Source organism: Vigna unguiculata, chromosome 7 (genome assembly GCF_037176805.1).
Source record: "Vigna unguiculata cultivar grain cowpea cultivar isolate G323 ecotype 2 chromosome 7, ASM3717680v1, whole genome shotgun sequence".
In the NCBI taxonomy this organism is placed as follows: Eukaryota; Viridiplantae; Streptophyta; class Magnoliopsida; order Fabales; family Fabaceae; genus Vigna; species Vigna unguiculata.
In genome coordinates this window covers 46,275,612-46,347,700 of record NC_140798.1, presented here as the reverse complement: position 1 = coordinate 46,347,700, position 72,089 = coordinate 46,275,612, and the positions used below count along the sequence as shown (strand labels likewise).

Sequence of the window (72,089 nt, the reverse complement as noted above, 5' to 3'; positions counted from 1 at the left end):
ATAAATTATTATTATTCTCAATTATAACTTGAAATAATTTATAATATAGACTATTTAATTTATGCATCCATATTTATTTAATTTTTATTTTATTTTATATAATTAAATATATTTATTTAAATATTATTATTATTATTATTATCATATAATATTTATTATTATTATTATTAATATTTAAAAATGGTAATTAAATAAATATATATATATATATATATATATATATATGTGCATAATTATAATATATATATATATAACTATTATTATATATATTATTTTTATAATATATTCTATTACTATAATATACATATAATTATTATATATATATATATATATATATATAATAAATTTATAAATATAAGTAAATTAAATTGTTAAACACAGAGCAATAAAGTAATTTTAACATGATGAGTTTCTATATTTCTATTCATTTTAGAGAATACTAAAATCTGCAATTTATGTATAAATTCGTTCTCTTACATCAGTGCAAAGTGAAACCAAACACGTCCATAATTCACTTTCTATCTACATAAGCAAATCTAAACACTAAACACACCATTAATAATGAAGCATTGTCCACTGCTGATAAGGTCAACCTTATTTGCTAGTATTTGGTGGGTGGATATTAACACATGTAAAAACATTCTTTTTTAATTTAATTGTATATTAGTATTAAATTTTTAATGAATATAATCATTAATTATTAAAAACTGATATAATTTAAATTATTATATTAATATTATATATTTTTTGTTGTATATAATGTGAAACATGTGCATATGTATTGTAATAATAGACTATTTATTTATAAAAACTTTTAATATATATAGTTCAACTTTTTTTTGTATTCTATCCATTTTTTATACTATATATATTAAATAAATTAAATACAAAAAAATAATGCTAAAACGTCGTTTTATTTATGTGTTTTTATATAACATAAATAGTTTGAAATTATAATAGAAAATGTATGCATATTTTAAAAAACAATGGTGAAATTATAATGATTATTTATATTTAATAAAGTATTTGTAATGTATACTAAATCAAATAAAAGTATAAGTCTTAATAGAAAAGAAATATATTTGGAAACCAATAAAAAAATAATGATAAATACTGTTAATTATTTATTTTAATTTTAAAAAAAGTATTTAATGTATAATAGGTAAAAAAAATTAAAATTTAATGTAATTTTAAATAACGTTATTCTTTCTTGATACTCCCTCTTAGAAGCTAAGATTAAGAAGAATCCAGACACATTTTTATCTTCTCATTCTTGCTATATTTTTAAAAATATTATGCAATAATGTTACTTAAGACAATTATGTCATATAATTAATAACAAAATCAATAAATAATTTTCTTTCTATATATTTAATACTCTCACGTTGCTCAAAAGTTAAAATCAAGATCAATTTAGACACATATTTCTGTGTCAATTTTCTTACATATTTTTTATGAATAAAATTATGTATATAAAAAATCCATGGAGTTAAGCAAAAAGTATTTTTCATTATGAGATGGAGAGAACTGAAGTTATTTTTAGAGTTTTTTTCTTAATTTATTCGCACTTAAACAACAATTTAACTACTTTTATATATATATATATATATATATATATATATATATATATATGTAGAGAGAGAGAGAGAGATTGAATTTATGGAAAAGTTAATTCTAATTCTTATCTTGTTTTATTTCTTTTAAATTACTTATACACAAACTTATTTAAATATTGTCTAAAATATTACATAATAGTCATGTATTTAAATAATAATTAACAATATACAAATACAAATATGCTATTTAGTGTATAAAGGTGATATACTTATATATTTAAAAAGTTATTTAAAGGTAATATATAATTAGCTTTAATAATGTCAGTGGAAGTGAAGTATTTTGAATTCTAAAAATCACACTAAATATTTATTAAATATATTATTTTCTACTTTAAGCAAATAAAATAATATTATAGTGTTTAACATTCACCTATGTGTGTGTATATATACACGTGCTCTTCTCTTGCATTCAAATACATACGAATCTATATCAAAAGCTAAAGAAACTCAAACATAATTCAAAAAATGAGTATCAAGATGTTTTTTCAAATTTTTTGTATTGCTCTTCTCTTAAATTCAGGTAATCAACCCATTTATGTTTTTGTTTAGCATGTGTTTTAGTTGTGAGTTTTTTCATCCTAATAATTTATATAAATAAAACAAGATATATTATTAAATTAAGAAAAATAAAATTGTTAGGTATGATTTGTTAAAAAATGAAAAAAAAAATTGATTTAGATGTAACTAGATTTTGCATTTATATATCCCAGGTGAAAGCAGATTCACACCAATATCTCCTGGATTAGTGTGTAAAGAAGGAGGAGGAATGTGTATAAAAGAAGATGGTTGTAACAAATTTTGTTTGTTCTTTGGTTATAAGAGGGGTGGTGATTGCATTCCTTTCGTCGGTGGTGACACGTGTTGTTGTAGAAAATAGAATGTGTTACTTTTATGTAATACTTTCAAAATAATTATTTTATCTGTAAAACAACTTTCATATAAAAGTTGAAACATCAATAAATTCTCTTGATTTAAATTATTCCTATCATTATTTACATTTGATTTGAAATTATGCTTAGAAAATATAGTTAGAAATGAATTCTAATCCCACAAAATTGACTTGTAAGATGAGGATTGCATAAATCCATTTATATACTGTGAATTGGTCTTATCTCTAATCGACATGAGACTTCTAACAAATAGAGTTAACTATTTTAATTTTAATCATTAGATAAATAAATTGTTAAGTCACTTTTTAAATTCAGACATTAAGACAACATCTTCAAACAATACAAACCTTGCACAAAACAAAACTCATGATATTATAACTATGTCACTTTCACATCCAAATTATTTAACTTAAAATTTTTTTAGGAATATAAATAATTTTCTTGACGTAAATTGATCGTCTTCAAAACAATTTAAGATGCTTCATCTAATTAATGGATTGTGGGGGAGGTAGAATAAGAGAAGATGGAGTTTTTCAATTTGTAGACATACCAAAATTTAAAGCCACTGGTAAGTGTTTCTTTTAATAAGAAAAACATTCAATAATGAAGTGTTGGTTCAGTACAGAAATTGGTAAGATAAACCCTATTTGTTAGTATTTGGTTGGTTGGTATTACTGGATGTGAAAGAAAATTTTCAAGTTTAATGGTATATTAAGTTTAATTATACAATTAATGTTAATTTTATAATTAAATATTATTAACTAGACATTATCAAAAGTAAATATATTTATATCAATTAGATTCAAATTTATATTTTTTTTATAATTTATATGTTATAATTTTTTATATGAAATTGGGAAGGGGAAGCCAATGTCTGATGTACGTGTGAAAATACGATGGATGATGTATAAATAGTAAAATATGTGTTGGGCTTGGCCCAAAGCGGGTGTAAAGATTAAGTAAAGGAGGAGTGAGTCATAAAAGCAAAATGGATTTGGTTCGAAGAGGTGTGAAAGTGAAAAGGGAAGGTGCGGCTAATAAAATGGACTTGGACTGATTGGCTCATTAAGGAAAGGGTGTTGAAATGAGATGAGCTAGTGTATGTGAAAATATGTGTTGGGTTTATCAGCGTTAGAGACAGGGGGTAAAGGTAAAAGTGGGGAATGGTGGGTTTAAGATAACAAAATGGGGGTGCATAAATGAGAACTCTTCACATCTCTGGTTTTTGGAAAAAGATGGACCTAACAAAAACGTTTTAACTTCTCTCTTTTTTTTTCTCTCCTTTTTTTACTTCTCTTTCTTTCTCTCTCTTTTTTTCTTCCTTCAAACTTTTCCTCTCTCTTTCTTGTCCAAACTTTTCTTAAAAGAGTTTTCTAGTTTTTTAATTTTTTTATTAAAATTTAATTTTAATTTAAAAAAAATGATTTATAATTATTATTTTTTGATTGAAATAATTAATTAAACACTCTTATTTTACTATTTACTTTTTGAAACCAAACTTTATTCTTCCAAACGAAATTGAGTGTACATTACCCAAATTTGACAATAATAATGTTACTTATGACAATTATGTAATATAATTAATAAATATTAACAATTTAATTTTATCTGACCTTTTACAAAATATATCTAAACAAAATTACAAATAAATTAAAGATTAAAACACATTTTTTATCTTAAGTTTTGTTGAAATTATTCAATTATGTTACTTATTGTTACTTTTTTCAATTGAGTTTCATTTTTTTTAAATGGTTTAATTATACTTTTTTGTTAGTTACGGATGAATTATTAATGATTTGACTTATTTGAAATTTAAAAAATAAATCTAGCGTACGTACGTATAAATTTTTAACATTTAATTTCTTTTTAAATAACATTATTTTTCCTGTAAAACTAATAGGATTTAAGAGACATATTTCTGTGTTAATTTTCTTATGCATATTTCTGTGTTAGTTTAAAGACAAAATTGTAACAAGTTCACCCCGTTTCGAAGCAAATTATTTTAAAAGTTAAAAAAAAAAATCTATAACTATTTTTCATTATTCAATGAAAGGCTGAGAAAACCATTCTCTTGATGCATTACTTTTCTGATGAATTAGGGAGAACTGAATATATATATATATATATATATATATATATATATATATATATATATTTAAAAGATAAGATTCTATTTCATTTTTTTATCTTGTTTTATTTTTTTAAAGTACTTGTACCGAAACTTATTGAAGTATGACCTAAATTGTTACACAATAATTAAGTTTACAAATTTGTTTTATTTTAATTGGTTTCAACAATAATTAATAATATACTATTTTTTTTTTAATTTTATTAATGTGGCATTGATATTTACATGTTTAGTATACGTATCATTATTTTCTTCTTCAGAATTAATAACTATTTTTCTAAAAAAATTGTTATTTTTTGACCGATAATAATATAATACTTATATATTTTAAAAATTCATTAAAGATAATATTTAATTAATTTTAATGATGTTACAGAATGTGATGTATTTTGATTTTTAAAATCACAGTACATATTTATTAAATATATTATTTTCTACTTTAAGCTTGTGCACAATAAAAGTATTTTCATTAAATAAAATAATAATATTCTAGGGTTTAACATCCATCTATTTGTGTGTTTATATATATACATGCTCTCTTGCATACATATACATACAAGTTATCTCGAAAGTTAAAGAAACTCATATTTTCTTCGAAGAATGAGTATTATAATCAAAACTTTGATGTCGTTCTTCCAATTCTTCTATATCGTTTTCCTCTTGACTTCAGGTATTGAACTTAAACTTTGTTTAACATGTTTTTTAGTACCAAATTTCTTAGTTTTTCTGACACTTTGATGAAAATATAAGTGTAAGTCTAAATTTTGTATTGATTAAAAATATAATATAGAAAATCTATAAATTCATTGCATCTCGAGATTTTATGTTATAAATAATGTCAATTTAATATTGTGTCTTTTTCAGTAAATTCTCTCGTTAAAATATCCATCGTCGTTAAACTAGATGAGATGTGATATTAACTACACATGTTAAATTATTTGATGAATAGGTTAATTTGGATAAATTTGTAATTATGTTTTGCATAAATTTCAGGAGTAAGAAGCGATTATACACCAACACCTGCGGGAGATGTTTGTCAAATAGGAGGATATTATCCGAGTGAAGAAAAATGTAAACAATTTTGTAAATTCTTTGGCTATAAAATGGGTGGTTTTTGCATTCCTCATGGTGGTGAAAGATGTTGCTGCCCCAAATAAATGATGTTCTTATAATGTAATAATTTTAAAATCGTTTATTTTACTATCTATGTAATGAAACTTTACGTATGAAAGTGAGAACATCAATAAATTCTCTTATTTTAAAATTTTCCTATCATTATTCATCTCTAATAAATATTTAATTTGAAAGCTTAATTAAAAAGTAGAGTTAACCATTTTATCATATGTGATTAAATACATAAATTATTAATATCATGAGCCGCTTTACCATATTTTATTACTTATAAATTATCTGCAATAACAGTTATTTATTTATTTTTGTATAAACTAATAAAAAACACAAAATATATCATTTTAAACAATTTTACTCAAAAAAATTACCTTTCAATAAATTACTGTTATCAAAATAAAAAATAATTAATTTGAAAATAAACTAAGAAAAATTATTATCAATAAATTATTTTTTATTAAATTAAATATTTTCGTTAAAAATGTAAAAGATAAATTTAAAATAAATAAATATTTTTAAACTATTTATTTCATGTGCAGATTGGGTTTGTTATTGAAATAAGTTTAAAACTGTTTATTTTAAAAGTAAACATATTATACTAAACATACTTATTAATAAAACATTTGAAAAAATACCAAAGAGTGTTTTTTGTATAATCATATAAAAATTAAAATTAGAGATGTCAAAATGGATTTCAACCCGTGAGCTAACTCGGCTCACCACGGGTTTGAGTCGGGTTGAGTTGAAAAAAAAAATTAGTTTCTTTCAAAAGTGGGTTGAAGTCAATCCGGCTTACTTAACCCACGAGTTAAACAGATTCGATGCGGGTTGAAGATGGGTGAACCCACTTAATTCACCAGTTTTTTTTCTTACAATTTTTTATAATTATTTACTACTCCAAATTATATAGGTTCACAATTTCATATTTTTAAATACTAAAATGTTGCTTAATAATATTTTAATAGTTTAAATATTTAAATAATTTGATTATCAAGTTATGTATGTTGATACTTTAATCTTTAACTTTAATTTTTATAATAAATTACTTAAACACCGTCTTGTAAACAAATTTGTATAAATTAGTATGACAAAAATGTATAGTTTTTTTCATTTATATTTTTTTTAATAGTATGACAGAAAAATATGTAATATTAGCCATGTTTTCTTGGACTACATGGACATTTTCTTGAAAATAAAATTCATCATGTATTGGTGGTGAGCATGATGAAGACATTAATTATTGATTTTATTGTGATTATCATCTCATGGTTTGCTTAAAAAAATATTTAAATATTTAAATGCTTAAAAATAAATAAATAATTTATGTGAGTTAGTGAGTCAACCAACTTAACCCACCAACCCGTGGTGAGTTGAGTCGGATTGCAAAATTTTTGATTCATCATATAATAAATCGAGTTGAACTTGCTTATTTTTAACCCAGCTCATGGTGAACCAACTTATGTGAGCTAAGTTGACTCACTTTGAAATTCAGCTTAATCTATCTATATTCTGAGGACGGGAGAATCAACCCCATTCTCAAACATAACTCATTTAGTAAATTTTTTAATTCATCAAATTAATTAAAATTCGTCCAACGAATTCAATCACGAGAGTATTTAGAAAAAAATTAAACCAAGTGTATAATTAGTTTTTATATATATATATATATATATATATATATATATATATATATATATATATATATATATATATATATATTATAACTATTTATTGTTATAGTTGAAGAAAAGATTTAATGTCTTTTATCTCATAATTTCTTGTAATCTAGAAGGTCATTTTAGTTGTAATTTTGCTTTTGTTATCTGCGTTGTAAGCAAGCTAACAAAGTATTGGGATTTTTATTTAAATTTATTTTGAACGTGTTTTAAAATCTATCAAAAAAAGTAATTAATAAGATTAGTAACATCCTAAAATTTAAATATTGACCATATTACAAATTTATTAAATGGCTTGTACAATATTTATAATACTAATAATAATAATAATACAAATTGCAATATATATATATATATATATATATATATATATATATATATATATATATATATATATATATATATATATATATATATATATTATTACAATCAATTTTCTAAAATTTAAGTAATTTTTGTGTTAATTTACTTGGTCAAATCATTAGTTGTTTGTTTCCATTTATCAAACTTTACTTGACTTTCCATACCATTTATCAAAGAAAACATGAAAAACACTTTAAAGGTTAAGAGCGACACGTGTTTCTATCTTAATTTTCTTAAACATTTCCTAAAAAAAATTATAATAAATTCAACATGTTGTAATGTTTTAAGGAAAGTTAATCTTATGTTTGGATGAGATATTTTAAAAGGATAATTGATTAAAAAATTTCACCATTAAATTTTTTTAGAGTTGTTACTTTCGGGTTAAACATAATATTGGTATTTAAATTTGGACGTAGAATTTAAATTTGTCTTATTTTCCAAATACATTTGCAATTTAGTTTTCAAATTTTAAAATTAAATAGACATAGTTTTTAATATCTGTAAAACTTTTTTCAATTTTATTTTATTTTTATTAGTTTCAACAGTAATTAATAGAATGTAATGTATTTTTCAATTTTATAAATGTGGCATTTATATTTACATATTTAATATAAATATCAATATTTTCCTCTTAAGAATTAATAACTATTTTCTAAAAAAGTTAGTTATTGTAAAATACATTCCATGACCAATAATAATATAATACTTATATTTGAAAAATTCATTAATGGTAATATATAATTAGCTTTAATAATGTTACAGAATGTGATGTATTTTGAATTTTAAAATCACATTATATATTTATTAAATATAGTATTATCTATTTATGCACAATAAAAACATTTTAATTAATTAAAATAATAATATTAAAGGTTTAACATTCATTTGTATCTATATATATATATCTATATATATATATATATATATATATATATATATATATATATATATATATATATATGTTATCTTCTCTTGCATACATATACATAAGTACAAGTCTCAAAAGCTCAAGAAACTTAGATTTTCTGCAAACAATGGGTATCACAATCAAAACTTTGATGTCGTTCTTTCCAATTTTTTGTATCGTTTTGCTCATGACTTCAGGTATTAAACTCAAATTTTGTTTAGCATGTATTTTAGTTGTAATTTTTTTCTTTGTTCTAATTATTTGTTGAAAATAGAAGTATGAGTGTAATTTTGATATTAAATGAAAAATAATAAAATTAAGTCTAGAAGATTTAAAAATTTAGTTTCTTAAGATTTGTTGTGAGAATTAGTGTTAATTTGAGTTAAAGTTTTAGAGAAGTTGTGTCTTTCAAATAAATTATCTTCTTAGAAGACTTATTACATATTGAATGAAATTAGATATAATAAATGAGATATAATATTGACTACACAAGTTAAATTATTAGATGAGTTGATAAAAAAAAGTTAATTCTTTTGGATATAATTTGTAATTACATTTTTCATAAATTTCAGGAGTAAGAAGCGATTATACACCAACACCTGCTGGAGATGTTTGCCAAATAGGAGGATATTGTCCGAGCGAAGAAAAATGTAAACAATATTGTACATTCTTTGGCTATAAAAATGGTGGATTTTGCATCCCTCAAGGTGGTGAAAGATGTTGTTGCGTGAAATAAAGAGTGTTCTTATGATGTAATAATTTTAGGATCACTTTTTTTACTATCCGTGTGAGGAAACTTTGCATACAAAAAGTGGGAACATCAATAAACTCTCTTAATATAAATTTCTCGTATCATTGTTCATCTCTAGTAAATCTTTGTTTTGAAGGATAAGTTCAAAAATAGAGTTAACCTTTTTACAACCTATGATTAAATATATAAAATGTTAATATCACAAGCCATTTTATTATATTTTATTATTTATAAATTATCAAAGTAACCATTATTTAATTTCCTGTATAAATTAATAAAAATACAAAATGTATCATTTTAAACAATTTTACTGAAAAAATTAACCATGGTCAAAAGTTCTAATATATCTCGGTTCTAGAATTTGGACAAAATATAAAAAAGGCTTAAATATACATTTGGTCCCTATTTTTGTTATTTTTATTCAATTTGGTCCCTATTTTCGTCCTGTGTTCAGTTAGGTCCTCATTTTCGTCAAATTGTGGTCAATTTGGTCCTTTTCACTAACGATGTCTAAATAGTTAACGTTTTTTAACAGTACATGCCACGTGTCAGTTCTTGTTTTTTTTTTTTAATCTTTTAATTTTCAAAAAAATTATCTACGTGTCAAGTCCCAATTGTGTCACGTGTCAATGTTAGTGCCACGTGTCAGTTTGTGATAATATTATTATTTTTGTTCAATTTACTCCCAATTTTTGTTAGAATAAATCATTTTTTTCCCTTTCAAATTGACACTAAATTTAATATCTTTTATACAAATTATATTAATATTTTTTCTAAAATTGATATTTGAATTTATTATTTTTTAAATTCAATTATAAATTGAATAAAATTCTTAAATTTAATTTCTAAATAAAATATAATTATTTAAAATATTATAAGAATATAATTATTAATTTTTTTTCTAATATTTATATTCTAAAATACTTTTAAAATTGATATATAAAAATATTTTAAATATTCAAAATATTTTAGAAAAGTAAACTAATATTTAAACATAAAATATTTTAGATTTTAATATCTAAAATGCAATAAAAATATTAAATATTTTAAATTTAAATGTGAATTTTACAAATGTTAATATATATTTTTATAATTTTAATAATTATATTTTAATAATATTTAAATAATTATATTCTATTTAACCATTGAATCTAATATTTATATTCAATTTATAATTAAATATTATAATTTATAATTGAATTTCAAAAATAACTAATAATAATATCAATTTTAAAAATTAAATGGTTATATTTTAATAAAATTTGGGACTAAATTAAACAAAAATAACGAATATAGAGCTGAATTGAACAAAAATAACAAATATCGGGACTAAATTGAACAAAAAGAAATAATATAACCGCAAAATGACACATGGTACTAGGATTGACACATGGCACAATTGTGACTTGACACGTGGACAATTGTTTTGAAATTAAAAAAGTTAAAAAAACTTAAAAAAAAAAACAGGAGTTGACATGTGGCATGTACTGTTTAAAAACGTTAACTATTTAAACATCGTTAGTGAAAATGACCAAATTGACCACAATTTGACGAAAATGAAGACCAAATTGAATAAAAACAACAAAAATAGGGACCAAATTGAATAAAAATAACAAAAATAGGGACCAAATGTATATTTAAGCCTATAAAAAACAACTGTGGTCAAGAGTCCTTACTACACTGGTACTACAAGCTAGATAAATATTTACCCCGTACACGTACTCATATGCGTAGGGTATCCGTTATACGAGTACCCGCATAATTTTTTAATATCCACGAGTATTTACGAAAAAATATAAAAAAATATTTAACAACATATTTTAATTGTAAATTCAAATAAAATAGAATACATAACATTCATAAATTTTAAATTAAGTTCAAATAACCTAATTTAAATAGTGTTTCATGACAATTTACAATAAAATGAATTTTTTTTAAACTAATTAATAAAAAGAAACTCATTCAAAATCAATATATTAATATTTTAATCATATTTTATAATTTTTTTTTCTTTAAATAGTTAATTAAATACTCATATTTTACTATTTACTTTTTGAAACCAAACTTTATTCTTCCAAACGAAATCGGGTGTACATTACCCAAATTTGACAATAATAATGTTACTTATGACAATTATGTAATATAATTAATAAATATTAACAATTTCATTTTATCTGACTTTTTAGAAAAGATATCTAAACAAAATTACAAATAAATTAAGGATTAAAACACATTTTTTATCTTAAGTTTTGTTGAAATTATTTAATTATATTACTTATTATTATTTTTTTCAATTGAGTTTAATTTTTTTAAATGATTTAATTATACATTTTTCGTTAGTTACGGATGAATTATTGATGATTTGACTTATTTGAAATTTAAAAAATAAATCTAGTGTACGTACGTATAAATGTTTAACATTTTTTTTTTAAATAACATTATTTTTCCTGTAAAACTAAGAGGATTTGAAAGACATATTTCTGTATTAATTTTATTATACATATTTCTGTGTTAATTTAAAGACAAAATTGTAACAAGTTCACAAGCAAATTATTTTTGAATTGAAAAAAAAAAAATCTATAACTATTTTTCAGTATTCAATGGAAGGCTGTGAAAACCATTATCTTGATGCATTACTTTCCTGTTGAATTAGGGAGAACTGAAGTTACTTCCTTTTACAGTTTCTTTTATAATATATATATATATATATATATATATATATATATATATATATATATATATATATATAAATATTTAAAAGATAAGATTCTATTTCAATTTTTTATCTTGCTTTATATTTTTTAAAGTACTTGTACCGAAACTTATCGAAGTATGACCTAAATTGTTACACAATAATTAAGTTTACAAATTTATTTTATTTTAATTGGTTTCAACAATAATTAATAATATATATATATATATATATATATATTAATTTGATTAATGTGACATTTATATTTTCATATTTAGTATACGTATCATTATTTTCTTCTTCAGAATTAATAACTATTTTTCTAAAAAAATTGTTATTTTTTTTGACCGATAATAATATAATACTTATATATTTTAAAAATTCATTAAAGATAATATTTAATTAATTTTAATGATGTTACAGAATGTGATGTATTTTGATTTTTAAAATCACAGTATATATTTATTAAATATATTATTTTCTACTTTAATCTTATGCACAATAAAAATATTTTCATTAAATAAAATAATAATATTCTAGGGTTTAACATCCATCTATTAGTGTATTTATATATAACATGCTCTCTTCTATTGGATACATATACATACAAGTTATCTCGAAAGTTAAAGAAACTAATATTTTCTTCGAAGAATGAGTATCACAATTAAAACTTTGATGTCGTTCTTTCAATTTTTCTGTATCATTTTCCTCTTAACCTCGGATATTGAACTCAAACTTTGTTTAGCATATTTTTTAGTTCTAATCTAATACTTTGTTGAAAATGGTCTAATACTTTCTTCAAAATATAAGTATAAATCTAAATTTTATATTAATTAGAAATAATAGTATAGAAAATATATAAATTTATTATGCCTCGAGATTTTACGTTAGAAATGATTTCAATATTTTATGCAGATTCAATTTAGTATTGTTTATTTTAGTAAATTCTCTTATTAAAACATTCATATCCATCTAAATTAGATGAGATGTAATATTAACTACACATGTTAAATTATTTGATGAATAGGTTAATTTTGATAAATTTGTAATTATGTTTTGCATAAATTTCAGGAGCAAGAAGCGATTATACACCTACACCCGCAGGAGATGTTTGTCAAATAGGAGGATATTGTCTGAGCGAAAAAAAATGTAAACAATTTTGTAAATTTTTTGGCTATAAAATGAGTGATTTTTGCATTCCTTCTAGTGGTGAAAGATGTTGTTGTCCCAAATAAATGATATTCTTATAATGTAATAATTTTACAATCGCTTATTTTACTATCTATGTAATGAAATTTTACACATGAAAGTGAGAAATCAACAAATTCTCTTAATTTAAAATTCTCCTATCATCATTCATCTCTAATAAAGCTTTAATTTGAAAGCTTTATTAAAAAGTAGAGTTAAACATTTTATGAGATGTGATTAAATACATAAATTATGAATATCATGAGCCGCTTTACCATATTTTGTTATTTATAAATTATCTGCAATAACAGTTATTTATTTATTTTTGTATAAATTAATAAAAAACACAAAATATATCATTTTAAACAATTTTACTCAAAAAATTACCTTTCAATAATTTACTGTGATCAAAATAGAAAATAATTAATTTGAAAATAAAATAAGAAAAAGTATTATCAATAAATTATTTTTTATTTAATTTAATATTTTCTTTAAAATGTAAAAAGTAAATTTAGAATAAATAAATATTTTTAAATTATTTATTTCATATGCAGATTGAATTTGTTATTAAAATAAGTTCAAAACTGTTTATTTTAAAAATAAACATATTATGCTAAACATACTTATCAAGTACCATTTTAAAAAAAAACCAAAGAGTGTTTTTTGTATAATCATATAAAAATTGAAATTAGAGATGTCAAGATAGGTTTTAACCCGTGAGCCAACCTGACTTATCACGGGTTTGAATCAGGTTGAGTTGAGAAAAATTCAGTTTTTTTTTTTCAAAGGTGACTTGAACTCAACCCGACTCACTTAACTCACGAGTTAAACGGGTTCGAGCCAAGTTAAAGGTGGATGGACCCACTTAACCCACATATTTTTTTTTTATAATTTTTTTATAATTATTTACTACTCCAAATTATATAGGTTCACAATTTCATATTTTTAAATACTAAAATGTTTCTCAATAATATTTGAATAGTTTAAAGGTTTAATTAATTTGATTATCAAGTTATATACGTTGATACTTTAATCTTTATAGTAAATTACTCAAGCACAGTCTCATAAACAATTTTTTATAAATTAGTATGACAAAAATGTGTAGTTTTTTCTTTAATATTTTGTTTAATATTATGATAGAAAAATGTGTAATATTAACTATGTTTTCTTGAACTACATTGACACTTTCTTGGAAACTATTCATTATATATCGATGGTGAGCATGATGAAGACATTGATTATTGATTTTATTGTGATTATCATCTCATGGGTTGCTTAAAAAAATATTTAAATATTTGAATACTTAAAAATAAATAAAAAAATTATCTGAGTTAGTGAGCCAACCCACTTAACCCACCAACCCATGGTAAGTTGAACCGGATTACAAAATTTTAGCTCATCATAAAATGTGTCGAGTTTGCTCATTTTAAAATTCAACTTAACCTATCTATATTCCAACCATGGAAGAATCAATCCCATTCTCAAACATAACTCATTTAGTAAATTTTTTAATTCATCGAATTAATTAGAATTCATCCAACGAATTTAATCACGAGAGTATTTAGAAAAAAATTCAACCACGTATTTAATTAGTTTATATATATATATATATATATATATATATATATATATATTATAAGTATTTATTGTTATAGTTGAAGAAAATATTTAATGCCTTTGATTTTCATTATTTTTTGCAATCTAGAAGGTCATTTGAGTTATAATTTTGCTTTTTGTTAATTGTGTTGTAAGCAAGCTAACAAAATCTTGGCATTTTTATTTAAATTTATTTTGAACGTGTTTTAAAATCTATCAAAAAAGTAATTAAGATTCGTAACATCCTAAAATTTAACTATTGACCATATTACAAATTTATTAAATGGCTTGTACAATATTTATAATAATAATAATACAAATTCCAATTTAAATATATATATATATATATATATATATATATATATATATATATATATATATATATATATATATATATATATATAAATATATAAATTACAATCAATTTTCTAAAATTTAAGTAATTTTTGTGTTAAGTTACTTGGTCAAGTCATTAGTTGTTTGTTTTGCATTTATCAAACTTTACTTGACCTTTCATACCATTTATCAAAGAAAACATGAAAAACACTTTAAAGGTTAAGAGCGACACGTATTTCTATCTTAATTTTCTCAAACATTTTCTAAAGAATAAAATTATAATAAATTTAACATGTTGTAAAATATCTATGTTTTAAGAAAAGTTAATCTTATGTTTGGATGAGATATTTTAAAAGGATAATTGGTTAAAATAATTCATCATTAAATTTTGTTAGAGTTGTTACTTTCGGGTTAAACATAACATTGGTATTTAAATTTGGATGTAAAATTTAAATTTGTATTATATTCTAAATATGATTACAATTTAGTCTTCAAATTTTAAAATTGAATAGACATGGTCTTTATAATCCAAATCTGTAAAACTTTTTTCAACTTTATTTTATTTTTATAAGTTTCAACAATAATTAATAGTATGTAATGTATTTTTCAATTTTATAAATGTGGCATTTATATTTACATATTTAATATAAATATCAATATTTTCCTCTTAAGAGTTAATAACTATTTTCTAAAAAAGTTAGTTATTGTAAAATACATTTCATGACCAATAATAATGTAATACTTATATTTGAAAAATTCATTAATGGTAATATATAATTAGCTTTAATAATGTTACAAAATGTGATGTATTTTGAATTTTTAAATCGCATTATATATTTATTAAATACATTATTATCTATTTATGCATAATAAAAACATTTTGATTAATTAAAATAATAATATTATAGATTTAACATTCATTTGTATATGTGTATACATATGTATACATATGTTCTTTTCTCTTGCATACATATACGTATAAGTCTCAAAAGTTCAAGAAACTTAAATTTTCTTCAAAGAATGGGTATCACAATCAAGATTTTGATGTAGTTCTTCTCAATTTTTTGTATCGTTTTGCTCCTGACTTCAGGTATTAAACTCAAATTTTGTTTAGAATATGTTTTAGTTGAAATTTTTTTCTTTGTTCTAATTATTTGTTGAAAATAGAAGTGTGAGTGTAATTTTGATATTAAATGAAAAATAATAAAATTAAGTCTAGAAGATTTAAAAATTTAGTTTCTTGATTTTTTTTTGTGAGAATTAGTGTTGATTTGACTTAAAGTCTTAGAGAAGTCGTGTCTTTCAAATAAATTAGTTTCTTAGAAGACTTATTACATATTAAATAAAATGAGATATAATTAATAAAATATAATATTGACTACACAAGTTAAATTATTAGATGAGTTGATAAAAAAAAGTAGATTTTTTGGATATAATTTTTAATTATATTTTTCATAAATTTCAGGAGTAAGAAGCGATTATACACCAACACCTGCCGGAGATGTTTGCCAAATAGAAGGATATTGTCTGAGCGAAGAAAAATGTAAACAATATTGTACATTCTTTGGCTATAAAAAGGGTGGATTTTGCATCCCTCAAGGTGGTGAAAAATGTTGTTGCGTGAAATAAAGAATGTTCTTATGATGTAATAATTTTAGGATCACTTTTTTTACTATCCGTGTAAGGAAACTTTGCATACAAAAAGTGGGAACATCAATAAACTCTCTTAATATAAATTTATCCTATCATTGTTCATCTATGGTAAATCTTTGTTTTGAAGGATAAGTTAAAAAAATAAAGTATGCCTTTTTACAACCTATGATTAAATATATAAAATATTAATATCACAAGCCATTTTAATATATTTTATTATTTATAAATTATCACAGTAACCATTATTTAATTTTCTGTATAAATTAATAAAAACGCAAAATGTATCATTTTAAACAATTTTACTGAAAAAAATACCTTTCAATAAATTATTGCTATCGAAATAGAAAATATATGTATCAATTTTATTTTATTTAATTAAAGAATATTTCTTTTAAATTTAAAACAAATAATTTTGGATTAAATATTTTTTAAAATTGTTTATTTAATGTGCTGATGGGATTTGATCAGTATAAGTTCAAAATTGTTTATTTGAAAAGTAAACATGCTATAATTAATATGCTTACTAAGAAAACATTTTAAAAAAATACCAAAAGTGGGTGTTTTTGGTAGAATTATATAAAAATTACAAGTTCAGCTTATGGTATCTAGGAGACGAGAGAGATGACAAATAAATCTGTCCCAATATAAGAAGCAGGACTGGTGGTAGTCTATCATAAAAGTTGCTTTATGGTTTCGGTTTACATAGAACCGAGGTAAAGAAGTGAATTTATGGCTTCGGTACCAGATACCCAAGGCCAAAAGTCATTCCTTTTTGACCTCGTCCCAGAATATCAAAAGTAATCGGGGCCAAAAGCTCTTACTGCACTGATGCTACCAGTTGGATAAATATTTTATCTATATTCATATCCGTTGGGTATCCGTAGAGATGTCAAAATGAGCCAGACCCGCCAGCCTGCCAAAAAAGAGCGGGCTGGGTTGAAATTTTCAGCCCACCAACCCACTATAACCCGGTCCGCCTAACCCGCCAGTTTAGCGGGCCAAAACGGGCCAGTCCGCCTTGGCCCGTCAACCCATTTTTCTTATTTTTTTATTTTATTTTTTTAAATTTTTTTATGTTTAAAATTAAAAATAATTAAAAAATAATACTTTTTTTATATTATATATATATATATATATATAATAGATTTATAGAAAAAAAATATAAAAAGTTAAAAAAAGTTAAAAAAATTTTAAAAAAAATTTAAAAAAAAAAGACACTCCAACTCATTTAGTAAATTTTTTAATTCTTCCAATTAATTAGAATTCGTCCAACGAATTCAATCACGAGAGTATTTAGAAAAAAATTCAACCACGTGTTTAATTAGTATATATATATATATATATATATATATATATATATTTATTGTTATAGTTGAAGAAAATATTTAATGTCTTTGATCTTATTATTTCTTGTAATCTAGAAGGTCATTTGAGTTGTAATTTTGCTTTTGTTAATTGTGTTGTAAGTAAGGTAACAAAATCATGGCATTTTTATTTAAATTTATTTTGAACGTGTTTTAAAATCTATCAAAAAAGTAATTAATAGATTATCGTAACATCCTAAAATTTAACTATTGACCATATTACAAATTTATTAAATGGCTTGTAATATTTATAATAGTAATAATAATACAAATTACAATTTATATATATATATATATATATATATATATATATATATATATATATATATATATATATATATATATATATATATATATATAAAAGTTACAATCAATTTTCTAAAATTGAAGTATTTTTTGTGTTAAATTACTTGGTAATCATTAGTTGTTTGTTTTAATTTATCAAACTTTACTTGACCTTTCATACCATTTATCAAAGAAAACATGAAAAACACTTTAAAGGTTACGAGCGGCACGTATTTCTGTCTTAATTTTCTTAAACATTTTCTAAAGAATAAAATTATAATAAATTCAACATGTTGTAAAACATCTAGGTTCCAATAATAGTTAATGTTATGTTTGGATGAAACATTTTAAAAGGATAATTTATTAAAATAATTCACCATTAAATTTTTTTAGAGTTGTTACTTTCGGGTTAAACATAATATTAGTATTTAAATTTATATGTAAAATTTAAATTTGTCTTATTTTTCAAATATGATTACAATTTAGTCTTCAAATTTTAAATTTAAATAGACATAGTTTTTATAATCCAATTCTGTGAAACTTTTTTTAAATTTATTTTATTTTTATTAGTTTCAACAATAATTAATAGTATGTAATGTATTTTTCAATTTTATAAATGTGGCATTTATATTTACATTTTTAATATAAATATAAATATTTTCCTTTTAAGAATTAATAACTATTTTCTAAAAAAGTTAGTTATTGTAAAATACATTTCATGACCAATAATAATATAATACTTATATTTGAAAATTTCATTAATGGTAATATATAATTAGCTTTAATAATGTTACAAAATGTGATGTATTTTGAATTTTAAAATCACATTATATATTTATTAAATACATTATTATCTATTTATGCACAATAAAGACATTTTGATTAATTAAAATAATAATATTAAAGGTTTAACATTCATTTGTATCTATGTGTATATATATCTATACATGTTCTCTTCTCTTGCATACATATACATAAGTACAAGTCTCAAAAGTTCAAGAAACTTAGATTTTCTTCAAAGAATGTGTATCACAATCAAAACTTTGATGTCGTTCTTTCCAACTTTTTGTATCGTTTTGCTCTTGACTTCAGGTATTAAACTCAAATTGTGTTTAGCATGTGATTTAGTTGTAATTTTATTCTCTATTCTAATTATTTGTTGAAAATATAAGTGTGAGTGTAATTTTTATATTAAATGAAAATAATAAAATTAAGTGTAAAAGATTTATAAATTTAGTTTCTTAAGATTTTTTAGGGAATTAGCGTTGATTTGACTAAACGTCTTATAAAAGTTGTGTCTTTCAAATAATTTTTTTTCTTAGAAGACTTATTACATATTGAATGAAATTAGATATAATATTGACTACACAAGTTCAATTATTAGATGAGTTGATAAAAAAAAGAGTAGATCTTTTAGATATAATTTGTAATTATATTTTTTCATAAATTTCAGGAGTAAGATGCAATTATACACCAACACCTGCTGGAGATGTTTGCCAAATAGGAGGATATTGTCCCAGTGAAGAAAAATGTAAACAATATTGTACATTCTTTGGCTATAAAAAGGGTGGATTTTGCATCCCTCAAGGTGGTGAAAGATGTTGTTGCGTGAAATAAAGAGTGTTCTTATGATGTAATAATTTTAGGATCACTTTTTTTACTATCCATGTAATGAGACTTTGCATACAAAAAGTGAGAACATCAATAAACTCTTTTAATATAAATTTGATTGTTCATCTCTAGTAAATCTTTGTTTTGAAGAATAAGTTAAAAAATAAAGTTAACCTTTTTACAACCTATGATCAAATATATAAAATGTTAATATCACAAGCCATTTTACTATATTTTATTGTTTATAAATTATCACAATAACCATTATTTAATTTTTTGTATCCATTAATAAAAACACAAAATGTATCATTTTAAACAATTTTACTGAAAAAATTACCTTTCAATAAATTATTGTTATCGAAGTATAAAATATATGTATCAAATTTTTTTATTTAAATAAAGAATAGTTCTTTTAAATTTAAAACAAATAATTTTGGAATAAATATTTTTTAAAATTATTTATTGGGTTAAATATATTTTTGGTCCCTTAAGTTTCAGTGAATTTTGGAATTAGTCCCTCTTCAAAACTTTTGACCAATTTAGTCCTTCATCTTTAAAAATGGGTGAATTTAGTCATTTTAACCAATTTTGTTAAGTTTATCTAATGTTTCAAGCGCATTTTATGATAGTATTTGAATTGTTTACACCGTTTGACACATTTTCGCTTCAATGTTAACTTAAATATTCTCATAAAATGCGTTTAAAATGTCAAATAAACTTAACAAAATTTAGTAAGAAGGACTAAATTTACGCATTTCTAAAGATGAAGGACTAAATTGGTATAAAGTTTCGAAGAGGGATTAATTCCAAAATTCATTGGAACTTAAGGGACCAAAAACATATTTAACCCTTATTTATTTAATGTGCTGATTGGATTTGATTAGTATAAGTTCAAAACTGTTTGTTTGAAAAGTAAACATGCTATAATTAATATGCTTACTAAGAAAACATTTTAAAAAAGTACCAAAAGTGGTTGTTTTTGGTAGAATTACATAAAAATTACAAGTTCGACCTATTACATTGAGAAAATGGGCCTATTACATTGAGAAAATGGGAGAGATAATAAATAAACCCGCCCTAATATAAGAGGCGGGGTTAGTGGAAGTCTACCATAAAAGTTGCTTTATAACTTCGATTTATGGAGACATGAGACAGAAAAGTGAATCTATGGCTTCATTTACATAGACTCAAGGCCAAAAGCCACCCTTTTAGCCTCGTCCTAATATGTCTCGGTTCTAGAATCGGGACAAAATATCAAAAACAACCATGGTCAAAAGCCCTTATTGCACTGATGTTACCAACTGGATAAATATTTGTCTCATACCCATACTCATATCCTCATATCCGTCGGGTATCCGTTATGCGGGTACCTGCATAATTTTTTAATATCCACAAATATCCATGAGTATTTAAAAAAAATAAAAATAAATATTTAACAACATAATTTGATCATAAATTAAAATAAAATAATTTACATAACATTTAGAAATTTTAAACAAAATTCAAATAACCTAATTTAAATCGTGTTTAATGACAGTTTAGAAAGAAATAATTTTTTTTAAAACTAATTGATAAAAAAATAACTCATTCAAAATCAATATGATAATATTTTAATCATGTTTTTTTAAAATTTAGATTAGAGTATATTGGGTATGAGTATCCACGGATACAAATACTATGATACCCTTATCCGTCTCTTAACATGCGGGTATTAAAAAAACTCGTACCTCGTACCTTTAATCCGCAGATATTTATTTATAATATCATTTTCCTACTCCTTATGAGTTTTATCCGCAAATACCCGCATGTACAAATTTTTTTCACATTTCTACACATGAGTCTATATGTTAAAAGATAAATTCACTTGAACAAAAGTTGGATAGATATAAATATTGAGTTACAGTGTTATTTTGAAAAGAAAAAAAAGAAAATCAAGTTTGGATCTTTATTTTATTTTTGTTTGAAATAAAATATTAGAAAAATTAGTATCTCGACCAATTTCAATGATATTTTTAAAAACACTTCAATAATACAAATGTTTTTATTTGCTAATTAATCAATTTCAACAGTAATTAAAAATATATAATGTATTTCTTTTAGTTTTCTTAACGTGGTATTTCTATTTACATATTTAGTATAATTGTAAATATTTTCCTCTTTATAATTAATAACTATTTTCTAAAAAAGTTCCTTATTTAAAATATATTTTATGACAAATAATAATATAATACTTATATATGTAAAAAATTCATTAAAACTCATATCGTATATAATTAGCTTTAATAATGGATGCGATGATTTTTTAATTTTAAAATCACACGTATATTTATTAAATAATTTATTTTCTACTTTAAGTTTATGTACAATAAAAAAAATTATTAATTAAAAATAATATTATATGATTTAACATCCATAAATCTGTGTGTATATATATATACAAGCTCTCTTCTTTTAGATACATACACATGCTAATAAGTCTGGAAAATTAAAAGTTAAAGAAAGTCGGACATTATTCAAAGAATGAATATTAAGATGAAAACTTTGACATCGTTCGTTCAAATTTTGTGTATTGCTTTTCTCTTGACTTCAGGTAATAAACTTCTAGTCGTTATCTTTAGCATATTGATGTTTTAGTTGCAAGTTTTCCTTTTTCCTATTTTCATTAATATTATTAAATTGTTAGACATGAGTTGATAAAAAATAAGAAAAAAGTTTGATTTTGATAAAAAATTTAATTAGATTTTGCATAAATTTCAGGAGAAAGTGACTATACACCAACACCTGCAGGATCGGTTTGCGTAACAGGAGGAGGATATTGTCCAGGCAATGATCGTTGTCAAAAATATTGTAAATTTTTTGCATATAAGAAAGGTGGGTATTGCATTCCTCCGGATAGCGAAAGGTGTTGTTGCATTAAGGATGTTCCTCCCATGTAAATTTTTTTCTTATAAAATATAATAATTTTATAATCACTTTTTGTACTGATATAAAAAAGTTGGAGTATCAATAAACTTTCTTAATTTAAACTTCTCCTATCATTATTTATCTGTAATAAGTATTTGATTTGAAGGCTAAGTTAAAAATAGAGTTAAATGTTAATATCATGAGCCGATTTACCATATTTTATTATTTATAAATTGTTTTACAGTAACAATTATTGTTCGGTTTTCAACCATGTGTTTAATTAATAAATTATTATAACTCTTTATTGTTAGATTTGAAGAAAATATTTGATGTCTTTAATGTCATTGTTTTGGGCTATATATTGATCTTGTAATCTAGGTCACTTGAGTTGTATTTTTTTTTTTAATCGTGTAGTATGCTAACCAATCTCGGTATTCTTATTCAAATTTGTTTTGAACGTGTTTTAAAATCTATTAAAAAAATAGTTAATATGTATTGTAACATCCTCAACATTTAACTATCAATTATATTACAAATTCATTAAATGCTTCCTTATATTTTTCCTGCACTTATGCATTTACCGATATATTAGTTATTATAATTTACAAAACAATACATATACCTATATATCAGAGGTATCATAATTTACAAAACAAATAATGCCTAAAAAATAAAGTAATGAAATTAAATTAATAAGATACAAAATTTTATAGATAAAAAAACAATTTTATTAACATTTTATAAACGGTATATTTCCTACTCGGTCCCATACTTTTTTATATAAATTATGTAGGAAAGAACTAAAAAGGTCAGTGGGCTAAAATACTCGATCTGTCCCATCTTTTTTCATACTTTTTTAGTGGACCACCATGCATGGTTTGTCTCGTATTGTTATCCATAAAAAACATTTCACATTGTTTTATTAGATAAATGTGATTTACATGACTTTCATAATCTAAGGATGAAATATATATTTCGTTTAAAAATTTCATTTTTTATTAAAATTGTTTAAAAATGATGTAATTAACTCTAAAAAACTAAAATATACTGATAAAATGTAATATATATATATATATATATATATATATATATATATATATATATATATATATATATATTAGAAAATAACATGCATTTTCTGTAATCAAATTTACTATAAACAAAATTACTATGGCCTAAATGATTAGATAATAATAATGTTTACAAATGTTTTTATTTAATAACTAATTGGTTTAAACAGTAATAATATTCAATGTATTTTTTTTAATTTGCCTTTATAGTTAAATATTTAGCATGAATATTTATTATTTCCTTCTTCAAAATTAGTAATTACTCTTTACAAAATTGGTCAACTTAAAATGTATTTTATGACCAATAATAATAATACAGTACCTAATATATATAAAAAAAAATCAAAGGTTCATATATAATTAGCTTTAATTATGTTATTAACTGTGTATTTTGAATTTAAGAAAAAAATAGTATATATTTATTAAATATATTATTTTCTACTTTAAGTTTATTTATAATAAATTTTTCATTAAATAAAATAATAATATTATAGGACTTAACATCCACGGAGCTATGTATGTATACGTGTTATATTCTCTTCCATACATATACATATACATATAATGCATACAAGTCTCACAAGCTAAAGACACTCTTCAAAGAATGAGTATTAAGATCAAAACTTTGATGTCGTTTTTTCAAATTTTTTGCATCGTTCTCCTCTTAACTTCAGGTAATGAACTATATCTATTTTGTTTATCATGTTTCTTAATTTTTAAGTTTTTTTTTTCATCTTAACACTTTATATTGAATAATAAGATACAGTATGAACTATACAAGTTAAATACTTAGATAAGAATTTATGAAAAATATGAACAAAGATTTATTTCATAATTTGTAATTAGATTTTACGTGAATTTTAGGAGAAAGAAATTATACACAAACATCTCCCAAAACAGTTTGCAAAATTAAACATACTCAAAATATATATATAAGTAAAATTATTTACAAAATATAAGTTATATTAAAGTCTTTATTTTTGTCTAGGTAATGCTTTTGCACCTTTACTTATATCTCTTCGTGTAACCAATAACACACGAAAGGATAAACTATTAAAAAGATATTTTTTAACCATATAAAAAAACACATTTTAATTAGTAAGTAACTGATTACTTTCACTCAAAATTAAACATACAACAACTATAATATTTATATTCAATAAACGAAATATCAATTGATATCTTTCGAAAAAATAATATTAAATATATCTTGTCTTAGACTAACATCTAATCGTTAGAGTACGTTCATTACAATCCAATTTACATTTATACATATTAGAGTGTGCAAACAAACTTTGCCTCAATCTTAATTCAAGTGTCTTAAATCAATTGAAATATTGAGATATTTATTACAAGTGTCAATAATTAGTATTCAAATAAAAAGAATTCACTTATCATCCTATATATGATCATAAATTTGTATAACTCTCAAAAATCATTTTCATATAGCATACTGTATAAGGTAATAATTAATTTTCAAACGAAGCTAATTCGCAGTATTTATTATTTAATTTATTATTATTTTTATATATGTATATCAATTATTATATTTAATTATATTCATGACATATTATTATTTATTATAAAATAATACTTTGTAATATACTATAATTATATTTATTGTAAAAATAATACATAAAATAGTACGAGAATAATTATATTTATTTAATATTAATTATGAGAATAGTTATATTTATTTAATATTATTTTTTCTTGACGTCAGGTAATAGACTCGTATGTTTTCTTTAGCATGCTTTTTAGTTGTAATTAATTTTCTTCTATTTGCATCTAACACTCTCTATTGAACACAATGACAAATAATGTTATATACATAAATACACATGTGCTAAATTGTTAGATATGAGTACATTAATAGAAAGAAAAAAATTGGTAATTAGGTTTTGCATAAATTTCAGGGGCAAAGAGTGATTCAGGAGCACCACCAGGAACAGTTTGCGAAGTTGGAGGAGGAAAATGTCCCAACGCTTATAATTGTATAAGCTACTGTTTATTCTTAGGGTATAAGAGTGGTGGCGTTTGCGATCCTTCTAACAGTGAAAGGTGTTGCTGCATAAAAGATAAATGATATTCAACAACCACTTTTTTTTTTCACTACCTTTGTAGCCCAACTTTCCATATAAAAAGTGGAAAAATAAATAAATTATTCAAATTTAAACTACTCCTATTTTGAATTCTCACTCAGCTTTTATTATTTATAAGTTGACAATTTTCATATAATTTAATGATAATAAAAGATATATATTATGTGAAACAATTTGACTGAAAATTTTCTCTTTCAATAAATTATAGTTATCAACCAGAAAATAATTAATTATAAAATAAAATATAATGGGTATCGATCAATTTAATTTTTGTATAAATAAAGATGCGTTATTTTAAATTTTAAATAACTGTTTCAAAATAAACATTTTTTTATATTATTTATTTAATAAACAAATTGGATTTGATTGTTGACGTAGGTTTAGCACTATTCATGTTAAAAATAAACCGATTATAAACAAAATATGCTTATTAAAAAATATAAACAATTTCATCCTAAAGCTGTTAAAATGTGTGTTTATGACTTTGTAGGAGAATTAGTTAGGAAGTATTCAAAATCTAATATAAGTTTTACACTGAATAAAGATTATAAAGTTGAACATAAGGTACACGATTTATGAATTTATATTTTAAATTTATTAAAAAAATAGGCAATAAGTTTATTTCAATTAGTTTATTTTTTTAATAAGTTAAATATTCTCAATTTTGTTAAGTCTGTTGAGCAGAATATTTTAGCTGATTAAGAATAATTAATCAATTAAAATTATTGTTTTTTATTAAAAATAAATTCCACTTTGACTTAAGTCAATTAAAACATATTTTAATAAACTAATATCACTAAAAATTCTCTTTAAATTATGTAAACCAATTAAAACAGTGTTTTAACCTATCAAAAGGGGACGAATCCGCATTTTCAATTGTTTTAGTAAGTTAAAATACACTTTTAACCAACTAAAATCACCAATATAAACTCAATATAAAAATTCATTTCAATTTGGTTTACAGAAAATATATGAAATTTCAAAACTAATTTTGCAAGAACATTATATGATACGTTTTCTTGATGCTTCGAAAGAAAATTAAGATCAAGGCTTTTATTTTTTTGTTTTTGTTTTTATATTAGGTGTGACATATTTTTCAGTTCAATTTTTGTAAAAAAAAAATGTTATAGAAAAATACAAAATTTGAAAAAAACTGGAAGCCACTCATATCAGAGCCAGGTTTCGATCCTGGGACCTGTGGGTTATGGGCCCACCACGCTTCCGCTGCGCCACTCTGATTTGTTATTTATTATGTGTTCTGCTTTAAAAATTATTATAGAAATGGAATCTTTTAACACAAACTCCTAAGGTTTAGCCTTTGGAAAGAAAATTTACTGTGAAATGGTATGGATATATGTTCACTTTTATTACCTATTAGAATTTAGTTACCTCACTAAAATAAAAATTGACATTATTGTTTTTCGAAAAAAGAAAGATAGCTATTGAATTAGCGTGAGGTGAAATTTTTTTATTATACACAAAAACGGGTATTCCGTCTATGTATTGCCGGTAAAGAAAATAAAACTAATAACTGTAATTGTATAAAAATATTGAGTGATTTGTATTATATTGTGATGTGATGTTTAAAAATATAAATTATTTATAATGTGTGTAGTTATTTTCAATACTTGGTACTTAAATCGAATTATTTTTATTTTATTTTTGGTGTTTTCTTTATCTACCTTTTTCACTTTTTCTCTGACAATAAAATGCCAGATTCAGTAAGGAGCCGTTTTTGAAAGTTGAAATTGTATGATGCAAAATTGTATTCAGAATAAAATTTTCAGAATGTATAAAATGCACTTTGAAAAGCGCTTTTCAAAATAGGTATTAAGAACAAACTTTCTAGTATCAGTATAATGTTGTCTTCCGGAATGAGTTTTGTGAAACATCCCATATAAAATATATTTAAAAAAAACCTTTTCAAAATATATGAAATGCATTTAGAAAAGAGTTTTTGGAATAAGATTTCCAAAACAAAATTTTCAGAACGCATATAATACCTTCTAGAATGATTTTTTTTCCAAAAAATTCCACATGAAATACATTTAAGAAAAAGTTTTAAAAACGAGTTTTTTTTCGCATTTTTCTCTTCTCCCTCTCTTTTTCTTCCTCTGAAGTGGTAATGATAGAAACGGTTTGGTACAGTGGTGAAAGGTAATTTAATCTTTTTGTATTAGTAATAGCCTTGTGATATTTACTGCTGCATGTTTTTTCTTTGAAGAATGGGCTAAGGTAAGGCCCAAATTGATTTTAAAAAGTACGGGGACAGAAAAGATAAAGATTTAAAGAACCCGAACAGTTAGGGCCCAAGTTGTTACATATTTGTTCCCACAAAAAAAAAATACGAACAGAGAAACTTCTGAACTCAGAATAACCCAACCCAACTAAATAAAATCATGGGGCCTGAACTAGCCTAACTTAAAAAACAATATTCACAATGATAGGAATCATAATAATAAATATATGTTAAGATATATATTAAAAAAACAAGAGCAGAGGCCAAATATTCTGATCATAAAGTCAAATAATATATGTTGTGAAATAGATGCATGGTTGGTAAAACCAATTATAGATGCATTTGAATTGTGAAGACGTGATTATGAAGGTAGGTGCATAAAATTTTAAATGATCCAATTCGATGATATATGTTGTCTATTTTAAAAAAAAGGTAGTTCCACCACTTATAAGAATATATATTTTTTTAACATGTCACTTTCAAAGGTATGGAATAAATGTAATTTTTTAAATATTTGTTGCCAACATGTATTAAAATAATGTTGTATGGATAACTTTTGTCATAAATTTTGAGAAAGAAAAATAAAAAACTTATAGTATAACTAAAATTTACTCAAGTACTCACATCTTATTTCTCTTTTAGCCTATTTAAAAGTTCAGTTTTCTTTTCCCTTGATAAACATTCATGAAAAAATATGACTTAAGAGTAGTATCTGAATTTAGTTCCATGACTTTATATGATTACAACATCTTGGATTTAAAGTGTTGGATGGAGTACATATTCTATGAAGAGTCTCTGTATACGGTAGTTTTATAGAAACATGAAAAGAAATTCAATTTTGTTGGATACAAAAACCAGTGCAGCCTACAATGTAGACTATCGTAGGATGCTGCTTCAATATATTCTAAAAATTTGTGGCACTTTGTTGAAAAGTAAGAAATATGACTCGAATCCAGCCAGATCTTTAAATATACACAACACACGTCTATCATTTTCTTTTCTTAAAGGCTCACTGTAATAATGTTAAAAAAGAAAACTCAAGTATAAACTTTTAATTTTCAGGCATTACTACGCACAAAATTTTATAATGTTATACCAATTAAAATCTGTATTTATCATTGCTTTAGATAGTTGAAATATTAACATATGTTTTAACAAGACAGCTAAAAATGCAATTAAGCCCTGTTGAAAAACAGGTAACTGTTTGAAGTGGAATAAAATATACAAATCACAAATGTAAAGATTAATATTTGAAACTTATTTTTGAAGTGTCTGTTTTGGGCAAGAAAGTTTGAGATAGATACCAATGGAGTCCCAAATATACTTGTTTGTTTTCTCCTCTGTTTCTGTGTCTTTGCTACTTTTCTTCAGAACCAAAAAGATGAGAACTTTGCAAGGAAGGAGCGCTGTGTGGGAGTAAAAAATTGACTTAAAAGATGCAATCTTGGTGATTAGTAACCCTATCCCCACCCATTCATAAAGTGGTAACGGATAAAAGGTCTCTCAAAAAGTGGAGGCGAGGGATTAATGCGAATGAGACCTAACAAAATACTAAGCCCCCGCAAAGAATCTTAATCCACAAAAGACTTATTGTTACATTTTACATGGTAAAACACAAAAAACAAGAAACTAAAGGAGAGGGGTTTTGTTTTGGTTCCCTTCACCATTTGGATAAGCCTTTCTCTGCAGTTTTAGTTTTCCTCTTGCATTTATCATCATTATTATTTAGCCGCTATGCCAAGAAGGACTAGTAAACAAGGCAAGGCAAGGAATGTGAGTAACTGAACCACGCAGAATAGAATTGGAAAACCAAGACGAAACCAGGAAACTATGTCACACTCTCTCTCTCTCATAAATTTCTCTCATCTATCTATTCATAAACCACAACACTGCAATCTCTTTCTTCCTTAATAAACAAATAAACTCATAACCCCACCCACAAAGTAACTTAATTTTCCATCCTAGAATAATTACCCCACCATTACCACTATTATAAAACCAGTTATGATAAAACCCCATCCCATTTCCCAAAAATTTTGAGCTTCCTTAAGTAATTGTGCATTCAAGAAGAAGCACCCAAACCAAAACAAAAACCAAGCATCATTTTACAGCAACAACAACACCATACCAAACCAAACCCATCGTCATAATTGTTCCTTGAAAGAAGAATGCTCTCAATCACCTGCATTCTTTTAATGTGCCTTCTAAGTTCTTTCTCACCCCCAATCGAAGCTCTTCTCAACCTCACCGTGCTACCCCACCAACACCCTCACCCCGAAGCCGTAGTCCACGAACTTCAACGGTAAACAATCTTTCCACACCCCCAACAAACCCACATTACATACTTCTACTTCTCCCTCCTCTCGAACACTAAAAAATTTCGCTGCTTTCTCTTTTGCTGATGCAGGAAGGTCAATGTCTCGTTATGGAGAAGGCAAACCCTCTCCAAGGACCAACAGACCGCGTGTCTCACCGGAAACCCAATCGACGACTGCTGGCGCTGCGACCCCAACTGGGCGGCCAACCGCCAGAAGCTGGCGGAGTGCGGCATCGGATTCGGCAAAGACTCCATGGGCGGGAAGGGCGGGCAGATCTACGTGGTGACGGACTCATCGGACCGCGACCCGGCCAACCCCGTCCCCGGCACGCTCCGCCACGCCGTCATCCAAGACGAACCTCTCTGGATCGTGTTTGCCGCGGACATGACCATTAACCTGAAGCACGAGCTCATCTTCAACAGCTTCAAAACCGTGGACGGCCGCGGCGCCAACATCCACGTCACGGGCCACGGCTGCATCACCCTCCAGTACGTCTCCAACATCATCATCCACAACATCCACGTCCACCACTGCACGCCGTCAGGGAACACCAACATACGCGCCAGTCCAACGCACGTGGGGTGGAGGGGGAGATCGGACGGCGACGGCATCTCCATCTTCAGCTCCCGGAAGATCTGGATCGACCACTGCTCACTCTCTTACTGCACGGACGGCTTGATCGACGCCATAATGGGTTCCACCGCGATTACTATTTCCAACAACCACTTCGCCCACCACGACGAGGTTATGCTCCTGGGACACAACGATAAGTACTCCCCCGACCGTGGCATGCAGGTCACCATAGCGTTCAATCACTTCGGCGAGGGTTTGGTGCAGCGCATGCCACGTTGCAGGCTAGGCTACATCCACGTCGTCAACAACGATTTCACTCAGTGGCAGATGTATGCTATCGGCGGTAGCGCTAACCCCACCATCAACAGCCAGGGTAACCGTTACACCGCCCCCTCCGACCCTGACGCCAAAGAGGTACACTTAATCAAAAACTTTTTTTTTTTTATTTATTATTTAACTCTTTTTACTTTTCTTCATTATTATATTATTATCAATAATCTCATCCCTCTTCAATACTGGTATTGGGAATGGGAATGAACGGTTGCATATCATCGTAATAATAATGTCATGTGTGTGCCCACTGTGTTTGTTTCTCTTTTTTTACACTTTCTTTGACTCTTGTTTGGAACGAATATATGCTTGCTGAAAGAATATTGCATTCGCGTGGGTGGCGCGTGGGGTGATTTTGTTAATAATGAGCGGAAAGAGTTGAGGGTTTGGTGTCTGTTTGAAATGGCAGGTGACGAAGCGCGTGGACACAGACGACAGAGAGTGGAGCGGGTGGAATTGGAGAACGGAAGGGGACATAATGGTAAATGGAGCATTTTTTGTACCATCTGGTGCGGGGCTCAGTGCACAGTACGCAGAAGCCACCAGTGTGCAACCCAAATCCGCCGTGCAAATTGACCAGCTCACCATGTATTCCGGTGTATTCGGTGATCCCAGGTATTGATTTTACTGTTTATTATATCACCTTTACCTTTTAATTTTTTTATTATTTTTATAATTTTTATAATTATATTCTCATTCGCTTATTATTATTATTATTATTATTCCCTTCTGGAGTGAATTTTATAATGGAATAATCTGCCCCTACAACGGACATTACCTGTCTCCTTAACTGTCCTTAGAAAGGGTATTGGTGTGGGAAAGGGTTTTTGGGACGGGAATGACCCTTACACTGTGTGGGCCACATGGGTTCCTTTAAAAAATGTTAAAAGGACGCGGTGCAGGAGATTGCCAACTGTGCGGCACAAGTTGTTGGGATTCTGATTGGTGTGAAAAGCTGTGTGGAATATTGTAAAATGTTTTTTACATGCTTCCGGTCTCACGTCTTGTTTCCCAAACCTGGGTTTATGCTAAAACCCACTTTACAGAATTAGGTGTATGGAGTAGTAATTGGGATTAGCAAAGTTGATTAATAATTAAGTAAATCAGGGAAAAGTGGGGGCTTTTTGGGCCGTGCACGTGATCGTGAGGTCATTGGGAAAGGAGAATCTCTGCCTCATGGCCCAACAGGCTAACAGCCCTAGTTACAGTTCATTTGTCCTCATTCATTCACCTTTTCCTTCCAAACTTCACCCATGCACCATATTATATTAAAGATTCTTTTTTTTTCTTTGAGATTTTGAAAGCAGAAAACTTTTTTTTTATGATTCTGTGGGATGAAGTTGCGAAGTGTGATTATAGCGCAGAAAGGAGAGAAGGTGGAAATTAGGGTTGGGAGCGTAGGTCCACGTCAGATGTTTTTGGTGAAATTATATTCCTTTTTTTGTGCTTTACAGCAAGTAAAGATGGGACCCTTCCATAGTATAACAACGTGTTTTGGACCCATTTTCTGATTCGACAACACACTCATCAAACCAGCTTCTCGTTCATAATTGGGAAAGGGACTCTCTCCCCTTTGTTAAACACTTTTATGACATCACTACCCTCAGCAACTCTAGGCTCCATTCATGGATTATGTTACTGTAACTACCACTATACTACTACTTAGAACACATCAATTGTCAATGCCTACTACCACTTGTTTGCCACACTTAGCAGCTACCCCTATTCTCTCCTCATGCCAATTTCCATCGACTTTTGTAGATAGAACTTCTGTATTGATTAGAAATAAAATAATTTTATAGTATATAAATAATATATATATAAATAATATATATATCTTATCTTACGAGTCAATGAGTCAATTTTATGAAATTGAGTTAAGTTTGAACTTCGTTAAATGTGTTACTCATAATGTGTTACTTACATGAGTGACTTTCCATTGAGTTATTTGAGTCATCTTTTGTGGGGAAAGTGAGTGAGAAAATAAGGTATGACACCTCATTTTGTGAGTTGAACATGAATTTTAATGGAAAGATGATAGTAAAGGGTGTCAAAAAGAGAACAATGTTGGTAGGCAAGTAGTGAAAACTACTACAAAAACTAATTTATTTGGAATTTGACTTGATGGGCTGAATTTGTTGAATCTAGTCACCCATGTTTCTTTACACAACTGCACCTTATCTCCTTCTTCCATTTCTTAAATCCTCACCTTTTAATCAATGCCGATTAAATCGCCTTCACCAGTCACAACACAACAAATTAATTTCAATAATACTCAAATTAAATCCCTCATACATACTATTCAACCTTTTCTTCAAGTTGAAGCCAATGAAGGACGATTGTGAAGGCCTAACTAAAGAAGATATTTGTCTCTGTCATTCCTTCAATTTGAAGCCAATACCTTTTCACTTTTTATTGTCCTTATTTTCTAAAAAGTAGGTTTCTGAGTGAATAATTGAACAGGGATAACGGGGATCTGTATCCCGGTTTCAACGGTGGTGGGACCGTCACCGGAGCAACGAGCAAGGGCAACAGTGCGGCGGGGTCCACCAGTGACGACGGAGACTTCTTCGGAATGATATTCAGAGGTAGCAGCAGCCGCGCAGCGCCACCGTCATCACCGTCTCGGTCCATTGCATTTGTTACAACCTTTTTGTCTCTTGTAATTATTCTCGTTTTGGACACTTCGACCAACCATCCCATTCTATGATGATCAAAAAAATGATCGAAACGAAGAAAAAAAAATGATGGATGTTTCTACAATTTGTTTTTAAATTTAGAAACTAGGAATCATATTTAGGTATGTACACAGCTCTTGAAAGTTATCATTATATTGAAATCTATATAGAGCTAGTTCCACTACCATTGCTCATTGCTTCAACTGTATAGTTTAATGTATTCAAATTTCAATTCACTCCATCAACTCTCACTTTTTATTTTATAGTCCCAAACTCATTTTCTATAAATGTTGAGATTATTACTAAGTGAGTAATATTAAATACCATTTAAGTTTTGAATTTTTTTTTGTTTCTTTTAAATATTGCAAATATATTAAAGAGAATGTTAGCAAAAACTACCCATACCGTACTTCAGTTGAAGACCTCTACAAAAAATATAATATTTTATAATATAATTTCAGCAAAAAAATAAATATAAGTATAAACATCTATGAAGGAAGACAAGTCAAAATACAATCTTTATTCTCATCGCAAATAACAATACAACAGTAAATAGAATGGTAGATTATTGAAAATAAAGTTTTAACATAAGCTAATGAATGAAATGAACAATTTCATTACCATAGATTCATATTTCAATATAAGACTTGGATTTACAAATCAAGATAAGTTCATTATCTCAATTCACATATGTGCAAGAATCCTGTAAACTTCTAACCATCATGATATTTTAATTCATGATATTTTAATATGCGACCCAAACAAACTGGTCAAGCTAAAGCTAAGTGATCTTTGTTACAACACATGTTTTAATACTTAACACACAAATCTAAATAATAATTTATATATCATTTCAAATATGTGGTTATAAATTTATATTAGTTTTATTATTTTTAATAACCATTTTTATACCACATAATTCATTTAAATAAAATCACAAGTCAATTAAATATATAAACTAATATTCATTTTACATTTATAATAAAAATGTAAATATAAAGAACAAAAACATAAATTTTAAAACTTAAAAAAAAAAATAGCTTGAGTAAAAATGAGTTCGTTTATCATAAATATTTTTTGTTTATATGTACATACATTTTTATTATAGGTTTGCCGTGGTCCTTTCATTTTTTTTTTTCTTTTTTAATAAAAGATCTTCATAATATAATAATGATACCTATCAAACTTATAAAAAAAATGAGTTGGTTTAAATTAAAATTGACAGATCCAATAATTGTACTGTAGTATTATTATCATTTTAACAAAAAATCTTTCACTTCATTGATGTTATATTTGAGGAAAACTTTTTCAACTCTCTCTATATAATATGAGACTACCATGAGAACCAAACCAATTTTCAACATCTTTTTTTAAAACATTTTAATTATTTTTCTTGTAAATAATTCAAAATATCAATCATCCTTTTAAAATATCGATATATAAATATTCGATATAAATTTATCGTTAGTGTAAAGTACATTAAAAGTTGTCAATTCATAAGAATAATATTTTGTATCTTATAATAACACGAGTTTAAATTTCGTTGTCAATGTGCAAGTGTCTTTTTTTTTCTTGAGATAGATGTCCTATATTTTATGAATCTGCTTGTAATCGATAACTTGTTCCTTTTTTATATATATATTTTTAAATCACATTAATCAATGATAAAATTTGTGTGAAAAATATTGACTAACATGCATGTAAATTAAATTCTATCAATAATACTATCTTTCAAAAAAATTGTCACAACTCTAGCCACTCATCTTTGTTTATCTCTTGTATAATTATTCAACAATTAATGATGCTTGTTTTTTTATACGACTTATGGAAGCTGCAATAATTATTAAATGTGTGTACTTGGAATTGCTTTATTCTAACATGTAAATACAATTTGATGACTCTATTTGTGGGGTCTTGAAGTTGAAGTGTGGCTTTTGGACGTGCTTTACTTCCTTCCATTAATCTATTATGCTACAATTCAAAGTTCTAATAATACCTACAAAATGTCATAATAATTGTTTGAGTTCTTTACTTGTTACATGATACTCTTAGCTTTCGAAATGCATTCATAGTACATTCACATTCATCTTTTTTAGGATCTAGTTTAGAATAAGACTAAACCCATAAATTTCATATTTGAAGCATAACTATTTTCATGCTCAATTCCTCAAAATATTTTAAACTATTTAAGACATTAATCTCATTATTAAGTACGTTATAAAATAAGTTATTTAGAAGTTAGTCAAATTACATGTTAGAAAGTGAAACAACTTTTAATACAAACACAAATATGATTTTTTATCTTCATCATTAATAATAGATGCTTCTGTTAATATTAATTTGTATTGAATTGATGATACGTTTAATAGTTCTACATACGATGATATAGACAATTTAAAAATAATTTATTTTCTTAATTATTAGAGATGTCTTTTAAAAATAAATTATAAAACAATTTTAAATGTTTTAAAATGAACACTATGCATGTCAAAATTATTTTAACCAATTTAATCGAAACAATTACTCATTGATTTACAAGAAAAGATACCAATAAAACAAAAAAAGCTAAAAAAAATTAATATGACAGATTAATGAAAAGAGAGTAATTAAAATATAGGTAAACTAATGATTAGTGAATAAAAATATTTAGCTGGGCTTTTCCTGAATTGATTTGAAAACAATGGAAAGAAGACGATAGGATATGAATGGAAGAAGTGGCATTTCTGCTTGCATGTCAACTTCTAAGACAAATATTTATTAAATTTTAATGTTACTTTTGTAAGTAATAATAAAGTGTTTAACGTGACTTGTCTCCATATCAAAAAGAAATTGTCAAACCGTCCAATTCTAAAGAATCTTGCTATCTGCATGTGAATGTAACTTCAAAAGACGGTGTCTTTGCCATTCTTTTCCTACATTATCCATCTAAATATAATAATGATAATAACTATTCAGAGTACCTAAAAAATAATGAGTTTTTTTTCTTTTAATATAGTGCTGATGAATAAAGAAGATACATATATCATCAAATAATACAACAAATCTTCTCCAAGAAAAAACAAATCGTTTCTTATATTATATAGGTAGAGCGTGGAGCCTCATACCTTATGTTTTTGAACCTCTGAATTTTATTAAAAAATTCAAATTTTTCATATCGTGATGTTTATATAAATATTCAATACCATTAAGATATCGCTGGTGTAGAATTAGTAGTGAAAGTCGGCAACGAGTTTTGCAAGATATTCCATTGAAACATGTTTACTATATGAAGCTAAAGGTTTTGGATAGTAAAAATTAAAAAAAAAAATGTTTTTTAAATTTTGAAAAATTAAAGTATAAATAAAATATTATTAAAGTATAGATCTTGTAACTCTTGCATTAGAGGGGCAAATATATATATATATATATATATATATATATATATATATATATATATATATATATTGAAACTAATTGGCATAATGAACTCTTTATAAAATAAAAGAAAATTCATATGACTCTTAAGTATTTAAATTGAAAATGCTAATCTTAGTTATAATTAAAAACATATTTGTTGATAAATTATTTTTGATACAACTGAATTACATAATTATTTCTATTTTTAAGATATGAGCTACTAAAAATAAAATATCAAGACAGGATCAATTATTTGATGTTACTAATGAACATAAAAATAAAATGTTAAGACAGATCAAATAGTTGATGTTAACAATGAACATAATTTGTCAACTTTTCATGTGAAGTTCTAAATACTAGTAAAAGTATTAAAACAATATAATAATATAATCTAAAATGGATTACATAATTCAGAATTTCAAACGAACTATGATTTTTAGATCCAATATAAATATATGTTAAGTCAATAGATCATCTTTCCCGGCTTAAAAAATAAAATGAACAATTTAAATTCTGAAATTAAAAGTGATTTTTTAATATTTAAATTACATTAATAAAATCATTCGTTCACTAAAAAAGCAGTGCCAACTGCACCATTTTTTCATACACTGAACCAATTTGGTACATCACACGACAATTTAGTTGAAAAATATATCTCCTTATTTACAATTGACAAGGAGGGATAGACCAAAGAAACACTCTAAGAAACAAGACTTGCAAGATTGCTGATTTGCGTGTCTTGTGCACCTTGCCGTGTAATCAAAATCGATTTTACTATCCATTACTCTAACTCTAAGGAATTATCAAGTAGAAGGTTTTTATTGGAAACTAAAATGTAAATATATTAGTAACATTGAATGTTACCCGTTCCAATAAAACTTTCTACTCTTAATTCCTTGACCATTGTCTTTAGGCAATGGTTAGTAAAAATTGAATTAAAATAAAATGATACTTTCCTTTCTATATTGGAAATTCAAGAAGAACTTTCAGCACAGCCACCAAGGTGAAAAGAAGGGTTGCAAGCTGAATACCTTAGTTAACCATGTCTTCCCTTGAGTCCAGTTTCTCTACAGATTTGTTTAGTAATATCCTCTGCCAAGCATTAAAAACACACTATAATGATGTTTTAAAAAAAATTTAATATATTTTTAACTTCAAAATTGGTGACCTTCGGTGTATTTTAAAAGTACGGCAGAGGAACAACACAAAAAAATACAGTAGGGAATCTAAATTCTTTCCTCACGACTGCTTATGCAGCCTCTGCTTCCAATTTCTCCGAAGTTAACTCCCTCTTCTCTTCCAACTCTATAGTCTTCGCTTCTTTCTCTATGTACTGTCTTTGACACTCTTCAAACAATTCAGCATCCATCCCTAGAAATATCTTCCTCACATTGGCCGTTAGCCCCTGCACTACTTGGCTCCAATGGCCTTTCATGTTATTTTCCAAAGCTTCAAAGATTACGGGCAATATAACATTTCGATTCTGGGCTACAAAACTAATAAAGTACTCATTGTTCCACAAGTAAAATGCTCGCTCGGCAACCTGCCATGGGTACAATAATTGTCAGAGAGCAAACAAGAGAAAATAAGAAACATTTTTCCTTTACTACATCAAAGGACGAGAAACATCATTTATTAAGACTGATACTGTATTATAGCGTTATAATATCTAGAAAAATCTGACTACCTCAATGCATTACCCGTTCAACTAGATCCAAATTCAAAATATCTTATGACAATTTTCCTTGGCCGAGGTAGCTAATCATCTCACATATACATAGCTTAGATATCATATTTAAATAGCATCGCCGTGAGTGCGAAGGGGGATTTTAAATATCAGCCAAATTGAAGCAAGAAATAGCAGACAAACTATGCCAGTTTATAGTTGGTTAGTATTTCCCAACAGATAAGAAAACGAGTTCATCAATATTGCAGCCCATGTCACACATTGGCCAAAAAAGTTATGTGCGTATGCTCAAGGAATCAATGGAACTGTTGCTTACAAAAGTGGAGTAATTTCTACCTAAGGCATTCAATGCATATGAGTGTCTATAAACCTCCTTTCTTGTCTTAAGATGGTCAATATACATAAGGTCTTAAGATTAACCTCCATACTTATTTTCCAGGATTAAGCCTTTAGAATAAGAGATCTGCCAAATACCAATATGAGGGACATGACGGAACAGGAACATTGGAATCTAAAAACAAAAAGAACAAATGGCAACAATGTCCAGAACAGATTGTTCTCTTAATCTCCCCATAAATTGATAAAGATATGATCTTTGTTTGTGTGCATGTTTACACGTGATTTTCGGTAACAAAGAATTCTCAAATATGGATATGTAAAAACTTACCATAAGCTCTTAAGCAATCAAATCTACTATGGGATTGGAACTCAACTGAACATACTCACTTTCGGCATCAAGACCTGAGAATGCATTTTCCCTCTCTTTTCTATGATAATATTTATATTTTTGAGACCTCATACCCCAGAAGTAATACAAATTACAGATTTCTATTCCTAGGCATTTTGTTATTGACACTCCTATCTCTACGCTCCAAACATCCAATCCCAGAGGTGAATATGTGTATTAAGATTTCACATCAATCGGAGGCATGACCAATGGAGTCTTTATAAGGCTTATACAAACAATCCTTAGTTTATAAGTCAGCATTGTAGGACTGTGTAGTTGCAAACATAAATTGTAAGAAAATGCTAGAATTTATTCTAGATCCATTAATAGGTCATGCCTATTTGTCAATGCTCTAGGATGTCTATTCCTAGGCATAAGGTGTTTTTAATGGGTCAACTACGTCTGTTCACACTCCAGATGTTCAATCCTAAGCATAACTGAGTGTATTGAAATTCTACTTTGACTAGAGATATCTCCGATCAATGCAGTCCTTACAAGGTTTGAGTTAAGTGTTAGGCCCTGTACCCGAAATTTAAGATGCTCATACATTCATTGCTCTACCTCTATTTGTCCAAACTCCAAATGTTTATACCTAAGCATGAAGGATGTATCCATATTAACTAGAGACATTACCAATGTAGTTCTCATAAAGCTTGGACAATACTTACCTAAAGCCAATTTTATGTATTAAGCCTAAATTGTAAGGCATAATATTTGTCTGAAGCAAAGAACATCATATCATAAATACAGGGCATAAGCTATGAACCATGACTACCGAATACTACAAGTCACATAAGAAAAGTTAAGCATAATTAATTAAAAAAAAAGGTAGACCTGAAATTGAGAGCTGCTAAGGCAGCGTCCGATCTGTCTGAAAAGAGAGGCAATGCACCGTAGAGAGTCAGTACATTGAGCTGCCTCAAGAACCAGTTCAATTTCTCCAAGGAAAAGAACTTCCTTCCGAGAATTCGAGACTGGCCAGTACTTTAACATCCCCCTGATCACAGGATCTGCAAGCCTGTTGTCTTTCTCAACAAACTGAACCACGCAATAAGTCAGTTGTTCGTGATAAAAGGAAATAGATTTGGGCCTGTGAAGTGGAATAAGAGTCCGAATTAGAAATTGTCTATGTTCCTCTTTCATTGGCAAAGCAAACCCGTTGATGATACTAGCATGGATCTCCAGCAACTCGGAAATACCATTGTGCCTCTGAGTTTCAAATATAAAGCGGTAGAAGACGTCGTTGATGGCATTCCTAATGAAGGGCCTGTGCCCCATGTACTTGCCATAAATGCGGTGAAGAATGTTCTTCAAATACTCGCGCTCTCGCATGTCCTCGGAATCAAACAAGTCGACGAGTTTCGTGACAAAGATATGGTCAATGTAGCGCTTGAAGGTCCTTACATCAATCTCCGGTGAGACAACGTAACGCAAGAGGATATCATACACGAGCTGCAAGTGCGGCCACGACGGGTCCAAATATCTGTCGTCTTCTTCGGGTTCCAAGTATTCTGTGCCGCGAGGTGCTGGGGGAAGACAACGGAAGATGTTAACGGACACCATGTTAATCAAGTCTTCTTGATTTTCGCTAAATCCGAAGGACCCGGAATGGATGATGTCAATGAGTTCCTCGAGTGTCTGGCGCTTTGTTTCCCTCTCGTTAACGGAGTCGACAGTGTCTGAGAAATCGCACAAGAAGCAACACCCTTGTATTTTACGAAGGATCAGCGCCCGGTGCTCCGATTCGTCGACGTCTCGCAGCGGCGGTAGTGGCTCGATTGCGGTGGTATTGGGAGGCGGGAGAGCGGGTGGGGGGGTTTGAGAGTCGGAAATGGCGGGAACGACGGCGGGGCCGGTGATGGTGACGGGTGCGGCGGGGGCGGCGGCGTTACGAGATGCGTGTTTGACGACGACATCGTAAAACTGAAGGCCGTTTTCGGGGAATTCCAATTTGGAGCATTTCTTGTGAGCGAGCTTTATGATCTTGTTGAACATTTTTTGGGAATTATTTGGATGGCGGGGGAAATGAATGTTGGAAGGATCAAAAAGCCCAAGAAATTGGGAACGTTAACGGAAGGGTAAATTGGATTTGGCGAACCCGAAGCCCTAATGGTTAATGGTGAGACTTCTGGGTTGGATTGTGGAAACCGCGAATAACCGCTATGAAGCGGAAAACGACTCGCGTCCAAGGCGTCATTGAATCGCTTGAATCAATATAATGACCAAAAGGTGCAAAATTGTAAAGCGCAAAAATTAGTTGTTCTGGCCCGAGGCGCCAAAATTCGAGGTTAGCCACGTGGACTGTTATGTATTGTGCCAATATGCCCAAATTAACCAAGAGCTTCAAAATTATTTTGGAATAGGAGAAAATTGTGCACGAAACCTATATTCCTTTTATATATAAATATATAATAATACTCAAAATTAGCCTTAATTGTTAACCCTATATTAGATTACCCTCCACGCGAAGTGTTACGCCGATGGTAACGCCTTTACACTTTAAAGAAGAAATTTGGTTCAACGCCTTTAAAATAGATTAAAGAAATTTTATTTTTCTTTATATTTTTTTTAATTTCATGTAAGCTGACTTCACTGTATAAGAGTCAATTTTTTCGTCTCTCCAAATCCACATATCCTCTCATATTCTGTTTAGGAATTCATTTCTAATTCTGCATAAACGCATCAGCTTGTTTCCATTTTCATTTAATCTCTCATCTAGTTTATTGACCATTCTCTTGTTTACTTATATTAAATCTCTTATATTTATTATATTGATTTTTTTTAAATATAAATAAATGTTCATGTAAATGGTTTCATCTCAACGTTTCTCTCTTTCCTAAAATTTGACATGTTACTGCAATCTTTCTAAAAAACCTTGTCAGATTTTTTGTGATCCTTTCTCCAACATCTATTTTCTTAATTCCTCCACTCCTTAATTTACTCTTCTTCCTTTAAAAAAAGAAGCATTTAAACACTCAATGTGATCAATATACCCAATATCTTGGAAGAAAAAAAAATATTAAAAAAGGTTATTAAATAACAAAATACAAACTGATAATACGGTATCATTTCAATACCGACTGAAAAAGCAGAAACAACGTTATCACACGAGAAACTCTAACAGTCCCAGTAACGTTTTTTTGTTAATGCTTCTTATAACATATCTCTTTACTCAATGACTAACTCCACGTACGAAACGGGTCTTACATAATAGATGCTCCAATACTCCAATACAAGGCAGAGATACTTTAGCACTTCCATGGAGTTCGACCATACGGCATTAACAAAAGAAAAAGTTCTTTTATTTGTGAGCAAGGAAGGAAAAATATGCACAATTGGCTAACTTACACGTTTGAATGATTGAGTGTGCCCAGAAATAGAATATAAATTTGTTATGGAGAGTAGGATGTGTGGATTCTGACCTCTGTCCTACGTGTTCGTTGTCGTATGAAATCCATTACCAGAAAATCAGACGGAAAGCAGAGAGAATTCTACTGTCCACGCCTCATGTGATTGTATAATTATTTCCAATAGTAGTAGAGGATATCCTCCCCAGCATAACCATCAACATATTAACAAAATACAGGGGGTGGGGGCAACACTGAAATCTATATAGACTCAGAAAGGAACACATTGTAATCCAACAACGCATTCCAATTCTAGTAAACATTTTAACATAATCAGGCATAAAACAGAAGGGATTAGCCATTCACCAAATCTGTTTAGTTTAAGGGAGAAATCACGTTTCAGCAAAGATTTATACGGATATACAAAAAAAAAAAAAGTTTGTCATTAGCTACATTTCCAAAATGTGCCGAAACTCGATTTCCTGTTCCGGTCCATCACGTTTTAGAAAGAAAGCAACTACCATCCACCTTTGACATCCCCGTCATTTTTCTTGCCCCATGAACCTGCTGCACCTACATATAACCATATAGTCAAGAAGTCGATTGAATTAAGGAGAAAATAAATATAGTATTTGCAAATTTATATTGATAAAACATTATAGATTAATTCTGCTGTAATTTGTAGTTTAACTCCTAATTACTAATGGTTCGTTGCATTGTATGATGGGTCTTTTTCTTTCTGAATAAACAAAAAAGGAGGAATAATTGGGTGGAGTTATATTCGGTTTTCATTATTTATTCGTTACCTTCTGCTGATTCTTTCTTCCAACTAGAAGATTGACCATTGTCTGCAGCACTACTAGATTGACCCCACTTCAGAACTCCAGTAGTAGTGTTTGAAGTAGATCCCTTGTTCCACCCACCATCCTGGATATTGGTCTCTTCAGCTGTAGATTTTTTCAAGCTAGCACCTGTAGCCTGTCTTGAATCATTGTTGTTCCAATTATCGTTAGCTCCACTTGCGGAGCTCCAGCTCTGGTTATTTGCACCTTGGTTCCAGCCAGAACGCTCCTTATCTGCATTCCCCTGGTTCCAAGCCTGAGATATATTATCATTAGCTTCACCACTTACCGAACTCCAGCTCTTCTTACTTCCACCTCCTTGATTCCAGCCAGAATTGTTAGCTTGACCACCAGTTGCTGAGCTCCAGTTATTTGCATTCCCTTGGCTTCCGCTCTGCCTGTAGTTGCCACCAGTATCCTGGTTCCAAGCCTGAGATCCATTATCATTAGCTCCACCACTATCTAAACTCCAACCCTGCTTACTCCCACCTCCTTGATTCCAGCCAGAATCATTAGCTCTACCTTCTGCTGAGCTCCACTTTGGCTTATTTCCACCCCCTTGGTTCCAACTAGGACTCTCCTTGTCTGCATTCCCTTGGCTCCAGCTCTGCTTGTCCTTGTTCCCAGTATCGTGGTTCCAAGCCTGGGATCTATTATCATTTGCCCCATCACTTGCTGAACTCCATCTCTGTTCACTTCCACCTCCTTGGTTCCAGCTAGGATGCTCCTTATCCGCATTTCCTTGGCTCCAGCTCTTCCTTTTTTTGTCACCAAAATCCTGATTCCAAGCCTGGGATCCATTACTATTACTCCATCCTTCAACATTATCTGAACCCTTCTTCCAGTCAGAGGACCCATCCTCACCAGAATCCCTCCTATTGTTCCAACTACCAGATTGATCACTCCTTCCTCGACCTCGGCCTCCACCTGATCCCCACCTACCACCAAAACCTTCCCTGTCTGATCTACCTCTACCACCAAAGCCCCCGCGGTCTCCCCGGCCACCAAAACCCCCACGATCTCCCCGGCCTCCAAAACCCCCACGGTCTCCTCTACCTCCAAAGCCCCCTCGATCTCCTCTACCTCGAAAACCTCTACCTCTAAAGCCTCCTCTGTCTGATCCACCTCTACCCTGGTAACCTCCTCTCCCGTTCCCACCACCTGCTCCTCTAGAATTTTCATTTGAACCTTCATTTTCACCATTCAACTGATTATCGCTTGAGCCTGCACTCCAGCTGCTATTGCTTTTCGAAGTGTTGTTTTGATTAGCATCACCTGATCCAGAATTCCAACCTCTCCGGTTCCCACCACCTACTCCTCTAGAATTTTCATTTGAACCTTCATTTTCACCATTCAACTGATTATCGCTTGAGCCTGCACTCCAGCTGTTATTGCTTTTCCAACTGTTGTTTTGATCTGCATCACCTGATCCAGAATTCCAATTACTTTTCTTGCCCCAGCTACGATCATTATTTCCAGTATCAGGATGCCTAGAACTCCAGTCGGAATTCTTGCTTTCATTCCCCGCACTCGAAAAGGGCTTATTACTGTTCCAGTTGTCATCATTTCCCCTGTCTGGATTTTCATTGGAATTATCAGATCCAGAATTCAAATTACTTTTCTTGCCCCAGCTACGATCATTATTTCCAGTATCAGGATGCCTAGAACTCCAGTCGGAATTCTTGCTTTCATTCCCCGCACTCGAAAAGGGCTTATTACTGTTCCAGTTGTTATTATTTCCCCTGTCTGGATTTTCATTGGAGTTATCAGATCCAGAATTCCAATTGCTATTTTTCGGATCAGAAGCCCAGTTTCCACTGCTTCCAGAGTTCCAATTGCTTTTCCTGTCAAGGTTGGAATCTTGATTTCCAGGCTCAGTACGCCCAGAACCCCAGTGAGAATTCCCACTGTTAGATTTCTTTTCATTTGAGTCATTCTGAGATCCAGAGTTCCAACTGCTTTTCTGACCCCAACCATTCCCTTGATTTCCATCAGTACCATCAGATACAGCATTCCATTTACTGTCTTTTCCCAAATCAGAACCACTATTTTCAGCTACAGCACTTGAACCAGTATTGCTCCATCCAGCATCCTTATTAGCATTGATATCTGAAGAACCAGAAGGATTTCCAACTTTGACTCCACTTGTTTCAGACTTCCACCCACGCCAATTAGATGTGAGGTTTCCTTCATCTGATCCACTTTTAAAACCATTGCCATCACCCCATCCAGTCAATGAAGTTTCATTTGACTTTTGTACACTGTTCCAACCAGAAGATTCCTTTTCAGAAACATTGGTTGTATTCCAATTGCTATTCTGGTTGTCATCACCCACACTTCCAGTTTTACGTTCTGCCTGACCCCAGCTGCCTCCACCATTTCCCCAGCAGCCACCAGACTGTTCTGGATTAGAAGCAACTCCAGTCTTCTCCACTGCAGCAACCCATGCGGAGTTCTGGTTTGAATTACTTTTAGTTTCCCAAGCAGAATCTTCTGCACCTACACATTACAACAGCATTGAGACAAATGATGAACTAAGTAATTAGACTAGAACCGAAAACATACCAAACACTTCCATACTATAACTTTTACCCTTGGAACTGAAAGGATTTAAGGAAGATTCTGGCTTCTGTAAAACGAAAAACAGATACTTATTAAATTAAAATGCAGTAAAATAAATATAAGAATCAATTATAGATATAAATGAGTACATGGATGTACTATACGAAGGTTAGTTGGATAATGCACAGGCAGGACCAGATGGGAATGGGAAAAAAACAAGAATAAAGTGTGTTATGCAACACATACCAATAAGGTTGGAGCAGAATCATTAGACCATGTTCCCCTGAAAAATGTTATCGCAAGACAAAAGAGTAACTAACTTAGTTGAGATTAAAACTAATCATGAATAAGAAAGAAAACTGGATGCTTGCAATTCAAAATAATCTGCCCAATTATTTAAAAATACAAAATGACAAAATCATGGAGCCTTGGTACTATGCAGTGTCTGAATTTCACATCTAGTAATAGGTGATGTCCATGGAGTATTTGTGTTTGGATCTCATCCCCTAATATCTACCTTTTGAGAGTGGGTTTCCCTAGTTCTTGGGTGTTTATTAAGTGGTATCAGAACTAATTGCCAATGTCTTGGAAAGAACTCTTCACAGAGGGTTTTGACCATTAGAGAATTCTAACTACCGAGGTAGTTGAGTGGAGTGTTACGAAATAAATTGTTGTGGAATGAAATCTGTCAAACCATCGGATCTTAGAGTGGTAATATGATATGACTTATATAGTATGAGGTGCCAAAGTCTTGCATCGAGTGGTATGAGACAGACAGCTAAAAATTGAAGTGTTTGGTTCTACCCCCCCTTAATTCCAAGGGTGGGCTCCCCACATATTTGAGTGTTTATCATATAAATACAATAACACACTCTAATCCCTTAATATATCAATTAGATACGCAATTTAAAATAGTAACACTTCATATCAGAGGAACGTTTAGAAAATGGAATGGCATAAAGCTGGAACAACTACCACATCTAGATAGAATAGTTATACTTGCATAAGTCAATTCACCATTATTCATTATTATTTATTTGGCAAAAATATGCCTTGGTTGCATTGTCATCTGAGTCATCCTTGTCTGCATCAATACTCCGTAGCCATGAATTAACCCTTCCCAATTACCACAAATTTCTACATTACTGAACACCACCTGGACATTACTAGAATCTCATTATTGACGACTAAATCCATCGTGCAAAATGAGCAAGGATATATATTGGGCGAACATAATACTGCTTATAAGCAGATGACTAATATCACGGTGAAATATACCTTTCAGATGATGCCCCAGCAGCATTCCATCCACCACTGGCAGTGGAAGTTCCCACTCCACTCAGCCAACCTTTCCAATTGTCAAGATTAAGGTTTCAATAAAACATCAACGACAGAGATCAGGGAAGATTTCTATACACATGCTAATTGACACTATAATCCATTTAATTTGGATTTTATTTTTCATTTTAAAGGATAAAAGAAGTAGAGAACAAGGTATTCTCACCTCCAGAGCTTCCTTCACCACCCAGCAGCTCAAATGGCTTAGATGAACTTGCATCTGGATCACCACTGATATAAAAGAAAAATTGAGAAACTAAGGACAATATTCACAGACAGAATCAAAGCAAATCATAAGTAGTCGTGGCATACAAAGTTAACGTAAATATCAGAAATACCTTGATGAAATGGCAGCACTCTTCCCCTGAACCTCAGAAAGATGCTCACATTTAACTGTGAAAAATATTTTTTGTACAAATTGTTCTAAACAGTGATCTAATATATCAAAAGAAAAATACACAAGAGTCCTCGTCATAAACAAACCTGTAAGAACCTTCTGCTGAGAATCAAGTTTCACAGTTACATCAGAGCGGCGCAAGGCAATGACACGGCAAAGGTACCCCTTCAAAGGACCTATCCTAATTCTCAAGGTCTGACCAATGTTAAACATGTTATTGCTGTCCCCACGGTTAACTACATGCACAATTATTGAATTGAGAAAAATTAATAAATGCATATATCCACAGCTAAAATAGTTTTTAAGGAGTCATGTATCTCTACAGACATTCACGATTATTTTGTCTTGCTTGCCATGGTTTTTTGGGTGACAAGGGAGATCTTGGTGATGATGGTTGGTCTTCAAAGAATAAAGGACCTGGTTCACTATCCTGAGTGTGAAGTAGCATTCAAAACATAAAAAATCAGATGAAATCATTGAACAGTTAGTAACATGGCAGGACACTAGAAAGATTTCAAACCTTTCCACTGAAATCACCGGCATCAAGCTTGACCTTCTCACACATATTAGACTTACATGTGACGTAACCTCCATTTTCTTCCTCATTTCCATCATGTAAAAAGACAATTCCCCTATAAATGTGCCTAACAATGCCTTGTTTACCCTACAAAAAAGACATGATAGTTGCAAAAGTATCATGAAAGGCATGAAAAACCCCAAATATACAACTAGAAATCTTCACATTCAGAAATACAAATCACACCTTAGATGGACCGTCTAGAACCCTGACAGTATCATTAACCAATATAGCCTTATTGTGCTGATCAAAGGCAGTGAGTTTCAAATCCAATAGCCCACTCTTTATTTCCTTTCGTTCAATAGTTATAACAGCAGGTCCATCTGAACTCTCTTTTAGAATCTATATATACAAGACAAACAAAGTAGAAATGTACTTTTAAAAAATAGCAGGCTCTCAAATCAAAAAGCTTAGAACAAATGAATTTCCATAAGCTGAATGCCGTACCCTGTAAATATCATCTTTATCCATGCCTACTATTACACCAAAGTCCTTCTTCCTGAAAAATAGCAAAGGTTCTTCAGGAAGCCATGTTTAGAAATGTGCAGGCATGGGAACGTGTGAGTATCTGCATGTATCATTTAAGTGCATGTTTGTATGCGTGAACGAGAGAAATGGTTCTCCAAATACCATGAATGTACTGCAATGGGAGATATTGGTCATGAAAGAGGACACATGTGCAAGTATGTACAGTACATGTGCACGCATCTGCATTTCTTCAGTACAAACATTGATGTGTGTAAAAGTGTGGATTGGGCAAATGCAAGTGCGATAGAAAAATAATTCATATGGTGCTGCGAATGTTAGCTAGGTAAAACAAGGACTTACCCGAAACATACTAAATCATAAAGTTCAAAATCATTTTCCACAACCAAATCTGATGAACCCTCTCCTTTCCCACCTCCTTTGTTGGGTCTTATTACACGTTTTTTCTTCTTACCACCATAAAGTTGAGCAAGCCACTCTAAATCATTTGATTCATTGTTTTCAGAAGTCCCAAATTTTAACAGCTCCTCTTCTGTGGGCACAACACCCCATAAACTTAATGAATCCGGAGATACTTTCTTGTATACATACCCATCCTTGAGCATCAAGCTATCAAGAACCTCAAAAACCTTGCCCGTTTCCCGGTCACGCTTGACCTGAATGAGTGGTCGGAACTCCCTGCAGAGTCATTTAAAATAATCACATCATGAAAACTATCCAGTAAAAATATTAACAAAATATGAGAATATGTATTATTTACTCAAGTTCACTCGAGCTGATTAATCTAGGGGCCGGTACAGCAACCTTTTGGCGACTATAACCTCCACCCTGTAACACGAGAAAAGAGATGCATCAACAATTTGCTCACTCTGTGGCTCTGTTTGGGTTGCAAGTAAATTAAAGAGGAAAGAAATAGGAAAAATAAAAATAAATAAAATAGAAGAATTTTTTGTTTGAACAGATAGAAATAAGAAGGTAAAAGTAAAAAAAATTCTTGTTCGAATGAATGAAAGTGTAAGAAAAAGATAAATAAATATGTTTAATTAAAAATTAAGTTTAACTAAAAAAATAGATTACCAGCAGATATCATATCATATATACAGCAACTAAAACAAAACAAGCATAATCAAAGTTAACTAATGAATTGCCTAAAAAAATGGGTAACGAATCAAGTGGACACAGGTCTCCTTACAAATTTGGCAGCCAAAGCTTGCAGATCAATTCTTGGAATGAGCTTAACTGTAACCTTTTTCCTGGTATTATTTACAGCCACCACCTGCAAAAAGAATAATAGATAGAAGGATCAAGCATTTCACAAGTTGGATGGAAAAATAAAACAAAAAACATTATTTGTAAAATCATGTAGTACCTGTGCTAAATCCCCTTTGTAATTACCAGCTTTTATTCGAGCCCACATACCCTCAGAAATTTCAGGGGTTCTATTTCTAACAGAAAACAGATGATAGACCTCATTATTTGGTACAAGTGCTACTCGAGTAACATAGATTCCGGGAATCCCTTGACATGCCTGAAACCATGAATTAATAACAAATGTGAACAGAATCAGTCTTTGGTAGAAATGCTTCACCTGAAAACTGGCAATATAGTGCTAGAAAACAGTGGTAGACAAAATTAAGGCCACGTTAGTCTGCAAATTCCTAGTCAAAGCATAGAAAACCTGCTGAGACCGCAATTTAAAACCATGTCTAGCAATAAAATTAAACCAAACAAAAATACCCAGTACGAAGATCACCTCATTTATATCACACTGTCTTTCAGCCTCAATGTATACAAAACCTTTCATATGATCTACGGCAAAAGCAGATTTTATCTTCAAGACAGTACCCAAAGAAAACAAATCAGCAAACTTCTGCATCAGACACAAAGCTGAAAGCCGCTCCCGGCCAACCTGCAGCAAAAGGGAAAAACTTGCCTAACTGAGAAATTTAAAAGAAACAAATATTAGCAAAGTCATAGATTCGAGTTCAAGGTACCCTACAGTGCATTTGACTTTCCAGATGTTGGGCATTAATTCCATGACCGCGTCATGAATAGAATTTGGATTGTTGCCTTTGTCATCAAACTCATCAGCAAATTTGATAAACCTGGATGGATCAGCGTAGCGCTCTTCAAGTATTCTATCAAACTCTTCTTCGTCCACTAATTCCTCTTTAGGAACACGCGGGAAACTGCTCGGGCCTGGCTCGCTCATTCTTCTCGGAGAGGCATCAAAACCCTCGTCAGAAAAATCTGTTACAAAAAATTAGAAGGTGTACGGTACCACGGGAAATTCTAAAATTCTAACCACAGAAGATGAACTCCAAAACCATAAAATCAGACAGGACTCAAACATTTCTCGTTAATGAAGCCACTAAACTCCCTATATGCACGTCCAGAACAAACAAGGTCATGAAATTTAACTAAACACAGAAATGAGTACAAAACCCTAACCATTTTCGTGAGAGAGGAACAAACGATGATGTAAGAGAATGAGAGAGAGAAAGGTATTCCATTATGTACCGTCGCCGAAATCACTCTCTTCGCTCAAATCGTTGTCGTCGCTGTCATCGCTGTCATCAACGTCAGCGGCGTCATCGAAAAACTTCATGGCTGCTGACTTAAAGCGGCCACCGGTCTTGTCATCGTCGAAGGTGGCCTTGCGCTTGCCGGTCGAAGCTTTTCCGGCAACCTCTTTGCCCTTTCCTTTTCCCTTGTTCGTCATTTCTACCGAAAATGCTGAGACTGATGCCTTTGCATGCTCCGCTAAATGGAGAGAGAGGAGGAAGCAAGAAGAGTGTGACTCTCACTGTGATCAGGGGAGAGTTGGAAATGAATTTATATTTATGATTTTATTTTATAAATATTAATTATAAATTATGACAGTAAAAAATTGGGATTTAAAGTTCTCTGCGGTGAGATTGATAAATGCAAAAGTTGCAGATTTCTCTATATATATATAGGAAATCACTTCCCAAAATTGGGAGGAATTGGATTTCTGGATTTTGCTCTTTACACCACTTTTTTTCTTCCTGCACATCGCTTATTTTCAAATTATGACTTCTTCCTTTTTTTCATTCTATAATAACCCTCATGGTTTCTTGAAATATTTTCTGAATAATCCAATTTATAAATCTTTTAAATTAAGTAATCCCAAACAGTAGTTTAAGTCTTAGTGTAATTATGAAATGTGATCTTAAACATTAATTGTAATATTTCAGATCATACATTCCACAGTTAGAATAGGATAAGTTTTAAATTTCACTACCAAGAAAATACACTGAGAAGAAGAATAATCCAAAATAATACTGTTTGAGTTTTAGATTAATAAAACCATAAATTATCTATGGAATTTGAAAAGTTCAATGTCTATTATTATTTTTTTTCAATTTTTCAAGATGGAAAACTGGAGGGTCATGATAAAATCCTGATGGTACTGTGCATTTTTTTTTTTAATGAGATGAAAATAATGTGTGATACCCTCCAATTTCTCTGTAGGCATTTAGCATGCAAGATGTTGCCAAAAAGATGAAAGTGAGATCCCCAAGAATACTCAAGTAGGTTTGGAAATTAAAAAAAAAATCTTAAATCCTACTTTATAAATTTGAAAATGAACAAAATTAGTATTGAATTAATCGATCTAAAAGTAAAAAAATACAAATTCTAAATTGCTAAATATAGAACTCAAAATATATTGTTATTATAACATAATGTAAAATTCTTCCCTGTGAGAATTTTTTAAACTTTCACAATCCGGATATTATTATGTTCTGGCTGTACTCTATCCAGCAAACTTTCATATTTTTCAATCTAGAAAACTTACACGTTAGACAATCTAAAAAATAATTTAAAAATCATAACTGTTATGAAATTAAAATAATAAAATGGTAATTTAAAAGCCACAACTGCCCTTAGATATAAGGGCTGAAATGGTCATTTTAAAATAAATAAGGTGATATATATATATATATATATATATATATATATATATATATATATATATATATATGACTTTTTTTTTATGATTATAATTATATGGTTAGTCAATTTGAATCATTGGCTCTGATCTCTGATATCATTATTGTGAGAGATTGTTGTTTCATATGATTATATGACATTAATCTTATACATATAGACATTTGACATCATTTACTCCAAAATCTTAAATGTGTTATGAATCTTTATTCTTATGTATTTAACTTTGTCTATTTTATTCAATGTGGGACTTTGACTCACAATTGGACTATTCCCAACAATTTTATAATTAATTTACTGCTACCCTTCCTCCTAGTTTTATTCTTCACAATGTTCGAAATTAGTTTCTCGTTAAGAACATAGTTAATAATGTAGACATCATTTTGGATTGGAAGTGTGAATTTGAGTCTCACACATAAATATAAATATGAACATTAGAATGAAATAGAATGAATGGAGGACGTAGAGTGGGATATGAATCCTATAATCATTCTTATCTTTATACTCAATTTAAAAAATCATATATCACTTTAACTTATATCTTATTTATTTTAATAGTTTTTCACTGAGTTTAGTTTTAATTTTATTATTTCACAAAACATTAAAATTTTAAAACCAATGAGAAAACATTTAAAATAACTTAGATTTATATTTAAAAGATATGACTTTTAAACTAATTTCTAAACTTGTTTACTATTTTCAAACGTGAGATCACTTTCATCCATTGTCCTTCAAATTGGTGGGGAAGAGATAAATTAGCGGGAAAAAGATAAACGACTTATCAAATTGACGGGTAAGAGATAAACGAGACAGACTAGTCTCTAACTCTCGATATGTTTTTATTTCAGAAAAAATAAAACATAATTTAATAATTAATCTGTTATAGATATAGATATTCAGTATAATTATAAATTCAATGATTAATATATAAAAACTAAGTTATAATTATTAATTGTAATATAGTAATTTAATATATAAAAATAATATTATTTAAATTTATTTGATTAAAAAACGTTAATTAATCTATTAAAAATTTTAAAATTATTTATTGAGTTATCTATACTTTTAAAATTTATAATATATAATATATATAAACAAAATTAAGAAAAAAACTAACTGATTTATCCATCAACTTAGTCCAATTTCAATATCTAATACACTAATACTTTAAATTTGGATCACATATCTATTTGACATGTATTTTTGTTTAACTTTTTAGAATAACTATATGTTGATAATTTTAATATGCATGATTTTAATTTAGATTCACACAATAAAAATCATATATCTATTATATTTTTAAAAATTATTATACATATATATCGCTATATCATATAAAATTTTATGACACGTATCGTGCTCTAAATAAAAAAGAAAAAAAAAGCTAATATTTTCAACTTTTAATTACCCTCGAAACCAAAACGAGTTGAGATGACAATTTTGCAAACGAAAAATGATGTTTTATTATTAAGATTTGACGATTTCCTTTGTATTTTTAGATAACATTTTTAAATAGTTTTTCATTTTTCTATCTTTTTTTTCTTTAACATTTTAAAATTATATAATATTAAAAAAAAATTATTAAAATTTAGTAGTTAATATATCATGAACTTTTCCGACTCCTGGAGTACAAATACTTCAATGTCTATTTCTCATGCTAAAACAAGTGTAGCCACAAGATGATTACTGTATTCATGGAATAAAAGTGGCAGCTGTACGTATTTATACACACCCTACAATAATTATATTTTAATTTTCAGTCCCTCGAATTTTTCAGTCCAAGAAAGAGAAAAAGAAGTGGTCCCAACTCTATTTTGAGTCAGTCTATCTGTTACTTGCTACTTGTGTTTCCATTCACTAACTTTTATTTGGTTTGCCATCCATGTCGTGGGGCTGGAAATTGATCACTATCTAACTCACGCACTGACGTGTAAGTACTACGTTCTTCAATTCAATCTCCTCCCACCACGCTTTCTTCTCTTCTCTCACCGCCGCTTCCGACCACCTTCATCTCGGTGGTCCTGCCGGTTGTTGTCGCGGTTGCGGTTGCGCTTTCCTCAGCTTGGTCACGGTACCTCTTGTATATATCACCTTTGTAGAACTGAATGGTCCTGGCCACCAAGATGAGTGAAATCATGGCACCCAAAACGGTGGCTGCAGTGATAATGATGAAAGACAACTTGAAACAGCTGGCCCCAGTACAAGTCAATTCCTTGCTACCATTTCTTGGGATCCCCGCCGCTGCAAGTTGCTTCAGAGCCTCCTTGTCATACAGGTGCCCGGTGACCCTCACGTTCAGAACGTAGAGCCCAATTGGGCTCGCTGCACCGCCAAAGTTGTACAACGTTGAATAGTACTTCAGTCCGAAGAGCTCCGAGATTATGGCGAACACCAGAGGCCATTGCGCGCCAAAGCAGAACCCGATGATCACCGATGACACGTAGAGTCCGTTCGGCACGTCGAAGGCTATTAAAAGGTGACCCACGCAGGATAAGAACAGGATTAGAGTGAGCATGAGTGGTCGAGGGAACTTGTACTCTTGCAGAAAATGTTCAGAGACAAACCCAGAAAAAACCCGCCCCATATAATTCCAAATGCTAACCAACGACACAAACGTGCTTATGCTAGCCTTGGAGTACCCTAGCGAGCTCCCAATCTGACCAAGATTATCAATTGCGGTCAAAGTCCCCCCAACACCGCACGTGCCGGCTACGAATAGAAGTATCATGTCCCAGCTGAATAGTGCTTGAAGAATAGTGTAGTCGTCACCTCTGGGCGGTGGACTAAACACTTTCTGCCACCATCTGGTCTCTTCGATCTTTGAAATCGGACCCAGAACCGGGTTGGAGTCACCGTTTGCTGACTCCGGTAGCTCTCTTTCGGCTGATATCTTCACCGGGGATGGGTCAATGAATGCTAGCTTCTGCGTTTCCCTGATTTTAAATTGTTCAACAAAAACAACAGCAAGAGGGAGGAAGAGCAGGAGAAGCACAACCCCGGCACTGACGCCATACTCACTCTGCGAGAAGGAGAGTTTCTTCTGAAGAATGATCATGAGCAAGAGGAAGCCAGCGAGACCCAGTGAGATGTACAAGAACTTGTAGAAGACACTGAGCTCGTTGGGTTGTCGAACGGGCTTCATGTAGCGAATGGTTCGAAGGAAAGCGAAGGAGATAGCCGCTGGGAGCCAGGCTATGAGCAAAATCAAGGACCTGGAGTCGTCGAAGTAGAAGGCGTAGTAGAGCTGGGTGATGATGGCTCCACTGAGACCCACGTAGCCTTTGAGGATGCCCAACACAACGCCACGGCTCTCGGGGAAGTTCTTGACGCAGGTGACGAGGGAACCGGTGTTGGCGAAGGACTGAGAGTTGGCGCCGATGCAGATGTAGAGGCACATCTGCCACACTTGCGGTTTGGGTATTCTTTTTGTGACCGCCAGCCATATCATGAAGTAGCCGAAGAAGTTGAGGAGGGAGCCCATGGCCAGGACCACCCACGGGGGAGTGATCTCGTTTATGAGACCGGAGAGCACGCCGACATTGCCCCCCAGGTCTTTGAAGAAACTCAGGAGGTTGAGGGTCGTTTGGTCGTAGGCCAGGGCGTATTTGATGTCGCCGGAGTATAGACTGAACATGTAGGTGGCGCCGGCGGCGGCCATGATAAGGAAGGAGGCGAACACCACGAACCACCGTCCGGTGATGACTTGGACGAAGAGGCCATTGGTGTTCACCATACCTCCTACTGCAACTGCCATGTTTGTCAGTCACTGAGTTTGCGATGTTGCAGGGTTTTATTTAACTTTGAAGATGTGCGAGCCAATGCATACATATATAGATATATAATATAAGTATTTAAATTAACAAGTTAATTCTTAAATATTACATTATTTTACTATTATGGTAAAATTATCAAATAATATATTTATGAAAAAAGAGTTATCAAAATAATAGCCTTTGACCTTAGAGTGAGGGTTTCCATACTGCTGTGTATAATAAGAGAAGAGTATACATGACAAGACCTATCACTGAACATCCAAGAATGGCACATGTGATTGGAGAAATGTTCACTCTTCCAGGTTGCAATGGTTTAAGTTTCTTAACGTATTTAGGTCATAATAATTTGACTGAATTATATAGAAATTTTTTCTTGAAATAATTTTTTTAAAATCCTTATCTTTAATAATATTAATAAGATATACATTTTGGAAGGCTATTATTTTCACAATATATTTTTGATAATTTTATTTTTATTTTTTATCTTGTTACAGCAAAACATATGCAAACAACGGTCTTAATAGGTACTCCCCTGAAACACATGTAAGTCAACGGAAGACCAAATTTTGTAGGGCCACCTAATAGCCTTTTTGAATTTGGACTCCTGCAAGTGTATGGGAATGGTGGGGTCACTTTCACGGTTTCTAAAATTTTAAATAATTCTATTTTGGTCTTTTATTTCTTCAAAATTACTAATTTCAATTTTCAGCTTTTTCTTCAAACTTTTACTTTTCTACGTATTTCTCCTTCTCCTTATCCTACGAGACATTGAAGTCTTTGAAAGATATTTGAACTGAGAAACCAATTGAAACTTTCTTCAAAATATGATTAGAAAAAACAATTTTAAGTTTGAACGACAAAAACAAACTTAACTCAATTAAATCAATTCCAAACTTATCTGCTGCTAGGAAATTGTTTAATTTGAATCCAGACCATTAAATATATGTTAGAATCCATCCAAAAATTGAAAACTAACAAAACATACTAAATTTTACAATTTTATGAAATTTCTCTTTGCTACCATGATTTACTAAATTTGTGGTATCACTCCGCTTAAATACAACATACGCAAGTGACCTTATTGAAACTATGAAATACCAGCAACTATGTATCTAACACAACTCGCATGCCTAATTAGTCAAACACATCATCAAATCTACACTTATCGTGAGTGATTAAGAACTAAACAAACACTTTACGAGTATACTTTGTAGAGCTATACTTGTGAAAAACACGAATTCACATTTATTTTTCATATACAATTATTTGACAATATTTTTATAATATATTAATGATCACAACGACATCTAAATTAGTCAATGATATTTAAAATTAAAATTATGTTGGGATTTTTGAATTCTAAAGTTTTTTTTTTTCACTATCTTTTAAAACAGAGCATAAGAAGAAATTTTCTTTTGAGTGTCCCGCTTGTCTAAGATTTTTTTTCTCTATATAAATTTTACAAGGAATAAAATTTAAAACGTGTGAAATTTATGGCTAATTTTTTGATGATGACTGCTTTTGTACATATAAATTTAGTTTTAAGTACATTATTTATAATTACTCTTAAAGATAAACAAATTAAACTCGGAACTTACTATATTAAAAATTATGAGATGTTCAAAGATTCTAAAAACACTTATGTTGTAGAAACCATTTACAGATACTTCTGAAAAAACCGACAGCTAAATGTTTATTTAACATGATTACTACTCTAATTTACATATAAACACAGGGATTATAATAATGATATAAGACTATATTTTTAGGAATTTAATTTTTAAAAAGTATATTAAACTTAATTTAAAATATATTAGTAGATTGGAAATGATAATCAGTTAAAAAAAGAATAAAGTGTGTGAACAAAGATCAAAGATAGGACGTTTAATAATAATAATAATAATAAAGTCTAGTGGCGTTTATGCTTTTTGATTGTATTTTCTGATTTTATTTGCTTTGGTTTTTTATTTTCAGTTCTAACAATTATTCTTTTATATTTTATTCATTTATTACTTAACGTTACAGGATTCGCTCAGATACAAAAATATAAAAGAAAAAGACTGTTTTTAATTCACATATCAACTTGATCAATCCACTTATGGGCCGTAACTTGTTGGCAACCAAAATGGGTCAAATGGGCCCTTTATGTCATCTAAATAAACCATTAAGAGGTTCATACCATACCAACAGTTTAAATGGCTAATTTAGTACACTTAAATTTTATCTCATTATTATATTAATTATTAAACTAAAAGAAATTAAAAGCTTTATCGAAAGTTTAGAGTTTATTTAAAAATTTAAATCATTATATTTTTTTATATTGATCTCTATTTTCAGAACTTAACTAACAATCATACACGTCAAAATAAATAAATAAATAAATTTCAGAAACTTAAATTATTATTATGGCTACGAAATACAACAAATCACTAAATTGAACGTTTACTAATTTTTTCTGCACAATTTGTCTGTTTTATCCAACCGTGAACATCTATTTCTGTCACCAACATGGCTTTGACAATTTCGCAGATATCCAAAAATGCAGATCATTTCTCAGTTTTTGTTTTTTTGTTTGGTGTGGACACCAATGTGAAATGCTTACAACTTGCTGATTTCACTTCTTAGACTTTTTGTTTCTGACGAGAAGTAATTGTACCAAGAAACAAGAAAAGGGTGGGAAATTAAAATGATGGATTAGCGTTTTCCACAAAAATATAAATATGATTTTAATTTTAACATTTTTTCTAAGTTTAAAGTATAAAATATCTCTCGTACTTGGTTACATCACAGTTCATATTTCACTAACCCACTATTAAGAAGCTTCTTAACAAAACATAAAACAATTAAAGATGATAGGCATAAACTGGAACAGGGTAACTTGCGTTGCATGAGTTCATAATTAAATCAGTAAACTAGCAATTAACTCAATAACACGGCAATCATGTTTCTCTTATTTTATTTGTCTGGTTCTTGAATACATGCAAGAACAAGGGACACGTCCTTTTGTGTGACAAAGAAACTGAAAAGTATACTCATAGCAAAGAAAATGTAACACATTACACATTTTTCTAACATGTATGACCAAATTATTTGTTAATTAGTTTCTCCCTTGGACCTTTCATCGTCAACAACATCATCATCCTTTATCGTTAGTCGCTGTTCTGATCACGATGAGTTGGCACCACATGTTTCTCATCTTTCTCTGCACCGTTTGCGTTCTCCACCCCCGCCATTTCGGTTTCTGACACCGTGGCTGCATCCCTGAATCTCTTGTATATGTCACCTTTGTAAAACTTTCTTGTCCTAGCCACCAGAATCAGTGAAACAATGGCACCAAAGAAAGTTGCAGCTGTGATAATGATGAAGGATAACTTGAAGCAATGAACCCCTATACAATTCAATTCTTGACCTTTCTTTCTTTCAAGCCCCAACGCTGCGAGTTGCTTCTTTGCTTCTTTGTCGTACAAATGCCCAGTCATCACCACGTTAAGAACATATAGTCCTAGTGGACTCGCTGCACTTCCGAAATTGTACAAAGTTGCATAATATTTTAGTCCAAAAAGCTCTGATATAATGGCAAAAAGTAACGGCCACTGAGCTCCAAAACAAAACCCTATGATCACCGAAGCCGCATAAAGGCCATTTGCCACATCAAATGCTATCAGAAGGTGGCCAACACACGATAGGAGCATAGTTAGAGTAAGCATGAGAGGACGAGGGAACTTGTACTTGTGTAGAAAATGTTCAGAAACAAATCCAGAAAAAACCCGTCCTAGGTAGTTCCAAATGCTTACCAGGGACACGAAAGTGCTTATGCTTTTCTTGGGGTATCGAAGCGAGTTTCCTATCTGACCCAGATTATCTATTGCAGTCAACGTGCCCCCAATACCACAGATGCTACATATGAAGAGGATGAACATGTCGATGCTGAATAGTGCTTGAAGTATTGTATAGTCCTCGCCTCTTTCGGGTGGACTAAACACATTTTCCCACCACTTGGTGTCGTTGGAAACCGCTGTAACCGAAGCGTTCCCATTAGTAGCCTCGTTCAGTTTCACTTTTTCACCCTCAGTGACTATTTTCACCGGAGAAGGATCAACCAAAGCAAGCCTTTTACTCTGCCAGATCTTATGTTCTTCGATGGAAACAACAGCAAGTGGGAGGAAGAGCAAGAAGATCACAATACCCGCGCTCACACCATACTCACTCTGAGTAAAGTTCAACCTTTTCTGTATAGTGATCATGACCAAAAGAAACCCAGCAAGACCAAGAGAGATATAGAGAAAGTTGTAGAAAACCTTGAGTTCATTGGGCTGCCTAACGGGCTTGAGGTAGCGAATGGTTCGAAGGAAAGCAAAGGAAACAGCAGCTGGAAGCCAACCTATGAGCAAAATCAAAGCCTTCGTATCGTCATAGTAAATAGCAGAGTACAATTGTGTGATGATTGCACCACTGAGACCCAAGTAGCCTTTGAGGATGCCTAACACAACACCACGACTTTCTGGGAAGTTCTTGACACAGGTGACAAGGGAACCGGTGTTGGCGAAGGACTGAGAGTTAGCACCTATGCAGATGTAGAGACACATCTGCCACACTTGGGGTCTGGCTATTTTCTGGGTGACGGAGAGCCAAATCATGAAGTAACCGAAGAAGTTTAGGACAGCACCCATGGCTAGCACCACCCAGGGTGGAGTGAGCTCGTTGATAAGACCAGACATGACTCCAACGTTAGTGCCCAAGTCCTTGAAGAAACTGAGGAGATTGAGAGTGGTTTGGTCGTAGCCAAGGGTGGATTTGATGTCGCCGGAGTAGAGACCGAACATGTAGGTGGCTCCGGCAGCAGCCATGATTAGAAAGGAGGCAAAGACGACGAACCATCGACCGGTGATGACTTGGAGGCTGAGACTCTTCATGTCTCCCCATCCATGAACACCCATGGAAGCTGCACCCATCACCATGTTTTGTGAATACCAAGCACTTCCAGCTTGTTACAATAGCTACCATTAATATATATAGTGTGTCTGAGTATTTAAAATATGAAAAATATAACAACCATAGTTAACCGTTACAGTTTTTTTAAAGGAATCTCAGTCATGTATTATGACATTAGAATCTATTACTCTTTACTTTTATTTTTTAATTTGTCATTACATCACCTCTTATAGAAAATGTTTTGTGAACTCACCAAAATTAGTATATACAGTAGATGGATAACATAAATTGAAAGATAAAATAAAAAGGAAATGAGAATGGACCAATAAAGTGTAAAGTCAACGTGCGCATGAGAAATATATTACTCACTTCTACATATTTACTGGGGAAGTGTAAGTTTTACATTTTTAAATATTTTGGAAAAGAGTGATGATGGGTTCACAACTATAAAATTTTCTAGTGTGTGAACCTTTTATATCTAATTAAGATATAATTTTTGTTTATAATTACTTTTAAATCATTATTCTGTCTACCGTTTTACTCAACCACACTAACCACTGACTTTTCTCTAACTTCTTTCATTTTATTTAAAAAATATAAAGATGACAGAAGATTGCAAGATAATTTTCCACATATGGAATATAGATGACAGAGAGGGTGTTTGAAAATCCTAAAGATATTTAACATTGTTAGTTGGCTTTAAATGCATAATCTGTTAGAGATTTTGTAAGCTTCCATTTCTGATTTGTAGCCACAATTATGGTGATCTTATTTGATATCTTGTGTATGAGGTATCTGATAAATCACTGTCACCAAATTTCCACCATTTCTCACTTTTTTTCCATCTTCTATACACTTATTTGTATCTTAATTCTGTTTTTGTCTTTCTTTGTTGTTCTTCCATTCTTCACTGTGTTTAATAATAAAAAAAACATTTGACCTTGTCGTGGTTAAAAAATAAGTCATAGTGTCGTTGTATATTCGTCATTGAAGATTGAAATTATTGTATAATATTTAAAAGGAAAAGGATTGGCAGCCATAATGAATCTTTTATTATATTTGTTTGGAGTATTTTACAACTTTATTTTGTAGTTTGTATATAAAAAAGAATAAATAATTTCAATTTAAAATTAAGAGAAATTACCATAAATTTTTTGCTTACCAAAAACTATTAAGTTATTTTTTGACAAAGTGTATTTTGTGAATTTCAAATAAAACATTTTAATTGAATTCAAACATTAAGAAAATCTTGATTCATTAAAATTTAATTTCTGGTCATATTTGCAAATGAAAGGTAGAATTAAAATTTTGCTATTACTAAAGTATGAGGGCGAGGCAAAGATAGAAACATGAGTTAACTTGAATTTCAATGAGTTCAATAATTACATTAAACTTAAATTTTAAGTGTTTTATAAATTTTTATATTTTTTGTTCAGCTTTTATTAAAACACATAAGATTTTTTTATAATTATTAAATTTTTTTTATTATATTGCTTTATATTAATTATAAAATCTTAAATTTAAAAATGAGAAGAGAAAATAACAATCATATCACACAATTAACAAAATATTTCAATTGAAAATATACAAACTGTTAAAAAACTTAAAACTTAATTAATAATATTTTTAAATATATAAAAGTACCTTTATAATAAGGTTTAAACAATTTATTAACAAAACAAAATTTCATATAATAATAATAATAAATATATGGTTTGTATTTACTTAGAAAAAAAAGTTGCTCATGTGGTCTAAAATCTTTGAATAACTTCAAATTTGTTTTGTTAAATAAATCATCCACTGTCCAATCATGTTAAAATGCTCATATCCAAATATATTGTAAGTAGAACTCTAATTCGCGAGTCAATAAGATTATCACAGGTTTAGGTTGAGTTGGGTTGAAATTTGTTTAAAAATTTCAATACGGTTGATTTTTTATCCGACTCACCTAGAACCTGACTCTCCCGGATTGGACCCGTAGTGAATTGTTTTGGTTCGCCAATCTGCAAATAAATGGTCACTCAATGTTTTTTATTAAGTTGATTTTTGCATTTGGTTCATGTTAGGTTATTTTTTTAACCAACACATAGATAAGTTGTATTTTTGTGATTTTAGTTTGTATTTGGATTGTATAAAATTTATTTAGATTTTAATTAAAATTATAATTTAGTTTTGACCGAAAAAAAGTAAAAAAATTGTACTTTTTTTTTTAAATTAAGTGATCCGTGAGCCAACCTCTTTAATCCACCAACTCATGGTGAATTGGACCGAGTTTGAATTTTGTTGACTCACTAATAAATGAGTCGGGTTAATTGACTCACTAAATGATTAATCAATGGTGAATTGGATCGAATTACCTATTTTCACAACTCTAATTGTAAGTTTATCCCACTAAAAAATATAAAATATCTATTTTGTTTAAACTTCTTATCATATAATTAAAGCATGTGTGTTCAATTGAATCTAATCTTAATTGTAAGTTTTATGTTTAGACGCATATTATTGTGTAAATCAAACCAGCTCATGGGCAACAGGGCGGCTAGGTAACTGGAATTATTTTATTATATATTATTATTAATATTATTATATTAAATAAAGAGCGAAGTTGTTGACCCTGGAATATTGGGTTCTTGTGGAATCTGGATCTGATCAATAGATACGAAACGTAGAAAACTCACTAATAAATAATTAATGGATAAAAATATAAGTGATTTTCAACAATTCCGTGTAATAATATTCTACAAGAAAATCAAATGATATACTCCAATCGTATCTGTCTCCTGATATATATATTTAGATAATCAGAGTACAAAAATCTTCACAACAAATAATTCATGGCTTGTTATAATAATCTTCTCTTAGTTATGGAGAATGTTAAATAATAAAAAAGAATTATATGAAACATATTAAAAAAATATAGATTCTCTAATGTTTTTTTTTTTGTGTTGTCATCTATTGGACATTACGAATACACTGTACTGATATTTCAAATATCATTTTAATATATTTTAAAATGTTAAAATTAATGGTAATCCGTGTATTAAGAAAGCATAGTAGAAAAATAATACATAAAAAACTAGTAGAAAATCCAAATTTATTAAAAGAAGTTATTTTAGGAACACTTGCTTAGGATTAAAATTTGTTATTACAAATTAATTTCAGATTGTAATAGGAAATAATTAAAATTAATAGTCCTGTGTAGGAATGGCAACGGGTCGGGTCGGGCACGGATAGTGTCCACCCGCAACCCGATCTACCAAAAAAAAATCTGTCTGTTCCCACCCGTTTAATCGTTGGATATCCGTTTAAAAAATATCTGCGGATATTTTTAAAACCCGCGGGTACCCGTGGATATCCGATACCCGCAAATATTTTAAAAAAAATATATATTTTATAAATTTTTTAATATTAAATTATATAAATTAAATATAAATCAAATTAAATTAAATTATAATTATAATTAAATTTGACATAATAAAATATATTTTTAATTAAATTTTAATTAAATTTAACTTAATAAAATATAAATTAAATTTTATTTTTATTTTTTTGCGGGTAACGGATACCCGCAGGTACGGATAGTATGATATCCGTATCCGACCCGTTTATAAGCGGGTATTAAAATACCCGTTACCCGCTATCCGCGGATAATAAATATCCGCATGTAGTATTTATTCGTCACGGATTTTATCAATGGATGTGAGTATTTTTGCCAAGTCATGTGATTTCTTAGGAAAATTTGTATTAATATTGTTTATGTTAATTTGCAATTCATATTCGATAATAATACAAATTCTTCAAGCAAGTGTAGAACAATTTGAAGTTCGTCATTTAAAAAAATAGAAGCACAATAATAACAGTTTATTCCTAAATTAACTATTTAAAAGTATGGCAACCTTAATATATTTTGGCTAGAATTTAAAATTAATTATAATTACAACAGTAATTTTGGAATCAAATAATAACAATTATAATAATTATCATCATACTTTATTTTAAGTGCCTGATCGCTTCACTATAAAGTAGAGAAATCCTTTAATCATATTACTTATAAAAGTTAAAGTAATCACTTTAAAAGTAAAGTTAATAAAATAATTACTTAAATTTATTTTTTTTACTTAAATAATAAAATTGATAAACATAAATAAAAAAAATAAAAATTTCTTTATATATAAATATAGATGAAGTGAAATAAAAAAATGAATATGCGGAATAAAGCCACACAATTTTGATATTAATTAATTATAAAACTATCATTAATATACTTCTTAAAAATAATTATAATAAAAATATTAAAATTATTATATATATATATATATATATATTAATTTATAATTTAATAAATACATTTTTATTGTCTATATGTCATTACTACATTCAATTAAGCTTTTAAATTATATCACTTATTTTTTAAACTAAAATTTTATACTATATGATAGATTTTAATTCAATTTTACTATATTAATATAATTATTATTTTTAAAATTAAATTACTATTTTGAAACAGGATTTGATTATATGTAGTAATTAACTACATATATTAGATTATTTTAACTGAAATTTTTGTTGGAGCATTATTTTTTTGTTATTCAAATTTTGTAGTTTATATAAAAAATTCTCTCTCTTTAATTTTTGAACACAGTGAGAATATATATTGAGGAATGATATTTTGACAAAAAAATCTTTAACAAACTTGATAACTTTTTTACCTTTTCCTAACAAGTGAATTTTTTTAAAAATAAATAAAAAATAAAAATAAAAAACAATATCTTAGTATAAACAAAAAAAAATTTGTCATTTTTTTTTTCAAATTATAATTTTTGATATATCTTCATCTTATGTAAGGTCATGACATTTCTTAGACCGACTAAAAAATATGGTGACATTCCTGGACTGACACAACAGGGTAAAGAGTATAAAGGGACAATTGGACATGGGTCCAATACATGAGTTCAAGCATTTATAAGTGATTTTGATGTAATTAATAATTATAAATAAATTCCTTATAATCTTCGAGATATTTTAGTAAAAAAAAAACTATATCATTTATCATCTTTCTTATCTTTTTAGAAGGCTTAGATATATATGATGTATAGTCATTGTGACTATAGATAGACACTTGAAATTTTTTGACCATGAGTTGTGATTTCCTTATTTTGACCATCACTGGCATTCATAATAAACACTCGTTTAAATTCCTTTATTCTTGATTTAGCGTAACTTTATAACAGAACTAACGAACCACTAATAATACGAAGTCCAATGAAAATATGTGTCCTCGTACCGGTTATTATTTAGGATTATGTTCAGGTAAATTGTGTTTTCTTTTAATATAATTTTATATTTAGTTTTCTCAATTATTATTTTTTTTCGTTTTTCTTTCTATTTGTTTGGAATTTAAGTGTAAGTCTAAGTTTTACATTGTTTAGAAATGAGAAAGTAGAACATTATATAAAAATAAAGACTCATAAAGATTTTGGATTGAGAGTGATGTCAATTTCTTATACTCAGGTCTTATTAGTGTTGTATCTCTCCGGTAAAACCTCCTCTGTAAACCTAATAAGTGGTATCATAATCTATGGTTAAAATTGGATGTAAACCTAATACTATCTGCCTACGCAAACCACAGACCCAGCAGGTGGAGGAAGAAATCTCCGACCACCGCTCATCTCCCATCATCAACTTTTGTTTAGGTAAATTTCCTTTATTCTGTATTATTATTAATCAAACATGTTATTGCTACCATGATGATGCATGTAATAGTTTGACTAGAATTAGAAATACATGCACGTGGGTGACAGTTGTTGAATTCCCTTGTTTCCTTCATCTGTCAGTTAACACAGTTGGATTATAACTTATAAACTTTGATTTGAACAGTTTCAAGTTAAATACATGTTAAATATTGATGCAAATGTGATTAGTATAAAATATTTTCAGTTATATAGTAAATTTTAGATTCTGTTAAATTATTATGTTTAACAATATTTACAATATTTCAAAAATAAATAATAATTAGGTAAGTGAAAACTAATGAGAGTTAAATCTGTTTATAACTAAGAATAATAAAGTAGTTTAGTGGTTAGATGGAAAGAAAGTAAAGAAAGGGACTAGGATTTATAAAGGATGGAGAAAAAGGTCATGTGTTAAATTTAAATAATGTGAAGAAATAAAATTAGTTTAGTAGATTCAGAAGTAAGAATAAAAGAGGTTGTGAGTTTAATCGACAAAAACTAATATTTGCTGATTAACTAAAAAAATCAGTTTGTAATTAGAATTCTATGGATCTTATTTTAAATTTAAATTTGGAGATAAATTTTGATTTAGTGTATGTAATTGGTGTCCTATATTTTTACCTTACCTAAATGGTTTCAAAGATTTAGTTTATATATCACTTTTTTTCCAAATCATCAAATTATAGGAGAGATTCACCCAATTCGGTTATTGTCTTGGAAATGTCGAAGTTTCATCAATTCACTTTTGAAAATATTTTAGTAATTGAAAGAGTTAATTTTGTATTTGTAAAAAAAAAAAAGAGAAATTAAAAGGTAAAATAATAAACGCAAAGTGTATGTAAAAGTTCGTTGGATATGAAAATGATATAATTATTTTTATCATAGCATAACACACCCGAAGATGCCTCAACCCATTTACAAGTGTTTTCCTACTTATTTACTATATCTTCCTACAAGTGTTTTCTTGGAACTTTTCTTTAATATTTAAATGTCAAATTGTTGAGTGCCATGACAAATAAAACTTTGATTAGAGTGATATACGTTGACTTGATTAGCTGTAAGAATCATATTATTATTTTAGGTATACATCATATATATATTTAAAATTAGACTCATTTTGATAAATAATATAGTTTAGTCCATGTATAGTGTTGTTAATCAGACACTAGCCATGCAGCCACTTGCATATTATAATTAAATGTGCAAACTTTAAATTTCTTTTTTCTTTGATCTTGTGTTACCCTTTGCTGATTTGAAAAGATATATATAGTCAAACCACGAAGCCGAAGCAAGAATAGTCAACCGCTACAATAACGCGGCAATCATGTTTCTTTTATTCTATTTTACTCGTTCTAGAATAAATGCGAAAAAAGGGCACGTCGTTTTGTGTGACAGAGAAAACGAAAAGTATACACTACGGCAAAGAAATTGTGGCAAACTATAATGTTACATATTACATTGTCTAATATTTAAGGCGACATCATTAATTAATTAATCTCTGTGTGAAGCTTGACTACAACAAGATCATCTTTTACCATATTAGTCCTAGTTCTGAGTCGGCGGCACCATATGTTTGGCATCTTTCTCTGCCTTGCTCGTCTTCTCTACCTCTGCCATTTCAGTTTCTGACACCGTCGCTGCATCCTGGAATCTCTTGTATATGTCACCACTGTAAAACTTTCTCGTCCTAGCCACCAAAATCAGTGAAACAATGGCACCGAAGAAAGTTGCAGCTGTGATAATGATGAAGGATAACTTGAAGCAATCCACCCCGATACAGTTCAATTCCTGTCCTTCCTTTCTCTCAAGCCCCAACGCTGCGAGTTGCTTCTTTGCTTCTTTGTCGTACAAATGCCCGGTCATCACCACATTAAGCACGTATAACCCTAATGGACTTGCTACGCTTCCAAAATTGTACAAAGTTGCATAATATTTTAGTCCAAAAAGCTCTGATATAATGGCAAAAAGTAAAGGCCACTGAGCGCCAAAACAAAACCCGATGATCACCGACGCAGCATAAAGCCCGTTTGGCACATCAAATGCTATCAGAAGGTGACCAACACAGGATAAGAGCAGAGTTAGAGAAAGCATGAGAGGACGGGGAAACTTGTACTTGCGGAGAAAATGTTCAGAAACAAATCCAGAGAAAACCCTTCCCATATAGTTCCAAATGCTCACCAGGGACACAAAAGTGCTTATACTTTTCTTGGGGTATCTAAGAGAGGATCCTATCTGATTCAAATTGTCTATTGCAGTGAGCGTGCCCCCAACACCGCATATGCAAGTTATGAAAAGTATTAACATGTCTATGCTGAATAGCGCTTGAAGTATCGTGTAGTCCTCACCTCTTTCTGGTGGACTAAACACATTTTCCCACCACTTTGTGTCGTTGGAAACTGCTGTAACTGAAGCGTTCCCATTAGTAGCCTCATTCGGTTTCACTTTTTCACCCTCGGTCACTATTTTCACCGGGGAAGGGTCAACCAAAGCAAGCCTTTTACTGTGCCAGATCTTATGTTCTTCTATAGAAACGACAAGAAGTGGGAGGAAGAGCAAGAAGATGACGATACCGGCGCTCACACCATACTCACTCTGAGTAAAGTTGACCCTTTTCTGTATAGTAATCATGACCAAAAGAAACCCAGCTAGGCCAAGAGAGATATAGAGAAAGTTGTAGAAAACCTTGAGCTCATTGGTCTGCCTAACCGGCTTCATGTAGCGAATGGTTCGAAGGAAAGCAAAGGAAATAGCAGCTGGGAGCCAACCTATGAGCAAAATCAAAGCCCTGGTGTCGTCATAGTAAATAGCAGAGTACAATTGTGTGATGATTGCACCACTGAGACCCACGTAGCCTTTGAGAATGCCCAACACAGCACCACGACTTTCTGGGAAGTTCTTGACACAGGTGACAAGGGAACCGGTGTTGGCGAAGGACTGAGAGTTAGCGCCTATGCAGATGTAGAGACACATCTGCCACACTTGGGGTCTGGCTATTCTCTTAGTGACGGAAAGCCATATCATGAAGTAGCCGAAGAAGTTTAGGATGGCACCGATGGCGAGGACCACCCAAGGTGGAGTGAGCTCGTTGATAAGACCGGAGAGGACTCCAACGTTGCTACCAAAGTCCTTGAAGAAACTGAGGAGATTGAGAGTGGTTTGGTCGTAGCCAAGGGTGGATTTGATGTCGCCGGAGTAGAGACCGAACATGTAGGTGGCTCCGGCAGCAGCCATGATTAGAAAGGAGGCAAAGACGACGAACCATCGACCGGTGATGACTTGGAGGCTGAGACTCTTCATGTCTCCCCATCCATGAACACCCATGGAAACTGCACCTATCGCCATGTTTGTGGATAGCAAGCACCTGGTAGTAGAATAAGGTGCGTGGAAATTGAAGTCAATGTATATGTGGATACAGTGTGTTTCTCCTGTGAGAGTGTGTATTAAATATATATAGACTTGTTTTCTCTTTGTTCCTACTTAATATTCAGAGAGTTGTTCTTTTCTCACTTGGGATGGCAGCTGAATCACGAGAGGAAGAGAAAAACAAAACTATCTGTATATACATTCCATATTCTTAAATAAAATTTGAATTTGTTTTCCTTCCTCGAAATTTTATCTTCTTAAAAAGAGTAAGATATTTATAATTAATGAAATACTATTAAAAAGAGTGTATTAATTGAATACTATTTAATTAAATGAAATGCTATTAAAAGAGTAAGATATAATTGAATTTAATAGTAACATTCTTAATTTCCTTTAATAGAAGAATAAAGATATAATTAATTTAAATGTCATATTTTTTTATAAATAATAAATTTTTTTTATAATATATTTATAAATAGTTAATTAAGAATACAATTAAAATATCGTGTGAACATATATAAATATATACTATATTTTTAATTTGTATTTCATGAATTCAT

At 29.6% G+C, this 72,089-nt stretch overlaps 6 protein-coding genes across 6 annotated transcripts; 1 reads left to right on the top strand and 5 right to left on the bottom strand.

Moving 5' to 3' along the window:
• Window positions 1-30,228: 30,228 nt before the first annotated feature.
• Window positions 30,229-34,637, top strand: LOC114191080 (Pectin lyase-like superfamily protein). Its single transcript, XM_028080245.2, has 4 exons — window positions 30,229-30,801; window positions 30,907-31,804; window positions 32,130-32,335; window positions 34,184-34,637. Exons 1-4 carry the CDS (start codon window positions 30,668-30,670, stop codon window positions 34,428-34,430), a joined length of 1,485 nt encoding a protein of 494 aa, XP_027936046.1. The 5' UTR covers window positions 30,229-30,667; the 3' UTR covers window positions 34,431-34,637.
• Window positions 34,638-38,798: 4,161 nt separating this feature from the next.
• On the bottom strand, window positions 38,799-42,472 carry LOC114190163 (serine/threonine protein phosphatase 2A 57 kDa regulatory subunit B' beta isoform-like). Its single transcript, XM_028078953.2, has 2 exons — window positions 41,043-42,472; window positions 38,799-39,337 (listed from the first exon to the last, which is right to left on the bottom strand). Exons 1-2 carry the CDS (start codon window positions 42,201-42,203, stop codon window positions 39,044-39,046), a joined length of 1,455 nt encoding a protein of 484 aa, XP_027934754.1. The 5' UTR covers window positions 42,204-42,472; the 3' UTR covers window positions 38,799-39,043.
• A 1,345-nt stretch (window positions 42,473-43,817) lies between these two features.
• Window positions 43,818-52,578, bottom strand: KTF1 (kow domain-containing transcription factor 1). The gene is made up of 19 exons (XM_028081289.2): window positions 52,278-52,578; window positions 51,757-52,007; window positions 51,511-51,666; window positions 51,127-51,285; window positions 50,950-51,033; window positions 50,518-50,585; window positions 50,100-50,435; window positions 49,719-49,770; window positions 49,458-49,613; window positions 49,215-49,358; window positions 49,022-49,124; window positions 48,781-48,930; window positions 48,636-48,690; window positions 48,464-48,528; window positions 48,238-48,307; window positions 47,206-47,242; window positions 46,990-47,026; window positions 44,362-46,896; window positions 43,818-44,128 (listed from the first exon to the last, which is right to left on the bottom strand). Exons 1-19 carry the CDS (start codon window positions 52,477-52,479, stop codon window positions 44,073-44,075), a joined length of 4,716 nt encoding a protein of 1,571 aa, XP_027937090.1. The 5' UTR covers window positions 52,480-52,578; the 3' UTR covers window positions 43,818-44,072.
• Window positions 52,579-55,307: 2,729 nt separating this feature from the next.
• LOC114192702 (protein NUCLEAR FUSION DEFECTIVE 4-like) lies at window positions 55,308-57,583 on the bottom strand. The gene has a single exon (XM_028082488.2). It carries the CDS (start codon window positions 57,481-57,483, stop codon window positions 55,681-55,683), a length of 1,803 nt encoding a protein of 600 aa, XP_027938289.1. The 5' UTR covers window positions 57,484-57,583; the 3' UTR covers window positions 55,308-55,680.
• Window positions 57,584-60,421: 2,838 nt separating this feature from the next.
• LOC114189851 (protein NUCLEAR FUSION DEFECTIVE 4-like) lies at window positions 60,422-62,466 on the bottom strand. Its single transcript, XM_028078568.2, has one exon. The coding sequence runs from the start codon at window positions 62,458-62,460 to the stop codon at window positions 60,652-60,654; it is 1,809 nt and encodes a 602-aa protein (XP_027934369.1). The 5' UTR covers window positions 62,461-62,466; the 3' UTR covers window positions 60,422-60,651.
• Window positions 62,467-69,461: 6,995 nt separating this feature from the next.
• LOC114192773 (protein NUCLEAR FUSION DEFECTIVE 4-like) lies at window positions 69,462-71,700 on the bottom strand. Its single transcript, XM_028082585.2, has one exon. The coding sequence runs from the start codon at window positions 71,506-71,508 to the stop codon at window positions 69,712-69,714; it is 1,797 nt and encodes a 598-aa protein (XP_027938386.1). The 5' UTR covers window positions 71,509-71,700; the 3' UTR covers window positions 69,462-69,711.
• Window positions 71,701-72,089: the final 389 nt, after the last annotated feature.

Bases quoted from the DNA above. Each gene is read 5' to 3' on its own strand.
- LOC114192702 (XM_028082488.2), bottom strand. From the start codon at position 57,483: ATGGCAGTTGCAGTAGGAGGTATGGTGAACACCAATGGCCTCTTCGTC.
- KTF1 (XM_028081289.2), bottom strand. From the start codon at position 52,479: ATGACGAACAAGGGAAAAGGAAAGGGCAAAGAGGTTGCCGGAAAAGCT. The intron at 50,436-50,517 runs GTAAATAATACA...ATGACTCTGCAG, and splicing joins ATCAGCTCGAGTGAACTTGA to GGAGTTCCGACCACTCATTC. The intron at 48,691-48,780 runs GTTTGTTTATGA...TATTTTTCACAG, and splicing joins TCAGCAGAAGGTTCTTACAG to TTAAATGTGAGCATCTTTCT.
- LOC114190163 (XM_028078953.2), bottom strand. From the start codon at position 42,203: ATGTTCAACAAGATCATAAAGCTCGCTCACAAGAAATGCTCCAAATTG. The intron at 39,338-41,042 runs GTCTACCTTTTT...TACCCATGGCAG, and splicing joins TTAGCAGCTCTCAATTTCAG to GTTGCCGAGCGAGCATTTTA.
- LOC114191080 (XM_028080245.2), top strand. From the start codon at position 30,668: ATGCTCTCAATCACCTGCATTCTTTTAATGTGCCTTCTAAGTTCTTTC. The intron at 30,802-30,906 runs GTAAACAATCTT...TTGCTGATGCAG, and splicing joins GTAGTCCACGAACTTCAACG to GAAGGTCAATGTCTCGTTAT. The intron at 31,805-32,129 runs GTACACTTAATC...TTGAAATGGCAG, and splicing joins CCGACCCTGACGCCAAAGAG to GTGACGAAGCGCGTGGACAC.
- LOC114189851 (XM_028078568.2), bottom strand. From the start codon at position 62,460: ATGGTGATGGGTGCAGCTTCCATGGGTGTTCATGGATGGGGAGACATG.
- LOC114192773 (XM_028082585.2), bottom strand. From the start codon at position 71,508: ATGGCGATAGGTGCAGTTTCCATGGGTGTTCATGGATGGGGAGACATG.